The 70,547-nt window shown below is 47.3% G+C and overlaps 6 protein-coding genes, 1 non-coding gene and 1 pseudogene across 8 annotated transcripts; 5 read left to right on the plus strand and 3 right to left on the minus strand.

Moving 5' to 3' along the window:
- Positions 1-11,677: 11,677 nt before the first annotated feature.
- On the plus strand, positions 11,678-14,253 carry LOC101772081 (U-box domain-containing protein 19). The gene has a single exon (XM_004956656.3). It carries the CDS (start codon positions 11,771-11,773, stop codon positions 13,886-13,888), a length of 2,118 nt encoding a protein of 705 aa, XP_004956713.1. The 5' UTR covers positions 11,678-11,770; the 3' UTR covers positions 13,889-14,253.
- Positions 14,254-14,633: 380 nt separating this feature from the next.
- TRNAK-CUU lies at positions 14,634-14,706 on the plus strand. Its single transcript has one exon. It is a non-coding gene; the product is annotated as a tRNA-Lys (tRNA).
- A 4,802-nt stretch (positions 14,707-19,508) lies between these two features.
- LOC106804160 (oryzalexin E synthase-like) lies at positions 19,509-20,000 on the plus strand. The gene has a single exon (XM_014804704.1). The coding sequence runs from the start codon at positions 19,509-19,511 to the stop codon at positions 19,998-20,000; it is 492 nt and encodes a 163-aa protein (XP_014660190.1).
- Positions 19,997-20,952, plus strand: LOC101783593 (annotated as a pseudogene).
- A 9,452-nt stretch (positions 20,953-30,404) lies between these two features.
- LOC101783991 (UDP-glycosyltransferase 90A1-like) lies at positions 30,405-39,887 on the plus strand. Its single transcript, XM_022824051.1, has 2 exons — positions 30,405-31,078; positions 38,903-39,887. Exons 1-2 carry the CDS (start codon positions 30,466-30,468, stop codon positions 39,022-39,024), a joined length of 735 nt encoding a protein of 244 aa, XP_022679786.1. The 5' UTR covers positions 30,405-30,465; the 3' UTR covers positions 39,025-39,887.
- A 1,870-nt stretch (positions 39,888-41,757) lies between these two features.
- LOC101784399 (homeobox-leucine zipper protein HOX25) lies at positions 41,758-45,016 on the minus strand. The gene is made up of 3 exons (XM_004959369.3): positions 44,368-45,016; positions 43,848-44,275; positions 41,758-42,227 (listed from the first exon to the last, which is right to left on the minus strand). The coding sequence occupies exons 1-3, from the start codon at positions 44,480-44,482 to the stop codon at positions 41,859-41,861; spliced, it is 912 nt and encodes a 303-aa protein (XP_004959426.1). The 5' UTR covers positions 44,483-45,016; the 3' UTR covers positions 41,758-41,858.
- A 9,332-nt stretch (positions 45,017-54,348) lies between these two features.
- LOC101772492 (probable endo-1,3(4)-beta-glucanase ARB_01444) lies at positions 54,349-57,680 on the minus strand. 2 transcript variants are annotated; one of them, XM_004956657.4, is made up of 3 exons: positions 57,534-57,680; positions 57,294-57,379; positions 54,349-57,046 (listed from the first exon to the last, which is right to left on the minus strand). In XM_004956657.4, exon 3 carries the CDS (start codon positions 56,793-56,795, stop codon positions 54,549-54,551), a length of 2,247 nt encoding a protein of 748 aa, XP_004956714.1. In that variant the 5' UTR covers positions 56,796-57,046; positions 57,294-57,379; positions 57,534-57,680; the 3' UTR covers positions 54,349-54,548. The 2 variants fall into 2 exon arrangements, with proteins under 2 accessions (XP_004956714.1, XP_004956715.1); XM_004956658.3 differs by having other exon boundaries at positions 57,477-57,663.
- A 2,123-nt stretch (positions 57,681-59,803) lies between these two features.
- On the minus strand, positions 59,804-65,900 carry LOC101773429 (isoflavone 2'-hydroxylase). Its single transcript, XM_004956660.4, has 3 exons — positions 64,746-65,900; positions 60,412-60,770; positions 59,804-60,316 (listed from the first exon to the last, which is right to left on the minus strand). The coding sequence occupies exons 1-3, from the start codon at positions 65,664-65,666 to the stop codon at positions 60,055-60,057; spliced, it is 1,542 nt and encodes a 513-aa protein (XP_004956717.1). The 5' UTR covers positions 65,667-65,900; the 3' UTR covers positions 59,804-60,054.
- Between the last annotated feature and the right edge of the window lie 4,647 nt (positions 65,901-70,547).

A 70,547-nucleotide genomic window follows, 5' to 3' on the forward strand; every position in this document is an offset into this window, starting at 1 on the left:
TCAAATTATAAAATAATATGAAACATTCAATTTATCCTTTTAAGCAATAATCCTTTAATTTATTTTTGATTTCAAATGAACTCAAATTATAAATTAATGTTAAACATTCAATTCATTTATTCAAACAAGCCACATAATTAAGGGTATATATGACATTTGATCTCTTACATCCACTCCAAACATATAGGAGAAGCCGTTTTGCAAAACACTTTCCAGAACGGCTTCAGCTTCACTAGAGAAGCTGCTCCACTAGAGGAGCCACAACCGGAGCCGTTTGAGCCACTGCCAAGCAAACCCTTTGAACATCTCTTGATACAGGACACAGGAGATATCCACATCCTTCTTTAACGTCTCTTGATATACGCATTGTCACATTTAATTATTTATTGCCTACTCTACTTATAAAGCTCTACCGCGCATACTCATCCCTACTACCGGTGCACGTTGTTGAGGCTACGCAGGCTTTCTACTCTGTAGATGGTCGAGTGTGGTGTAGCCGGGATGGGACACGGCCAGTAGAGAGAGTTTGGGCAGTTAGGCCGAGTTGTCGGGGCCGAGAGGCTTGCGTAAATTTTTTTATTAATATTGCAGATCTCACTTGAACAGTAACAACACGCCTGAGATTGCACCAATCCTAGGACCTTTAGTAGACAGGTATAGATCTGCTCATCCATTTCGTACTTCCTTGCGCTCCGTTTGGTACTTCCTTGCGCTTTCGCTTTTCTGCAAAATTTTCATCGATGCTATGGCCTCTTCCTTTCCAAAATGAGGGATTCTTGCGTTAGGCTTAAAAGAGAGCCCTCGCGTTTCAGGTTTTGTTGTATGGAAATGAGAAAAAAAAATGCTCGCCCGTTGGGATATTAAATGAGAATAATGAAGCCGAAATGGAATGGAATGGAGTATAAGTAGTTCGATTTATGCAAAACGAAAGATGCTTGCCGTTGGGAGACACCATTGGATTGTTACGATTCATTATCCCCCGTCCCCACTGAGATATTCTGTCCATGAATATTGCAACACAAATAAATAATATTCTATCTGGTAAGCATGCATGACATGTTTTAAAAAAAATTGTTGGGTGCACCTACGGTTGGTGAGTGCAACGACGTGGCGGCAGGCGTATATGTGATACACGTGCACTTCCCTCATTCCCTCCCTGCTAACAATAATTCATGTGCGGACGATAAAAAATATCGATTGCAGGTGCATGGGCGACGACGGCTGGCTCGTACGCAACCATGCGACGTGTGTGGCGTAAATCGATTACTTGCGGCAACGGCTGATCTCCGAGTCTCGCCTGGTCGGTCGATCGCTCATGGCGCTGTCGTCGACCTTCCCTGTACATTTTCTCCAACGCGCTGACGAGGCCGGATCGGAGATCGAGCTACTATACATGTAATGTTCTGCGTCGCGTTGCGGGTGGGTGATTGCATGATTGATGATTGCGAGTTCACGCGTCCCGCGCAAGAAATCAAGAGGGTCGCCGTCTGTCGTCTCGACCCCCCGGCGATCGATCGCCATGGCTCGTCATCGATGCGTCAGGTATGGTACAATAATGGTGGTCGAGTGCTCGAAGATATAGTGAGCTTTCGCCCGGGACACGACGGCGGCATCTTGTTGTGGCGCCATCGGACAATCACCCAATCCGGGTACTTGTCGAGCAACAATTTCTGTACTACATTTTAACAACTGCAATCATGGCACCGGCCTACTCAGCGACACAGATGACGCGCCAAGGTACACCTTGCTTGCACACATGCGCTTACATAGCCACCGTTGATGCTTGTCCAATCTCTCGAGTCCTCGAGTACCTGTTACGAACAACGTACGGCGGACGACCTCGGCTCGTTGACCATAGAAGTTTTGCTGTACGCAGTTTATGTCATTCCTCAGGAAAATTCACTTCCATATTAAATGAGGTACGGGGACAAATGAGCAAAACTGGTAAAATGAAAAGTAAAGTACGAGGGGAGAGAAAAGATAAATTTCATCTGTATGAAACCCAATTTACACAGTTCCATCACATTGAAAAGCTTTGCATTGTTTCGTTCATCAAATCATGAAAGTCTAAACAACGTGGGATTACTGAAAATAACGGAATGAAACTTGCCATTAAGAATAGCCATTCAGAATACACTAGTCAGGTAATAACCGGTCTAATATCGGGGAGTCAAGGTTCTTTTCCTTAAATGTATATAAATATATACTCGTTGCTAGTGTGGTAATCAATATAATGGCACCCTCGACTTCAAAAGAGACTTGGTCATAAAGGGTTTGCAGTGTATCACCAGCCGTGGAATGGACTGACTACTCCAAACATGCCACAGAGCTAACCCATGTCCTTTTCCACGCATGTCGTCCTCTGAAAATATAATGCTCGTCCGACGCCAGCCAAGCCGCTCGCCTTTTTACACCAGAATCCAGTAGTAGTACGTGCATCCGAGGGGTCAACAGCGCGACACAGTTTAGACCTTCGAAATATCACCCCCACACAGTGCGCCGTAAATAGGCTGGGGTTGCGATAGCGTCACCGGCCAAGTTTCGTTTGCAGTCGCGCTGTTACGTGACAAGACCGGCCGATCCGACCCTGGCTAGCTAGGCCGAGAGCGACGGGCGCGTACGGACCCCGCCCGCCTGCTTCCGGACAGCCAGGCATCAGCCAGCTCCGGACGCGTTGGATCCAGTGCACGCACGCGCAAGCGTGTACGCCCGCCCAGCGTGCGCATCTCGCCAACACCACGCGCCCGATCGATCCGTATGGGCCCACGCGCGGGCGCCAAAAGCTCTCACCATCGTCCTGTTCGCGTCACTTCTCGCGTACACCTACCTACGCAGGCAAATTGACCTGTAACTTGCTCATTAACCTTTGCCGGCCTACGTACTGCCAAAGAGGCATCAGTGTCAGAAAGCATATTGGACTGGCATGGTGATGACTCAAAACTTGTTAACCCTCCGGTTTATTAGTTTAGGGACTAGGGAGACAACGAGATGTTTCATACTAATGACGTGAAGGCCTTCATATATATTGTGTATTGTCGCGCAAGCACTGTGCGAAAATGGTTTGTCAAATGTCAAGTCCTATACTTATCTCGCCATCAAAGTTCCTCAACTGAATCATCGATACCCACCTTGGTGCAGCGGCAGCTTTCCCCGTATCCAAGAGATTGGGGTATAGACCTAGGCAAATGAAGTCCGCCCCCGCATCCAAAAGATTGGAGGGTATAGACCTGAGCGAAATGACGTTCGAAATAGCCTGAGGTTGCTAGGCTAAGCCCGGCCCATGACCCTAACACGACCTGGGGTGGTGCTGAGACTCGTCCTCGCTAATTATTTATTTTAAATATTTTACACGTAAAAATGGTAAGCAACCCGACCGTGGTCGAGCCCACCCCATGCCTCTCATGGGCAGGCATGAACGTGATTTTTTTTTTGCCACGAAACATTTCGGACTTTTAGTTGGCCACCCACAATTTGCTTAGGTCTACTGGGAGCACCACAATTTAACTCTAACAAAAAGTGGCAGCAGCAGTGAAAGGGCATTTAGCCTATTAGTTAGAGCAGCAAGCCCCGTTCTATTCCTCGTGGGAGCGAATTAAACAGGTTTGGAATAAAAAATATGTTGAGGCTTCGCCCTACCGACTTCGATAAAAAAAAGAGGCAGCAACAACTCCAAGAAGAGCCATGTCAAAACCCCGTTTACAAACTTTAAATGGTTATAATTTACTTATTCAAAGGTAAATTAGGAAAATCAGTTTCACAATAACCAATAAAATTATTAGTTCAAAAAAACAAATGACTATGGAGAAAACCACTCTAGAATACTAGATATTTTTGGAGCGCGTAAAAACATAATTGTTGTTTGAAAAACAATTTCACAATAACCAACGAAATTATTAGTTCAAAACAACAAATGACTATGGAGAAAATCACTCTAGAATACTAGATATTTCGAGCACGTAAAAACATAACTATTGTTTGTATCGTTGCCAAGAAGTACTGTTTCAAATGATTTTAGAGGAGGAGCCACGAGAAAACCACTCTAGAATACTAGATATTTGTTTCGAAATTATTAGTTCAAAACAACAAATGACTATGGAGAAAACCACTCTAGAATACTAGATATTTTTGGAGCGCGTAAAAACATAACTGTTGTTTGAAAAAAATTCACAATAACCAACGAAATTATTAGTTCAAAACAACAAATGACTATGGAGAAAACCACTCTAGAATGCTAGATATTTCGAGCGCATAAAAACATAACTGTTGTTTGTATTGTTGCCAAGAAAAAACTGTTTCAAATGATTTTAGAGGAGGAGCCACGAGAAAACCACTCTAGAATACTAGATATTTGTTTCGAATGATTTTAGAGAAGAAGCCACGAGAAAATCACTCTAGAATACTAGATATAAACATAACTATTTTTATCGTTGCCAACAAGTACTGTTTCAAATGATTTTAGAGGAAGAGTCATGGGTACAGTGATTCGCAAAGAGCTATTTCAAATGATTTTAGAGGAGGAGTCATGGGTATTTCAAATGATTTTAGAGGAGGAGCCACAAGAAAACCACTCTAGAATACTAGATATTTGTTTTGAATGATTTTAGAATGATTTTAGAGAAGGAGTCATGAGAAAACCACTCTAGAATATAAACATAACTATTTTTATCGTTGCCAACAAGTACTATTTTAAATGATTTTAGAGGAGAAGTCATGGGTACAGTGATCCGCAAAGAGATGTTTCAAATGATTTTAGAAGAGGAATCATAGGTACAGTGATCCGCAAAGAGGATGGCAGTTTCCCAGTGGCCATAGCAAGATGATAGTTTAGTTTCCTCAAGCTTGCAGAACAGCGTAAAATGTTCACCCTCCAAGCTATTTCTGTGGCTCCCAGCTCGATTGTTGCATGGACTGCCCCCAATAACTAGATCAAACCCACCAATTCTTCTAATATAGCTACACCATGTTCCATCCTAGCTAACTTGCACTCAGGACACTACACGACTCTATTGACACATAACTAAAATAAACACGACCAAATAATAAGATTAAGTCAAACATCGTTCACCTCAGATTTCTCAACTGAAATCATATCTACTTGCTACTATATATTTTAGTCTCTGTTTGATCAAAATCTAGGTCCTTCCAATTTATGGTATCGAAAAATAAAGTTAGAATATTAATGTATGTATTTTCTTATCTATATCTAAGAGTTTAGACACTAAATTTTGATAGGTTACACAATTTAATTAAAATGACTATGATGCCCAAGAGTAGCTCCCCATTTGATCTCGTCCATGGCCCCAAAATGCCAGGACCGGCCCTAAACGCATGGCGGTGCTAGATAGGTTATTGATATGTTCTCAGGCAGGTTGGCCAATGAGCCAATGCTTTTCGTGGAACCCATTTCACTCTCAATGCTTTTGACTCTAATCTCATGCAAAATTGTTAGTATCCTCATAACTAACATTTTTCTCAGTTACTAACCTCATCGTGCTCATTAGGTATATTTTCTTCTAATGCTAATAATTTTCATTTTTTAAACTAAAGTTATAGTTGCTAGCTACCATTGCTTGGATGTGTATATATAAAGAGAGAGGAATTGGAAAGCAAAATATCAACAACATGCAGAGTAACACGAATGTACCTCTCTTGCAATCATTTAGGGCTCCCCAAATACATGGCACTGAGCAAAATATCTTGATAATAAAGGACATGCCATTGTAGATGGAAAGTTGAAAGCTAGTGTTGCACCTAATAATAATAAATTAGAGGAGAAAATCCTTTTTTACCATTAACCATGACATTAGTCTAAGTTTTATCCTCCAGCTCTTACAACTAAACAAAATAGAGGCCACAACTCTAAAAAAAATTATGAATAACCTATTAGCCCAAAAGAACATTGGTGATTATATTTGCTTGACATGGTCACTCGACATGACAGAATTATTGTTGACATGCATGAGGTGTTACATGACTCGATACAAATTATATTTAGTTAGGCCATTTTAATGTCATTTTTTTAAATAAATTGTTTACACTGAGTAGAAGATATGATAAAGGTATTTTCAACATAGGGTGATAGGCATGCGGTGATGTAGCTCAGGGCGGCACGGCTATACAGCGCAATGGCCACATAGCTTGGGGTGTGAACGTCTCTGCCACCTCCACTCACTTCGCATGGGGCATGGCTTAGGGCTGCAGATGTGGTGTGGGTGGAGCTGGCGGCGCTTCGGGCGGAATGGTTATTTCAAAGCTCACTGAATATTTGATTTGCTCTATGGAAATTTGCACTTCCATCTTGCATGGCATTAAAAGGTGGTGCCTAATAAATCACATGAATATGTGTGCAGAGTAGTGTTTGTGGATTTTGCTTCACAAAAAAGGTGATTTCATAATAAATTACACAAATGTTAGCACAAAATAATTCGCAGAGTTTAACCTCTCTTGGGTAGGTTTTCTTTCTTGAAACCCTCTGAACTTAATCATCCAATTTAGAAAACTTTGTATGTAGTAGTTGCACCTATATGAGATGAGAAGTAGCTTTAATGAACCTAGCATATTTGTGCCTTGTTGCTCAGGGATCATTTATTTAGAGATCATAGAGTTGTGTGGTTCTACATCATTGAATTAATGAAACAGCACACTGTCCCGCATTGATGTTGCACCCATCTTGTACAGATGCCGAACTAGCTCAACAGCAGCAGGAAGAGCGGCATCTTCATTGCCATGTGTGTGGTGGCGCAGTAAGCCATATGCAGATATCCTTTCAATTGCCCAGAGATCACCGCCTTGATCATTTGATCATTTGCTTGTGCGTCTCACCAAACATTTCGAGCAAAGAAGATTTGGTGCTCCGAGGACTCCAACTCCTAATTTTTTTAGGGCAAATCATAAGAGCTTCTATTGATTCAAAACATTGTTGCAATATTTGCTAGCAATCTCCTAATTGAGGCAAGCTATATGTACTCTGCCTTTACCGCTCTCCCACACCCCACTCTTTGGGCATCTTCCATCAGACGCATCTGTCATACTGGAAAGGGTATTGTCGTATTGATATGTTCTCACCTAGTTAGCTAGCCAATGAGCCAAAACTTTTCCAACTCATTATGCTGCCAATGCTTCCAACTCTAATGTTACAAATAATTGTTAGCAACCTCACCATCACCATTTCCTTTATAACTATCCCCATCTTGCACATTTAGAGGCATTTTTCTCTAATGCTAATTTGCTTTTAGTTGTCATCTGCCTCCTCTGGATGTGTGTATATAAAGAGAGAGAAATGGGCCAGCATTCGACTGGCTATAGAACTTGGAGTCTCAAATATTGTGGTGGAAACCGACTCAAAGGTGTTGCTCGACCTATGAGAATCTAGGAACAAACAACGTTCAGAGATCATGTCAATACTGGCTGAAATCCAAGAGGAACTTCTCTTCTTTTTCAATTGTTTTTGTTAGGCATTTGGTGAACCTAGCTGCTCATGTCTGTGCTAAGGAGGCCTTACATTTAAGAGTTCTAGGGCGTGTTTGGTTGCTGAGCTTAGATCTAGTCTGGGTAGGAGTTAGCCATGGCTAGGATTAACCTGTCTAATCGGACAAATGAGCTCCGTGTTTGGTTGACTGGCTTAGCCTAGCCTGATCTTTGAAGCCTGTGTTTGGTTGTATGGCTTGTACCGAGTTTAGTTACCTATTCTGGGATATGGTGAGTTCACCTCACCTCCGCATTGAATAATTATCATAATTTTATTACAGGAAGTGAAAGAATTAGCAAGACAAATTGAAGCATCCCCACATCTATGAATCATCAAGACATTCTACTCCAGAAATAAGACACATTCTACTCCAAAAACAAATGAGATTCATATGGTCTGGTCTTAAAAAATGAAACAGACAAACAATTGAACCATGACTTGTAATCTCCTTCTACAAAATGACCTCTTAGGAGCATGTGCCAATTAATGTTGGGTATCATGTCACCGCAATTCAGTGGTGCCTCCCAGCAGCTTGGTCAATGCCAAGCCACGTCGACGCCATGCTTCACATCACCACCGAAGCCAAGCTAAGTTTTCCAAAATAAATCGGGATTCCTTGAGCAAATCAATCTTCTTACCTCAGCCTGCACAAAATCAAGCTGTTGGACCTCAGCCAGCGAAAAATCAAGCTGTTGGATCCCCAAATCGACTATCTGGTTGGAGAGCTTATCGAGGAGCTCGATCTATTAGAAGAGATTAGAGAGGAGGGGGTTGCCACGGTGCTACCATCGAGCTGGAAGAGGCCATGCGGCTTGGTGTCTGTGCAAGTTGAGGAGCGGGTTGTGGCAGATGGCATCAACAATGGGTAGAGGTTTCAGCGGGTGGCGGCGGTGATGCGCTTTGAGAAAGGAGCGCATATCCGCCATGGACTTAAGCTCGTGGTGACTGATGGGAGCGGTGATGGGAGGCGAGATGGAGGCCAGCACGTGGTGGGTCATGGTCAAGCCCAACCTTGCTACGAGTTCTATACGCTCGATTTGGATGTTCTTCTTACCCAGATTTAGTCGACCTTTTTCACAACTCAGGCCTGCCTAAGTGCTCTGGCCAGGTAACCAAACAAATATTTCTTGGCTTGGGCTGGCCTGCCACCCAACCAAACACGTCCATAAAGTCTAGCTATGCCAATGGCTATGTCTTTTTAAGATAGGTTATGAACTCGTGTACTCTAATTGTAACTCTGAAAATGAACGAAGCGCTCTTAGTCTCGAAAAAGAAAAAAGGTACTGTTACATATAGTTAGCATATAGTTAACCGGCTAGGTGCTACTTCATACCACATCCTGCTGAGAGGTCGAGAGCATTTAAGTCACGGCTTTTTCTGATTAGCAAGGCATCGATCGATCTCGATCATGGTACTTTCCATATATACCAAGGCAAACACAAAATACTAAAGTAAGCATAGTAAATGGGCGTACCAATATAGTATTCCGGAACGTGCGAGGAGGGTGCGGTAAAAGATTTGGTCTCGCGCTCCTACGGAAAAAAACGTTGCGCGGGCGACGCCGAAACCCTTGTCCCCTTCGCCACGTCTGACAGGGACGCCTCCCCTCGCTTGACCGCGTCTGGGATCCGGCCCCGGCGCCGGCTTGACGAGACCACTCCAATCATCCCGCCGTGTGGGGCCGGCCCCCCGTTGATTGCCTCCTGGACGGACGTACCACAGGGTGGGGGCCGCAAATCACCGCGCGCCGCGTGGACCGGTGGCGAGGACACGTTGGCAGCAGCCAGCCGCCCGCAACGGAGGAGAGGAGAGAAGGGAAAGCGGGTGTTGCGCGAAGATCTTTTGCTTTCCGGTGGTTAAATAAAGTAATCGACTCGCGTCCACGTCGCTTACTAATTAACAGCCGGTTAAGCTCGCTCACCGCGCTTCCCCCGCTAACCACCGGGCTAATCGCCCGGCGCCGTGCAGGAGACGCCGGGGGGTGACGCACGAGGCGCGGGGGCACGAACGCTGAAGCAAACGTGGCGGAGGGACTAGACGGGTCGAGCTGGTGTTTGCTGTTCGGCGACGCGCAGCGGGGCCGCAGGTATGTCGGCCGGTGGGGGCCCCGCGCTCGTTTCGTCTCGTGCGATTCCTATCCCGTCGCGTGCTCCAGTGTCCAGTCCGAGGGGAGGAAAGGACGGGAGGGTTGTGCCACTGGCGCTGCCCGCGCGACATGTCCGCCGCCACGTGTGCCGGGCGGTCGGGTGGGGTCCTCGAGCTTGCCGTACGTGGTGGGCCTCAAACACCTCGACCCTTCTGCGTTCTGTCTTCTCCTTCGCTTCCGTCCGGTCCGGATCACCCATGACGCCACTCGTGCGACGACCATACGCCCTGGAGATTTTTGGATCGGCCGCGTCGTCCGCATGCACGGATCGGTGGAGCTGGAGCAAATGCGACGGCACGGCACGGCCGCCGACCGAAGAAGCCGCGCGCGCGCACGTCGGGCAGGGAAGGAAGGGTTTGCTTCTTCTGGTTTCGATCTCTCTTTCTTTATCAGAAGTTTATAGGGGAAAAGGTTTCTTGCCACAAAGTTCAAGGGATCTAGCTAGCATCGACGTTCGACAATGGGGTAGCAGATAGGGCACGTTCTCACGATCGAGATACAATGGATGTAGCATGTAGTAGAAAGTTAGCGAAAAGAACGCGGTAACAAATGCTAGCTAGCACTTCGATGTGCGGCTTTTCACCGATAGCAGCTGCGGCACTCGATCGATCGTTCTCCGTCCAGCGTCGGCGTCGGCGTCCCCGGTCCCCGTAAGTTCTTCGTGGCAAGCCTGCCTAGTTATAAATTCCTATACTACTTTGATTAAGGGTTCGTAACTGTGAACATTGGTAATTATCAAAAAAAAATGTGAGCATTGGTAGGTGAATTTTTACAGTCGCTTGTTGCATGTGTCCACGTCGGAACGTTGTGTTTGCGTGTGCGCGCGCACGGGCGATCGAGAGGTTTTCTTGCTTGAATCTGCCATTTGAAGTCATCAGCATTTCCTGAACCTCCGTAAGCACGGGATGTATCGGAATTCGTTTACCAGAGCTGGCAAACTTCTATGAGCGCCTTATAAGCACCTTAAAAGGTACCCACTCTATTTCAAATTGTAAGTCATTTTAAAATATTTATATTCATAACTTTTACTTATATATCTAGACATAGTGTATATCTACTAAAAATGCTAAAATGACCTATAGTTTGGAACGGAGGGACTAGTACCAAAAAGGACAGGACAGTGTGATGAATTCTAGCATCGAGTGCTTATTTGAATCCGATCATGACAAACCTGCCTGGCTGCCTGCACTAGACAGCTACTCCCTCCGTCCCACGAAGAATACAATTCTAAGTATGTATCTGGAGTCATTTGTCCAGATACATATCCGAAATTGCATACTTTATAGTACGGAGGGCTTCTAGCCATTCGATTTCGAGCTCCTGAGCTTGATCAAGCTGCTTGGCACCGGCCATGCTGAAACCAAAGCCCTCATGGTCTAGCGTGTCCAATGATCGATAAACTTAGAGGGTGTTGGGATCCTCGGATCAAACTTTAGTCCCTATCACATCGAATGTTTAGATACTAATTAGGAGTATTAAACATAGATTATTTACAAAACTCATTGCACAGATTCATCTCGCCGTTTAGCCTCCATCTGTGTAATTAGTTTTATAATTAACTTATATTTAATCATCCTAATTAGCCTCCGAATATTTGATATGACACGGACTAAACTTTACCTGCAGGATCCAAACACCCTCTTAAGGCGAAGACACGGGATGCAGTAAAGTGCTAATCCATTTTTTTTAGAGTAGAGCTCGTCCAATTTGAGTTTGTATACAAACTTTTCCGCGAAGCACAACAGGGATTTAATATGAAACATCTTAGCTCAACACACGCATAGAAAACTAACTGTGCATATTTCAAAAAAAAAAAGAAATCTACTCTACACGCATAAAATATGAAGCGTAGCTGAGACTGCCTAGGACACAACTACACTAGTATCGGTTGGTCCAGTCCGCTGTTCCGTTCTTATCCAGTATGCCAAGAACTTCCGCCGCCAGCGGAGAAATCACCCGTCGATCGCTCTACACGTGTCCTCATATCCACGTGGCACCATCTCAACCTCTGCCTCTTGCCTCGCAACACGTGTTCCACCTCCTCTATAAATACCCGCTCACTCTGCGAATTTACGGCCACCTCGAAAATTCTCTTCCAACTTAAACCGTTTTATGTGCCCGCTCCCCTTCTTCGACGGTTACCAGCTTCACCGTCAATGCCGCCGCCGTCGCCGCCGCCACCAACAGGCGAACCGAAGCGCCGACGCCTGCTCTCCCTCCCGGCCGTGTGCCCGTGCGAGGGCATCGCGCCGGCGCCGCTACTCGCCTCCCTCCTCTCCCTCGCCACCGATTTAGCGAGCCGCGGGGCCGGAGACGCGGGCGCCTTCCTCGTGCTCCGCCGCGGCATGCGGCAGGTGGTCAGGATCGCGGGCCTCCTCCTCGCGTTCCTCGAGGAGATCCAGGACGCTTCGGTGGCGCCCACGCTACCGTCGGCGGCGGTGCTGGGGCTCACGGAGCTGCACGTGGCCATGCAGAAGCTGCGGTTCCTCCTCACGGACTGCGCGCGGCGGGGTGCGCGCCTGTGGGTGCTCGTGAACGCCGGACTGGCCGCGTCCGAGCTCCGGGCGGTGCTCGGGTCCGTCGCGGCGGCCTTGGACGCGCTGCCGAAGGGCGTCGTGGAGGCGTTGGTGGAGGCCGGGGAGCTCGCGCGGCTGGCGTCGGAGCAGGCGTGGCGCGTGCCGGTGCGTCCGGACGCCGGCGACGAGCGCGCGGCGAGGACCGTTCGGTCGATACTGGAGCAGTTCAAGAGCGGCGTCTCGCCGGACGCCGAGGACGCCAGGCGGGTGCTCCAGCACATCGGGATTAGGACCTGGTCGGAATGCTCCGAGGAGATTGCCTTCCTGGAGGATGAGCTGCGCACGCGAATGGACGGCGCCAGCGGCGACGACAGCAGCAGCAGCGACGCGGTACTCATCAACAGCTTGATAGCGTTCCTGGTGTACTGCCGCGTCGTGCTGTTCGATCAGATCGACGTGAGCCCGAAAGCGGATGCGGCGGCGCGGCCGGCCAGGTGCCCGGACTGGATCAGACCGGACGCGCTGCAGTGCCCGATTACGCTGGACCTCATGACCGACCCGGTGACAGTGTCCACCGGCCAGACGTACGACCGGGCGTCCATCACGCGGTGGATCAAGGCCGGGTGCCGGACGTGCCCGGTCACCGGCGAGCGGCTCCGCACCGCCGACGTCGTCCCGAACGCCGCGCTCCGCGGGATCATCGAGCGGATGCTGCTCAGCAACGGCGTCTCGCTCCCGGACTCGAGCGGCTCGGGGCACCGCCACGGCGCGCTCGCCAACACAGCCGCGCCGTTCGGGCGGGCCGCCGCCAGCGCCGCCCGCCTCACCGTCACCTACATCGTCGCCCAGATCTCGACGGGCTCGACGGAGGAGCGGCGGAAGGCGACGTGCGAGGCCCGCAAGCTCTGCAAGCACAGCGTGTTCTACCGCGCGTGCCTCGTGGAGGCGAACGCCGTGCCGTGGCTGCTGTGCCTCCTGTCCTCGACGGACGCCTCCGTGCAGGAGAATGCTGTGGCGTCCCTCCTAAACCTCTCGAAGCACCCGCGGGGCCGGGCGGCGCTCTTCGAGGCCGGCGGCGTGGGCCTCGTCGTGGACGTGATCAACGTCGGCGCCAGGGCCGAGGCGAAGCAGAACGCGGCGGCCGTCCTGTTCTACCTCTCGTCGGACCCGGAGCACGCCGAGGAGATCGGGCGCATCCCGGAGTCCATCCCGACGCTGGTGCAGCTCATCCGCGACGGCGCGCACCGCGGCCGCAAGAACGCCATGGTGAGCCTCTACGGCCTGCTCCAATGCGCGAGCAACTACGGCAAGGCCGTCGCGGCCGGCGCCGTGGCCGCGCTCGCCGCCGTGCTGTCCGTCGACTGCGAGGACCTCGCCGGCGACGCCGTGGCGCTGCTGGCGAGGCTCGCGGAGCATCCGACTGGCGCGCAGGCCGTGCTGGCGCGCCCGGGCCTCGTCGTCCGCGTCGTGGAGGCTCTCGCCACGTCGGCGTCCCGGTCGGGGAAGGACCACTGCGTGGCGCTGCTGGTGGCGCTGTGCCGGCACGGCGGGGAGAAGGTGGTGGCGCTGCTGGGGCGGATGCCGGGGCTGATGGCGTCGCTGTACACGCTGGTAGCCGACGGCAGCCCGCAGACGTGCAAGCGGGCGAGGGCGCTGCTGAACATGATCCACCGGCATTACGAGATGGGCGACCAGGCGGCGGCGCCGGCGCCGGCGCCGGCGTCGGAGGCCAGCGAGCGTGTTGTTCGCGTGCTATAGCCGCAAGACGTGCCGTAAGTACAGGATGTAGGGCTGGTAGATCTTACTTACCGTCAGCGAGTGATCGTTGTGAGAACATTTTTTGTTAATTCTCAGCTCGAGTTTTAGAAGAGCTGGGAACGAATTTTTGCTGCTTCTTTTCTTTTTTGAAGTTTTGTTATAATCGGATTGCTGTAGACATACACATACACACACGAATGTATAGAGAAGTCTGTTGTGAGCTTGAGATCGATAGCAGTTGTAGAAAGTGTGGCAGTATGGGGTTGCTGTTTGGAAGTTGCTGTACGTATGAGTGGCAAAAGTTGGCCTGTGTTATAACTGTGGAGATTCCAGTTAAAAAAAAAAAGTTACTGTGGCTTGTTGAATGCATGATGGATCAAATAAATGGATGACGAAGAGGTAGCTCTGAGGCGAATTTGGTCACTGATGCTAAAAATATCTAGGGGAAAAAAACAGGAGTGCCTCAGTGACAAGTTTAACTGAAGCTCAGAGTATGAGTACTACATTTCACAGTACTGTGCTGATATTTATAAGAGGAGCGCTAGCTGTACGTGTGTCTTGAAAATGAGTTTCCATCGTAGCGGCGTACGTGATTGGAACAGCTCACGTTCCTGTTGTTTCGTCTCAAAGGGGCCAGCAAACAGTTCGCATCGATCGTCTGCCATTGTCAGCGTCCGGTTAACGTGTGATTACCGTAGATTAAGTACAGGTATATCAATTCCCTAGTTTTTACAGCGCATGTGAAGCCCGTCTAGCTCAGTCGGTAGAGCGCAAGGCTCTTAACCTTGTGGTCGTGGGTTCGAGCCCCACGGTGGGCGTTTGAAGTTGATTTTTTGCTCTGCATTTTCAAACTTTTTTTTTTTGTTATTCCCATTTGCCCATTCAGATAGCAGTATCATTTTCATAGGCTACTGTCAGGTCAGCATTGCGCACTGCAGGGCTGCAGTGGAGTCAAGCTCCAGAGCACATCACCGGAGCCGATTTCCTCCTGCTAATGATCATATCTGGCGCCGCTGTTGCACTCACCAGCGTTGACGTGTCGGGGGGGCGTGCGTGGTACGATGCAATTGCGGCACAGCGCAAGTCGGCAACGAATCCGGCGCTTACACGCGCCAACCCCCTGAAGTCCGGCTCCCTCGCCTGGGTACGTCGCCTACGGCCTGACTCCCCGTCCCATTTAATTTATCAGCACTCTTTAATCCCAGGCCTTGTTTAGTTGCCAAAGTTTGGAGGTGCCAAATTACTGTTACAGCACTGTAGCATACTGTAGCGTTTCGTTTGTATTTGTGAATTATTGTTCAAACACTGACTAATTAGGCTCAAAAGATTCGTCTCGCAAAGTACAACAAAACTGTGCAATTAGTTTTTAATTTTGTCTACATTTAGTACTCCATGCATGTACCGCAAGTTTGATGTGATGGGGAATCTTTATTTTTGCATAGTGCCAAAGTTGGGAGTTGGGGGTGAACTAAACAAGGGCCCAGTCCTCCTCTCATCCTCTGTTGCTGCTAGATCCACCGATAAAAAACAATCTATGACCTGGTGCCTGCCCACGGCCCCACCCCCCCTCTCCCACTGCCGCATCGTCGATCCGGTCGCACGCCGAGCCGACGTGCCCGTGCCTGCCCGCTCCCGTGCACCAACAGCGCGGGGCACGTGAGGCGCACCACTTGTTTCGTTAATTAACTACTTAACCACTAGTCGGGGTTAGCGCCGTTGATTTGCATGGCCTAACCTGGCTAACCCCATGCTGCGTCTGCGTGAGATCTCGCCTCGGAGCAGGAAGGAGGCGGCGGCGGCCTCGTGATCGGGTCACGGGCGACACACATGGTTAGAGAATTGCTTGGACGGTGGAATTGGACTGGCAGATCGCATGAATTTTTTTCCTCCTCCGATATAAATCTGCTGCTCGATCCGAGGTTGCTAGAACGCTAGCTATCCATTTGACAAACACGAACAAGTGGAGAGGTCTCTTACTCTCTTCGGAGTTCGGACTTTGCTGGCAGTGGCAGTTTATTTTTCTTTCTGACGGCAAACGATGTTGGCAACATACACGTGTAGACTGACACTTGGAATCTAGTGGCCCTTGACATTGGTAGGAGCACCGATTACCGAAGAAGAATAAGAAGGTGGCAACTAAATTTGGGAAACAGAAGAAAAGAAAAAGAAAATCATATTCATACTACTGGAGTATTATAATAAAAGCTGCAGAACTCAGCCTTAAAATTTGTGGATAAAATTTGGGGGATCCGGAGCACGTGCATTTGGGCTTTTGGAACTGAGCCTGTCTGCCAAACCCATCGCCGGGAATGATGGGCCGCGTTAAGTGGGCCACACCCATTCCACCGCTCTCCACGAAGACCCGCCCGCAGGCCGCAGCCAGAGTCTCCCGCGCCTTCGCTGCCAGCGCAGCCATGCTACTCGTTACCTCGGCGCCCTTCAGCGTGACACCCTTACTCCGACGCTCGTCGATGGCCAGCTTCGCGTTGAGGAGTAGGCGCGGCCGCCCGCTGGAGGAGCATGCGCGTTGGTCCGCGAGGGGAGCTCGCGCGGCTGCCCGCCGGAGGAGCAGGAGCGTCCGCCCGCCGGGAAGCTCGCGCGCCCGCCCGCTGGAGGACCTCCCGCTGGCCGCCTGGTGTGCTCACCCCGCCGAGAGGAAGGGCCCCGCGGTCGCCCCCGGAGAACCTGCGCCAAATTTCTCAATCTCCGCTGGAGATGTCCACCTGATACTCGCCGGCCAAATTCATGCCCGGCATGGTGAGTTTCCTTTCCATCGTTCGCAATGGAAGCTTGCTTGATCTATTGTGAATCCATTTTACCATCTACCTTCACAAATTCATTGAAGAAAAAAGTTAGAATTATAACTTTCCCATCCGCCAGTTTCCACGAGTCACAGCTACCCTCGTGCAGTGCTTGTGCGCCGCTTGAGGACGAGGCTCGGAGCCTGGAGGTGGAACGGCGCAAGGAAATAGCGCATGCGAGACAGAGGACGACAGTGTCGAGGTGGGACGAGCCCATCCGCTTGTTTTCGGCGGACGGGGGCGTCCCACATCTAGCGCGGATATTCTCTCGCAGGACAGACCCATCCTCCCTCGCCCTACAGCCAAACACCAGTAAAATCGGAACCGCCCCGTTCCATCCCAAATCGACCTCGCCACCAAATACACGGTTAGTTAATGTACTCGTGCTCAAAGATGGTGCGCTGATCCAGATCCACCCACTCGCGCACCACCATGCCTCTGCCTTGGACGTGTTCCTCGAAACCCCGCCGCTCCAAGATCGGCATCAACGGGCGTGAAACCGTGAAGCTTCGGGTGTGAAATGAAATAAACAGCTATAAAAATCCTAAATAAAATATCATACGATTTTAGTAGAAAAATTAATTACCTGGCTCAAAATTGAGCCGGTACGGAATAAGACAGTCTGCACAGATACTCCATCATCTGTGCCGGCTCGTTTAAACCCGGTATGGATGAATGATACGAGTGTTTCTCTAGTAGTGCGTTATAATAAAAATTCATTCTTAGACGATGGCACTGAAATATTAGTGTGTTAACAACTACGAATAAGAGTGAGAAAGCAGCAGCTGTTACCACGAATAAGGAAGGTTTAGAACAAGTTTGGCTCCGCCGGCGGTCAAAGTGTAGATAGCTCCGTATTGTTTACATATGTTCAGGGTCTAAATGGTATAGCTGGAAGACAAGTTAATGCTGGGGAACAATTTGGGCAGGGCTTCACTGGCCGCTGGGGCGGTCAACCTTTTCCCGCGGGTGCAACAACCCAGGCGCAGGCGGCGTAGGTAGGTGCATCAGCGCTCAGCCACGCACGCACGGGCCATCGCCACGTACGCACTCTCTGAGCTGCTGGTGAGTGCAGCAGGTAATAAAGGAGGTCCAATCTAGTTGCGCATGTGCTAATTAACGTGAGCAAAGTGACGTCGTCACCAGGTCAAAATCTTCTGTACTTCTTCCTCGTATGTTCTTCGAATCTATATATGTGTATTGACACGACCGTTGACCTCACACTAACCAACCGCAACCTCTAGATTTGGTCTGCACCTGCCCCCGCGGCCAGCACGCGTCTCACAAGTCCTATATATAGCTCAAAGGTTGAGAACGAAGTCAAAGAAATACCAAAAGGCATGTATATTTGGAGTTGTAATTGACTTGAGAGTTGGGACATTAACTAAAAGACATGTATGTTTCCGGCTATAAGAAAACATCACTCCTAGCCTCTACTCTCTCCGTTTCAAATTGTAGGTCGTTTTGACTTTTCTAAAATCGTAGATATTATTATCCAGCTAGACACACACTATATCTAGATATATATCCTAAAAAATAAAAACGACCTACAATTTGGAAAGGAGAGAGTACCTCCTACCAGACACAAAAGGTACATACTCCCATTATAAATTACATAGGAAACAACACTTCATTAGAATCTCTTATATACTGACCATAGCACTAAGACACTACCAGTACCATCGGCAGCAGCGGGCCATCACCCTCGTCCTTTTCCCTGATCACGTGACAGCTCCGTTCGGATGAGATTGCTGAGGCTGCGACTGCAGCGGCTAGCTTTCTATAAACTACAGGAAACGGAGTTGTTGGTGCTGCAGCGCAGCGGCAAAAATCACAGCCGGTGCATCTTCAAGTTGTTCAGCAGGAGACACCAGCCATGCGCCATGCATGCACACAGGTAGAGGTGGTAAAAAGCTCTAAATTTAGCTTAACAAAGATCAGGTTCAGAACCATAATAATATATGATTTTGATTAAATATGGATAGAGCTGAGTTGGATTGTAAAGGAGGTACGAGGATCATGATCTATTACCACCTCCTATATACAGGTGATCCTCAAGTTCAGAACATACGAGCAAATAAATAGAATATATAGTTAATGCTCTCAGCGTGCTGCACCTATCGAATGCACATGAGCTATCCAAGCCATTTATTTTTGAATCAATGGTGAGATGGTTCATGTAGGTAAGAAGTACATGTAATAGGTAGTGGATCAACGGTTGGATAGGGAGAAATAAATAGTTGAGATAAATCATATAGTCACGTGTGCATGTGGTTTTGCATTTTTCATGTTCTTTTCAGACTCTACCCCAAACTTATGGTTTCCGAGAGAGGCCTAGCTTCATGCAAAATGCATGGCAGATCCGGCGATTGTGCACGAAGAAACAAAGTGAAGGAAGTATACACGCAAGAAATTAAAGGCCGGGGTCACCGATCTTAGATAGGGGAAGAGTGGAGGGAAAAACACTCTTTGCAACGTAAAGAATTTAAGATCGCAAAATATGATTAATTATACGACGTATGTAGTAATACACACGTAAAAACTTGTATTTATTTGTCAAATCAAGCTATCTTATTTGATGATGTAGCTTCTGCGAATAGTTAGTTTTGTCAATATTGAACACAACAAATTCGGATATTTCTTTGAGGCACGTAGCAAACGGTAAAACAGGTACTAAACAACAGGTGCATCCCTGCGGGTCTATCTTCGCATATATAAACCCCTCCGCATTCTAGCTTTGAGCTCTCCCTATCTGGCTATATCTCTCACTCTCACCACATTCGCCGTGTCTCTCATGGAGCTCTGGATATGCAGTAGTAATGCCGCTGATCATCACCATTACTGTCTTCTTGTACCTCCTCCTGCATAAACGCAAGCAAGCAGCTGTTCCCAGTGCACCATCTCTTCCATCGCCCCCCGGCCCCGTCGGCCTCCCACTCGTCGGGAGCGCCCTCCACTTCATCGGGCCGTTCAGCCGCAGCCCGCACGCCGTGCTCACCCGCCTCGCCGAGACCAACAGGCCCGTCATGTCCTTCCGGCCGGGCATGGCCGGGAACTTCGTGGCGGTGTCGTCCCCGGCCGCGGCACGGGAGGCTCTCGTCGACAACGACGCGGCGCTGGCGCCACGGTTCGTGCCCGACGTGGCCTGCGCCCTGGCACACAGCTCGGAGTCCATCTCCTTCCTCCCGACCTCCAGCCCTCTGTGGAGGCAGCACCGCGCCACGGTCGGCGCCCACCTTTCCGCCGCCCGGAGCCTCGACGCGACCCGGCAAGTCAGGGATCGTCACGCCCGGGCCTCCCCGAGAGCATGATGAGGACGCGCTCCGGCACGCTGGTCGGGGTCGGGGAGGCCGTGCTCGACAGCGTGCTCGACGTCGTGTCCAACATCCTCTTCTCCGAGGACGTCGTCAACACGCGCGTGCAGGGTGACACACTATTCAGTGACCTCGTGGCAGTGCTTGAGGACTGGACCAGACCCAACGTCTCCGACGCATTCCCCTTCCTCGCGCCAATCGACCTTCTCGGCTCGCGCCACCGTGTCTCGAGAGGCCTGACCAAACTGTACAAGTTTTTCGACGAAGAGTTCGTTGAACGTCGGTTATTAGCCAATGGCGAGAACCATGGCGACTTGTTGGACGTAGTCCTCGCGCGGCATGCCAAGTCGGGTAGGATCACCGTGGAATGGGCGATGGCGCTGCTGCTCAAGCACCAAGACAAGATGAAGAAGGTGCAAGCTGAGCTCGTGGCGACCCTAGGCTCCAAAGACTTCGTCGAAGAGCGCGACTTGAACAAGCTCCCCTACCTCCAAGCAGTGATAAAGGAGACTCTCCGGCTGCAGCCACCGGCACCGCTGTTACCTCGACAAGTGGTTAAGGATGGCATGTCACTAGGCGGATTCTCCGTGCCAATATTGGCACTTACATTCTCGTCAACTTATGGGCCATCGGGAGGGACCCAACGGTATGGCCACGGCCTGAAGAGTTTTTGCCTGAAAGGTTTCTAGGCAAGCAAGCGGCAGACTTCCGGGGCTTGGACTTCGCCTACAAGCCATTTGGGGCGGGGAGAAGGATGTGCCCCGGATTGGACTTCGCCACAAGGTTGGTGCCACCGTTGTTGGCCTCAATCCTGCACAAGATCGAATGGAGGCTGCCCGGCGGGATGGCGCCCAAGGACGTGGACCTCAGAGATCGTTATAGCACGGTGTTGGAGATCAGCTCGCCAAGCCCCTCCATGCAGTGCCGGTGTGCATGCTTTGACATATGACTTAGATATTGCATAAGTTTAACCCTATATTAACTAGCATAGAGAGTAGATGCATGTGTGACGTGCATGTGATTTATGAGAAAATTTCATTTGTTTTTTTTGAAAGAACAGGAGGGGTTCAGAACCCCTACTGATTAAATATATATATAAATATGTAAAGTTGAAACAAAAGTAATACAACTAAGAGGCGTAAGAGCAGGTGAAATAAATCGGATAAAAGAAAAAGAAGTAAAAGAAGAGAAGCCGAACAGGTACAAGAAAATTTCATTTGTTATATATGGCCATCAAGACCAGATCATCAGGTTGTGTTCGTGAGGCCTGTCGTCCTACCTGCATCTACTGGTTTTCACCTTACAGTTGTAGCAAGCGGCACAGACAGAGAAGGGCACGATTGATTATACAATCATCTGTACGAGTACGATGCATGCGTGATTGATTATATGCCTTGTATAATCATCAGTTATGGCCCCGTGCACAGCATCAATCCCATAGGCCTGGGCTGCTACCTCGAGCTGATGATTCTGATCAAACTAACAGCAGAATTAACCGTAGTATCATATAGTACATCCTCAACTGATTTGCTCCGATGTTCATTATCTTCCATTGTTGTCGTCTTACGTCGGGACCTCGATACTTTATTATGCTTCATTTATATATCCCTCTCGCGTTTTTTAGATGAAGGATAAAATTCGGCCTACTATATTCATATGGTGGATATATACAGCTAAGGGTATTACAGAGAATTCTTAGACTAGTAATCTAAAAAAGAGGAGTTCAAAAACACCAGAAAGAAAACTGTAAAAAATAGTATACTAAGTGATGATTCTCGGAGAGTTACTGATGGAGTTAGTTGCTTACCAGATCAAAGTCAGAGTTGGGGCAAATGAACTGGCCTTCCCAATTTGGGAGTGACAAAGTTGGGATTTTGCCATAAATGCGCAACTGTAGCATTTCGTTTGTATTTGTGAATTATTATCCAAACATTGACTAATTAGGCTCAAAAGATTCGTCTCGCAAAGTACAACAAAACTGTGCAATTAGTTTTTGATTTCGTCTACATTTAGTACTCCATACATGTACCGCAAGTTTGATGTGATGGGGAATCTTCTTTTTGCATAGTGCCGGAGTTGGGAGTTTGGGAGGAACGTTTAGCAAAATCCACGCTACGGCCAATCCCCTACCGTCACCACAACGCGTTCCTGACGTTTGTTGCTCAAGATAGACACGCAAACAAGTGTAAATATAGCACATTCTGTAAAAAAAAAAATTATCCGTCGATGGCTTACCTGCCGCCGTTGACTGAAAATCTCAGTCGACCGCGTTGAGTATGTTATCAGATTAATAAACTCGTAATGAATATGTGAGTCACAGTCTCACAACATTTATTTTAATGGTGACCGCATTTTTTTTCGAAAGACCGGCGTTCTTCCTTCCTTGGCGTCGGATTGGCCGGCGGCAACGCTGATCGTTAGCATCGTCAGCGCATCGGCAGCCCGCTCGCGGGCTCGCGGCTGCCGGAGGAGAGGATGCCGGCTTGCTGTAGTTTTTCCATTTGTGCCCTGTAGGCAGCAGGCACTGGCGGATCTACTAGGGGGTGGGCCGCAGCCCACCCTAAGATCTGGCCCAAGGAGTCCCCACCCCTGCCCGAGGCGCGATCCCGCGAGGCCGTGGCGGCGAGCCGGCGATTCAGTGTCTGAGTGGCGGCCTTGCGACGCGAGCGTGGCCTGTGTTGGACCTAGCCCGTCCCCGGTGCCTTCGCCGCCGTTGCGATTGATCTGTGACTCTGAAAACTCCATGTCGTACCGCGTACACGGACACCATCTCGCCGATGGCCATGCTGCAGGCGCTGACCACGGAGCCACGCCCCACGCCGGAAACGAGCGTACACGGACACTTTGGGTACGAAGTTTCGGTTGGATTTTCCAAACCTATGCATCTCTCCGATCAGGATTACAGTTCAGTTTTTCATCAATGATAACCTTGCAGGTGGTGCTCACGACTCTAGCACAGATCACGAGAGGCACCACGTCACCATGTCGATGCACGGCCACTGCGTGCAGGCCATGTAGTTGACGCCGCCATCTCCGTTGTCCGTTGCCGCGTGGATGTGGGAGCTGAGCTGAGAGCCCATGGGATAGATCCAAGCAAACATACCACGGGTGGTGAAAACATACCACGGGTGGTGAGATTGATTTTTTTTAACAAACTGGCAGGAGAGCTGTCCGACTGGACGGTTCAACAATAAAAAAATACTTAGGTGGATTGGGATATCAACACAGAACAAACTAAGCCAACGAACTACTCAGCCACCACAAGCTCCACAGCTCGGCCACCGCGCAAATACTGTCGGACACGTACACCACAATCGTGAGTCACACCGTACATTTTCTTTCACCTTCAAGTAGCCTGGCAGACGCCAGACTCACCGCTGCTATGCAGGGCCAACCGCCACCACCACAATACCAGATTGCCATCTTCTTCAGGTCGTGCACATGTAAATACAGCTCGACATCTTTAGAAACAAGAAGGGAAGCAGACTGCACTGTACCATGCCGACAAAGCCACTGTAAAGCGGGACCTATCACCGTAGTGCTACTGTAGCACCACACCCCAAACCAACAGGATGATTCCACCAGATCTGGACCTCTCCAAGGTTGCCTCGCAGACACCGTCACGAAAACACAACGTGTAGGAGTTTCGCCACATCCGCTGTTGGACTCCACTCCTCGCTCTCGTCGCCTTAACTCCATGCCGCATATCTATTTTTTGTATTGGCATCAGAAAGGGGTATAATACCACTTTATAGCCCTAAGATCTCATCCATCTATCGAGCTGCCACTGAAAACTCAATTGCACTACAAGTTGTTTCCCGGGAGCCTCCAAAGCCACTGGCTGAAACCCTAGTGAACTCAATGTCTCCAAACTCTACCGCCATGAGGTCAAAATCACCGTTGCTCGCACATAGTTGCCACTGTTGCATTGGCACGCCATCGTTGTCACTTGTGCCATCTTTCGATGATGCCTCGCACCGAAGTAGCCTCGGCTATACCGGTCTACCCACTGCAGGATGCTGCAAGCTAAGTCGCCAACACATAGTCATTGCTGCAAGCACCGCCAATTGATGTTGTTCCGCACAGCATTGTGTTGGTGCTCATTATTGACACCTTTTTACCCTTGTTTATCTTCAATAATGACATGGATTTAATACCTAACTATTGATCATACCTAATAATCGGGCCGTTTTCACGTATGCAATATATTTTGGAGGATATTCTATTTTTGCAGGAAATTAGACTTTAATGGAGCATAATAGGATCAAGCCTTAAACAAGCAACAACCCAGAGAAAGACGAAGGTCAAAGGGCCTATAAAGGACCTAAGCCGATTGGCCTATAGACCCCAGGCCAATCGGCCTAGGTCCTGAGGAGTCCAATCGTGCTCATTCTTGGCGAGCAATCCTCTATGATGCCTTAGGGGCTAAGTTTCTAAAGATATGGTAAGATGATCTCAGGATCAAAGTGAATCAAACAAAGATTTGGAGAGTTATCAATGATCATTCTTATCCCAAAGCTATCAACGTGCCAGGCCCACATGCAAGTGAAAAAGAAGACTCCAGAACACCTGAGATTACTTGGAGACGAAGGGAGGCGTGAGATGAAAGGGGGTACGAGAGGCCACAAGGAAGGGCTATGCCGATCGGCCTGGAGCATTCCCTCACCCCCTTGACTTTCCATTTGAAGCATGGGTCCTCTAAACTATAAATACCCGCATTCTCTATCGTGCATGGGGAGACATTCGACGCATTTAACTACAAGCAGCAGAGAAGCAGAAGGAGCCTGAGGGACACCACTTGGGAGAGCCGAGGGTTGTGCAGTTATCTAGGGATTAGCGTAGCTAAGCCGTAGCTGATGTGGGAACCCTGCGAGGAAGATCCACGTCGGAGTTCTTAAGTTAGGATCATCAGAATAGGGTAGGATCCCAGTGGACATCTGGTAATGTACAATCATTCATGGTGAAGTAATAGATGTGTTCTTGTTCTTAGCGATCTAATTGCCTCCTATGGTGTTATGCTCTTTCGGGTTTGCTTGCTTTTCAATCTATGATTGATGATAGATTGCATATGATATTTATGTGGTCGTGGTGACTAGATTTGCATGCCTGATCTTCCGATGAGTATGACATGTTCTTATGGTCGTGCCCTTAGACTGTCTATGCTGATGAGGATATCGCGATAGGTTCTTCCTTGTGTAAGGTGGGGGTTTTCGAGAGCAAGACCGGAGGTGTAGATTTAAAGATGTCTTTTGCTATGATCATATCTATGTTGGTTTGCTACCTTGCTCAGAATTACAACATATGCATAGTCTAGGTTGCTCTGGATTAGTTACCTCTTGTTCATAGATTGGATCTGAACTACTCATCAACAAAAGGTTCATACTAACTAGTCATCAACAAAAGGTTCATACTAACAATGCTAGTTGAAATAGATCTTGTGTTATAAGTTTCACGGATTGATAAACCTTGGGGGAGTATTCTGAGGGAAGAGCTGATTCCTGCGTTTGCGGTTCATAAACTGGCGTGCTAACTTTCGCCAACACATTGATCACTGCTAAGCAAGGCCAACCGCCGCGATCCGCTGCGAGCAGCCTCCGACACCCATGCAACAACCTCAAGCTACCTCCACATCATCAGTAAATCTGCCTCCAAGAGCGCCAGCATCCGTTCCTCTGCCTTAGGTCGCCGTTGCTGCAGCACCTCACTTGATCAATTGCCTACCACAAGCTCCACAGGCCAACGAAGGAACCATCAAATACCAACTGGTTGAACCTCCATGGCTGCTACGTGCAATCCATCTTGCACGCTACCGCGTGCTCACCGTCTCGCCTCGTCACACCATAGACTATACCTCAGGCAATCGTCGTGCAAACTAGAGGCTCCTCGCTACCAATCTCACCCTTGCCGTAGATGGCGGCCTCGATGATGTCCTCGACCGCAGCGTCGTTGTCATTAGAGTAGCTGCCGAGCCTTCTGCATACCTACACCCCAATGCCCAGTCGGCGCCGCGCTGCCGTCACACCATGATGGTTGTCCTCACACCACGGTGCTGCCGCCGGGACGTGTACTCGCTCACTACCATTGCCCACCAGCACGTGCCGCTGGAGCAGCCATCCGAGCCGCCTCTACATGCAGCTACCTTGCCCCCGCGGCGATGGTCACCAGCACGCTGTCAAGTAGCCCACGACGAGTAGATCAGGCCTGAGGCACGCCGGATCCAGCCATGGAGGCGCCGAAATAGCCGCTGCTGACAATGCATACCCATAGCGCCACCCTGCCCATATATCGAGATAGGGACGGGAGAAGAGAGGAGACTTCACCGTCACCTTCCTTGCGACCGCCAGACTTCCGGCGGCGCTCTCCAACGATGGCGAGATGAAGGGGTTGGTGGAAGCTGCCCGGTGGCACGGACGCCAGAGGTGCCGCCGGTGTCGCCCGTGAGTGGCGACGCGGGGGCTGTTTCGTGTTTTCCTTCGTTGCTTTGCCTCGGAATTCGGAGGTGAGATTGATGTTATGCAAATAGGGTCCTCTGTCGCGGGAGCATCTGCACGGCTAGAGCTAATTTAGTCTCAGGCCAAATAGTTTCCATTTCATTTAACACAAATGCTAGAGCTAATTTTATAGAAAAGGGATGCTCCTAATATTGAATGAACCAGAAATAACCCCACATGCCTCCCTCAATCAATAAATCGGTGCCATAATTTCTGAACTTTTAGAAAGCAGAAACATACTTGAACGATTAAAAAAACTCTATACTCCATAAATTTGGTATTCATTGGTACAACAAATTTGGCTTCTATGGTGGTTGAAAACTTAATAGCTATGTTACTGCCCCAACTCCGACATAGCAAAATCAAAAATAAGAACAGTGATAGATCCTGCTCCTTTTACTTGGACAAAATTTATAAATTCATAGAAGAAACGTAGTAAGCCAGAAAAAACATGGCCTAACCAAACTGCTCGGTCAGAAAATTCAGGAACATGTACATGAAACCACGACTTATTCCATCATCAATCCTCTAGACTAAAACATTTTTTTAAACCGTGGATCAACAGGGACGAAGGGTTTGGGAACTTCACCGCACAAAAACCCAATGAGAAAACAAGAACAACAATGGCCCTTCTTTTCCTCCTTTCACTCCTTCTGATCCTTTTACTGTTTCTCCTCCTTCCAGTATTTAAGATATTTTTTTAGGAAAAAAAATGTAAGAGCATCTCTAGCAGTTCCCCAGTTCCCAAACCAACTACCATATTGTGAGAGTTGGTAAAAAAAATAGTGCTCCAGCAGACTCCCTTTCTCTTTCCCTTTTCCCAATAATTATTGGGATAACCCAATAATTCATCCCAACTCTCCCTAAACAAAGGAGGAGTTGTGACTCTCCAATACGGTAGTTGGATTGAGGTAAGATTATTGGGAGGCTACAAAAGTAACTCTCCTAAAAATAATGAAATGGATATTAGGATATCCCCATTAACAAATTGTTGAGAAACATTTATTGGAAGACTGCTGGAGATGCTCTAAGAGACGTTACTAGCTAGCATTCAATTGGAGAGAAAAGAAGGTGTACAAATCCTAACCTCGATAAACCCCTCGCCCACCCTGAAAAATCGAGTGTTTGCAGGCTCCAAGACACTAGATTATTTCTTTTAGGATTCTCCAAATTAAATGGGATGAACAAATGATGGAGATGGATCACCTCACCTAGAATGATTGATGAATTGATTACTTAAACAAACACCCTCTAAAATAATGAGAATGCTATCTTACTAATATTTTTTTACTACTATTGCACATGTGAATAGGAGTCGAGGAACATGTATGACACATGCTTTGAGCCTCTTGTAATTAATCTAACTTCATAGTTTATAGGGAAAAGTTCAAATTACTCCCGTCAAGTATAACCAAAATCCCGATGACCCCCTAAAGCATTTCTTGGTTCAGTTTACCCATATACTATACCATTTGGTTTAATTTACCCCTTCACATAATTTATCTTTTTTTTTCTCCATGCACAAGTGGAGTTTTAGGTTCAAATTTTGCAAGATGACAGTAGACAACATAAGGCATATTAAAAAAATATATCATGAATTTTGCATCGCTACTTTGATAGGGTAGGATATTTAATAATAAAATTTATTGTTGAGATACAAAATTATATAAAAAATAATGATGAAAAATTTATAAAATATTTTTTTAATACAGGTTATGATGTCCACTACCATCCTAGAAATTCTCAAACTAAAATTCGACTTGTGTATGGAGAAAAAAAATGACAAATTGCATTATAAGGTAAGTTGAACCAAATAGCATAGTTTAGAGAGTAAATTGAACCAAAATATAATTTAGAGGGTTATCTATATTTTTATTATATTTGAAGGGAGTAATTCGATTTTTTTCCTAGTTTATATGTGAACGTTGGAGCTGAAAAGCTAATTTTACTAGAGAAATACATGGGTTCAGGGGGTGCTGCAGCACCCCTGCAGATCCGCCCCCGACCGTGTATCCGTGTATGCGTGCGAGATACACGTGCGTTCATAGGAGGTGATTGTGTCCGGTACGTGTGGCTCTGAGCTCCCGGACGAGGGATTGAATGAGTGCACATGACATTTGGCTCAAAGCCTACGTACTCGGGCCTACGGCCCGTAGTAGTTCCCGTCGCCATAATCAGCATCAAAGAGGCACGCAGCCGCAGGCACTTCAATGACTGCCTGTTAATAAACTTGCTCATCCTGCAGGAGCCTGCTCGCTTGCTTTCTGCTGGGGACTGCAAAGACATGGTACTGCGGGCGCTGCAAAGGCATGCGAGATACTGCAAGGCAAGCAAGAGCGTACATGTTTATAAGAGATCTCAAAAAAGTCTATACCTAAAGAGCGAGTAAAGTACCCCTCATAGAAGGTCCACTTATCAGGCTAAATCACACTAAAATGGTTGATGAAGGGAGGGAGAGACGCGATATTCCCAGCATCTGTTGCATATTGCTGCTCTACTGCGTCTGATGTTGACGATTTTTTTGTCATTGCGCGTTTTTTACCCGCCAGCTCCACCTATTACATGGGCATGGTAAATCACGATCAATTCATTCAGGTCAGGACCTTCCAATTCAAGCTAAATGATCAATCGGGGTTAATCTAGAATAATCAAATCACCAATCACGTTGAGTGCTTTCCAATTACATCGAAACCCTTCCAGTTACGAGACAAAAGTCCCCACCAATAAAATTGATTAATTGATTGATGATTAATCATAGTTAATCTGCAACAAATCAGATCACCAACCATATTAAGTCCCTTCCTGTTACATATAATCCGGAACAAACATATCACCAATCATAATAATAGATTTCAATTAAATTTATATTTATATATTTTTTGAACGTACCTTCACTAGTATTCTAACAGCCCGTCTGGCTGCTGCTGTGCTGGTGGTAAAGGGCTTTTAATTTAGCTTAGCAAATTTAAGGATCGGGCTCACTAAGGATCGGGATAAAATACTATATAATTTTGAGCTAAATATATATAGGGTTTAGTTGGATTGTAAAGAAAAAATAAGTGCCAGGATCCATTACCACCCCTAGTTGCAGCAGCCACTACAGCCACCCAACAGCATCAACAGAAGCTGCAGCCAGACGTCATGCTCAGATTTTGCACATATAGCTTGTGCTGCTTAGACTTAATTCCCAGCAGGGAAGATAATTAAGAACACAGCTGCAGCTGATGGGCTTACAGCCGAACGGCTGTGCTGTGTGCAGCAGCTGCAGAAAAAAACACAAATATCACACAGAGAGATTAACCTGCGTCGACGCGTCGTCCATGGCTCCACAGCTGCTGTACCTGGACGAGCAATATGATAAAATAATGGCCACGTGATAAGGAGGCCCGCGAATTTAGATCCCGGTTGGTAGGGCTTCTCAAAGTGCTTCTCCACCGATTTTTGGTGAAGCCCTACCAAAGGGTCAATTTCAAAACGGCTTCACCACCAAAGCCGGGGAGAAGCCACAAAACGGCTTACACTAGAGAGGAGAAGCTGAAAAAAGTGGCTTCATCAGCTTCTCCTCTCTCTCCAAGCATTAAGTGATAATAAAATTACATATATTGCCATTGAGAAGCCGTTTTACCAAACGTTTTGCAAAACGACTTAAGCTTCACTAAAAAAGCCACTCCACCAAAAAAAGTCGAAGCTGAAACCGTTTTATGAGAAGCCGAAGCTCTACCAAACGGAGCCTTAGACTCCTCGAGTCAATCGTTTCATCAGCTGCCCAGCTACCCAGCTGCCCTTGCACTCTAGGCAACCTTATGGCGAGACCTATCAGCTACAGGCAAGATTGTATTTCTCTACACCTTGGTCCTGGATCGATAAATACTGCTTGCATTCACGGGCGGCGACGCTCGCAGTGCGGCAGTGGCAGCAGTCAATCACAACTCACAAGACAACGTTCACGAGTGCCAAGCCCAGGAAAGCTAATGGCTCCCGCTGCTGATTACTGCCACGACTTCCATGGCAGCGAGGTGCCCCACGTCGCCATCTTCCCGCTCATGGCCAAAGGCCACACCGTCCCGCTCCTGGACCTCGCCTGCCTCCTCCGTCGCAGGGGGCTCGCCGCCGTCACGTTCCTCACCACCCCGGGCAACGCGTCGTTCGTCCGAGCCGCGCTGGCCGGGGACGACGCGGCCTCCATCGTCGAGCTCCCGTTCCCGGCCGGCCACGCGCCCGCGGGCGGCGAGAGCGCCGAGGGCGTCGCGTCGATGTCCTCCTTCGCCGCGTTCGCGGAGGCCACGTCGCCGCTTCGCCCGCGGCTCGAGCAGGTGCTGGCGGCCATGCGCCCTCCCGTGGACCTCCTCGTCGCGGACGGGTTCCTGTACTGGGCGCAGGTGCTGGCGGCCATGCGCCCTCCCGTGGACCTCCTCGTCGCGGACGGGTTCCTGTACTGGGCGCACGCGTCGGCCGCCGCGCTCGGCGTCCCGAGCGTGTCGTTCCTGGGCACGTCCGCGTTCGCGCACGCCGTCCGGGAGGCGTGCGTGCGCAACAAGCCGGGGGCCTCGGCGCAGCGTGACGACGACGCCGACGCGTCCACCGGTACGTACACGATGCCCGAGTTCCCCCACCTCCAGTTCTCGCTCGCCGACCTCGTGCCGCCGCCACTCCCGTTGATGGAGTTGGATGCCAAGATGGCGGCGGGCGTCGCCGCTGGTCACGGCTTGATCATGAACACCTTCCGTGACCTGGTGGACCGCTACGTAGAGCATTGGAACCGGCACATTGGGCCTAGGGCTTGGCCCATTGGCCCACTATGCTTGGCCCAGCAATCTTCTTCTTCCTCGAGATGGGTTTCGAGGAGCGTGTCGAAGGTAGGAGAAAGATGGTGAGAGAATGGGTGGACCAATAAGAAATACTTGACACTCATGTATCCGAGGATGTTTAAGTCATTGTGGGTGGGACTCAGGGGAGTGATGTTGCGGGTGTCCCTTTGGTGGCATGGCCAATTGAGTTTGAACAACCTATGAATGCAAAGCTTGTCGTTGATGAGCTAGGAATTGGAGTTAGGGTCCATAGTAGTGATGGAACAATTGGGGGTCTTGTTAAGAGTCACGAGATGACAAACCAGGTTTTGGGAGGACACCAGGTGGGGGGAGTATGCGCTGAAGATTGAGTTTCATTAGCTGTACAGATACTGCAGAGACCCCTAGATTTCAGTAGAGGAAGCCCTGAGAGGTGGAACATGCCACATCGACTTTAGAAGAACGTTATCTGAAACAGAAATGCAGGAATGGAATAGGCTGGTGGAAGTGATGGAACAACTACACTTGTGTGAAGGGAGAGATGAGATAAGATGGGCCTTGGAGAAGTCAGGCAGGTATACAATGAGATCACTGTATAGAGAGTTGACATTTGGAGGTGTCAAAGATAATTTGATGATGGATGTGAGCCATGTGCCACTAAAAATAAAAATCTTTATGCGGATGGCTTTTCATGATGAAATCCAGTCAGCAGTCCAACTGAAGAAGAGGAAGTTGGCGGGCCCAGAAAGTTGCAAACTGTGAGGAGATAGAAAGCACAAACCACATCTTGTTCTGCTGCCCAATAGCAAGGTTCTGTTATGCCCTAGCCTAGGATCACTAGAGCACATCTAGTCGGGTTCGAGAGAGAGACATGAGAGACTAGGAGTTCCTGGTGAGTGCCTAGTGTGAGAGAGGGGGAATTGGGGTACCTTCACCCCTAGGGGTGGGAGCAGCGGAGCTGCTGGCCATCGCGGGTTCGGTTGGTGTAGTTCTGCGCAAGGCAGCGATGCGCAGTGTAGTCCGGTCACCGGTGAAGTGGCAGTGGCGCTTCCCGCCGCTGCTGCGCAACCTAGATCGGTAGGTGTGTTGGTGGGGGCGGCTGGCTGCGGCGAACCTCGTGAGCCGGGTCCCCCCACCCTGTTTATATAGCGCAGCGCGACAGGGGCCCACTACCCATTGATAGGGTAAGCGCCCCCGATCAGGGCGCAGATCAAGGTCCTGATTGGCCTTTGGGCCAATCGGGAAAGAGATCAATCTAACATTCTCCCCCTTGATCTCATCATTTACTTTTAGCTTTATACTTTTCACTTTTATTCGTTTCATCGTAGATTAATATGCAGAGCATGTTTCATCGTCACAGCTTGATTGCCGATAGAATCAACAGCTACAACACACCTCTCTATTTTGAAACAATTCTGTTTCTTTTGGGCCTTATCTAATCCAGGAATCATAGGCTTTCCCTTAAACCCATGCCGGCTAAGTGTTCCCTGAACACATTGGGAGGTAAGCCTTTTGTGAGCGGATCCGCAAGCATATCTTTTGTTCTTATATGCTCGAGACTTATAGTGTGATCCTGGATTCTGTCTTTCACAACGTAAAACTTTATCTCAATGGCTTTGGAAGCATTGCTTGATTTGTTGTTGTGAGCGTAGAATACTGCTGGTTCATTATCGCAGTACATCTTTAGTGGTCTGTTAATACAGTCAACCACTCTCAATCCGGGTATGAATTTCTTTAGCCACATTGCCTGCCCCGTGGCCTCATGACATGCTATGAATTCTGCGTGCATCGTCGATGACGCAGTTACTTTCTGTTTTGAGCTTCTCCATGAGATAGCTCCTCCTGCGAGAGTGAATACGTATCCAGACGTGGATTTTCTATCATCCTTGTCTCCCGCAAAGTCTGCATCTGAATACCCTTTTATCTCTAGGGAATCAGATCTCTTATATGTAAGCATGAGTTCTTTTGTGCCTTGCGCGTAGCGCAACGCCTTCTTTACCATTTTCCAGTGTTCTATTCCTGGATTACTTTGATATCTACCGAGAACCCCGGTGACAAAAGCTAAGTCAGGGCGAGTGCACACTTGTGCATACTGTAAGCTTCCGACAGCTGAAGCATATGGAACCGCTTTCATTTGATCGATCTCGTACTGGTTCCTGGGACATTGAAAATTCCCAAAACTGTCGCCCTTGACTATAGGAGCAGGTGTGGCTTTACTCGCATGCATATTGTACTTCTTTAGAACCTTTTCTAAATATGCCTTTTGCGATAACCCTAGAACCCCATTCAATCTATCTCGGTGAATTTCTATGCCCAAAACATATGTTGCTTCACCAAGATCCTTCATATCGAAGTTTGAGGACAAGAACTTCTTTGTCTCTTGCAGTAGATTGATATCACTGCTTGCAAGCAAAATATCATCTACATACAGGATTAGGAAAATGTATTTCCCATTTTTGAACTTTGCATAGACACAATTGTCCTCTATATTCTCTTGAAACCCAAATTTCTTTATTATATCATTAAACTTTAGATACCACTGTCTTGAGGCTTGCTTTAATCCGTAAATGGATTTCTTTAGACGACATCCCATGTGCTCATTGTCTTCCATGACAAAACCCTTTGGTTGTTTCATGTAGACGTTTTCTTCTAAATCCCCATTTAGAAATGCCGTCTTTACATCCATCTGATGTAACTCTAAATCAAAATGCGCAACTAGTGCCATTATGATTCTGAAGGAGTCTTTACATGAGACAGGAGAGAAAGTCTCATTATAATCTATTCCTTCTCTTTGTGTAAAGCCTTTTGCCACAAGTCTCGCCTTATATCTTTCTATATTCCCTTTGGAGTCACGTTTAGTCTTGTAGACCCATTTACAGCCTACTGTTTTGGCTCCTTTAGGAATCTCCTCAAGTTCCCAAACATTGTTGGAACTCATCGATTTCATCTCATCTTCCATGGCCTCTAGCCACTTCGATGAGTGAACACTTTTCATGGCTTCTTCATATGAAGTGGGATCACCTTCTATATGAACTTCTTCTGTGTTATAAACTTTATAACAATCAGGGATGGCTGATTTTCTGACCCTTTGAGACCTTCTAGGCCCCTCACTTTCAGGCATATTTTGTGCCTCTGCTTGTGGCACACTATTCTGAGGTGGCTGCTGCAACTCTTCCTCGTGTGCAATGATGGGTTCAGTTGGCTCCTGAAGGACAGGTTCCAAAACTTCACTCATCGTTTCCACGGGTGGAATCACAGCAGGAGCCTGCACCACACTATCAGGAACTGTAGCAGGTGCCTGCACCACGACCTCAGGAATTATCGGTGCGGGAATAATAGGTAGTGAGAAGTATGGTTCCTGAATCATCGGATTGGGTGCACACACCCGCTTCTCCTCAAGATCAATTTCTCGAGCTACCATGCTCCCCCTCACCATCTCATCCTCTAAGAAAATCGCCTGTCTCGTTTCTACAAACTTTGTGAATCTGTCTGGACAGTAGAAACGAAAACCCTTTGATTTTTCCGGGTAGCCGATGAAGTGGCAACTAACTGTTTTGGGATCTAGTTTCCCGATGTTTGGGTTAAACACTTTGGCCTCAGCTGGGCTCCCCCACACACGTAAGTGGTTTAGTGAGGGTACTCTTCCTGTCCATAGTTCGTACGGTGTTTTGGGCACCGACTTACTTGGTACTCTATTAAGGATGTGAATGGCGGTCTTCAGCGCCTCCATCCACAGTCCCAATGGTAAGGTGGAATAGCTCATCATGCTGCGCACCATATCCATCAGTGTACGGTTACGCCTTTCAGCTACTCCATTTTGCTGAGGTTCGCCCGGCATTGAATACTGGGCTACTATGCCATTTTCCTGCAAGAACCTTGCAAAGGGTCCAGGAACTTGGCCGAATGGGGTATGCCGACCATAGTACTCCCCCCCACGGTCGGATCTTACTATTTTGATTCTTTTGTTATGCTGATTTTCAACTTCAGCTTTAAATATCTTAAATTTATCCAAGGCTTCTGATCTTTCTTTGATAGGATAAATATAACCGTAACGGGAGTAATCATCCGTGAATGTTATGAACAAGTCATAGCCATCCACACTTTTCACAGGAAAAGGTCCACAAATGTCAGTGTGGATTATCTCTAAAATTCCTGTGCTACGTTTAGCGCCTTTTTTAATTTTCTTTACAAATTTTCCTTTAATGCAATCAACGCATTGTTCTAAGTCTGAGAACTCTAATTGAGGAAGAATTTCATTCTTAACTAGTCTTTCTATTCTCCCCCTCGAAATATGGCCTAAACGACAGTGCCATAATTTCGACGATACTTCTTGAGTTCTCTTTCTTTTCTTTGTTTCTTTCTCTGACGAGGATACATTCATATTCACATCACACACAGAATTAACTTTTTCACGTAATGATAATAAATACAACTCATTGTGAAGGATGGCAACACCAACACATGCATTATCGAACCAAATGGCACACTTTCCATTACCAAAATGACATTCATAACCATCATGGTCCAAACGTGAAATACTTATTAAGTTTCTGTGTAATGAGGGAACATAAAGCACATCTTTAAGTACAAGCATGAAACCATCAACTAGCTCTAAAGAGACATCGCCAACAGCTTCAACTTCTGCTTGGACTCCATTTGCGACTTCAACGCATCTTTCGCTTCTTTGCGTAGTCCTCGTCGAATGGAATCCCTGTAAAGAATTTGCAACATGAACAGTTGCACCTGAGTCAATCCACCAAGTAGATTTCGAATACTGTGTATACAAGGATTCATTTACAAAAGAAATAGTATTCTCACCTCTTTTTGCCATTATTGACTTTAACCAGTCGGGGCAGTCTTTCTTGAAGTGCCCCTTTTTCTTGCAATGTAGACATTGGTCTTTGTCTACTGGGAGAAGCTTTTGGTGATTCTGCTGCATAGGAGCTTTTCCACGTGCCTTGAAAGAGGGATTAGCAATCTTTTTTCTGTTATCCTTCACATAGTGCAATGAGCCACCATGTGAGGATCTAAGTCTGTCCTCTTCCTGCACGCACATGGCAATCATTTTCTCCATGTCCCACTGTTCTGGCTGCATGTTGTAATTGACAACAAAAGTGTCAAACTCTTTAGGCAGAGAAGCAAAAACCAAATGCATAATGTGCCCAGGCTTGAGCTCAAGATCCATAGGCTTCAGCTGCGCTGCCAAGTTATACATCCTCATGATGTGATCTCTTATGCCAGTCCCTCCGCCATTGTACCTCTCTGTGGCCAGCTGCTTGAACAGCTGGGTAGCATATATCTTTGAGGAACCAGTGAACTGATTCCTTATCTTGTCGAGGTACTCTGAAACGGAGTCACACTCTGCGATCGAGCCCAAAATGGCAGGCTCAATCGTATTCTTTACCAAAGCCATACATTTCTTGTTGGCAGTGGTCCACTGTTTATTCTCAAGGGTGTATGCCAACTCCAGTGGAGCATAGTCCCTCTCCTTTTGCTGCCATGCAGCATCATCATCACCATCAGCCCTCACTGGCTTCTGTGGAGCTTGTGGCTGCGGTGTGGTCAGTACCCAGTCAACTTCTCCACAAACGAAGGAGAACTCAATCTTCTTCCTCCATTCTGTGTAGTTGTTGCCTTTGAGAATGGGTATCTCTTTGAGACACGCCATTAAGTTGAATGATCCTGAAATTCACAATCCATAAATGCGATCATAACGACAATTGCATGAGTCATTTCCAACGTTGGTCAAAAAATAAAACATACAACTGTTGATGCAATTTAAAACTATATCACCGTTGGGCAGAAATAGAAATAAAAGCATCAAAATAACTTTTTAAATCATGATACAGTTATTAACAACGTTGGTCAGAAAATAACAGCACCATGATCTAATTAACTTTATCATGCTCTCACAAAATTTAATTATCTCGTTGGTTCAAATTAAATTTAAATAGAGCAATGAATATTACTTTTGCAGCGGAAACTGTGAAATAAATCTATTTTCAGAAGCAAAACTCTGTACAAAAATTTATTAATCTCTAATACAAATTATCCCGTTGGTTCAAATTGAATTAGAGACTAAAACTGTGCAAAAACTATTAATTAAAAGCTTCTGGAAATAGAAAAAAAACAAAAAAAAAACAGAGGTTACTGTGCAAAACGCGAAAGTCGGCCCGCGCGCGAAAACGGCCCACGGCCCGTTCCCGCACGCGGCCCGCTCGCGCGTAACAGGCGGCCTGCTCGCGCGGCGCCTGCGGCCTGCTCGCGCGGCCCACGAAAACGGCTTGCCGCCGGCCTCGCTCGCGACGCGCGCGCGCAGGCCACAACCTGGGCCTGGGCCGCGAAAGCGGCCTGCGGCCGCATCCCGCCTGGGCCGAATCTGGCCCGGACAATCCCGACCGTCCGTCCAGATCCGACGGCCAGGCGCCATTTTCGGCGGAACAAAACCGGCCGACGGCCGGCCCCTGGAAACCCTAGCCCCATTCTTCTTTCGCCCGTTCGCTCTCGCCGCGGCTGCGGCGGCGGCGGGGTCGTCTCTCCCGCGCCCGGCGATGGCCGGTGGCGGCGGTGGAGGGATGGCCCCGCCGGCGCACAGCCGCGGCAGCCCCCTCCTTCCTTTCTTTTCTAGCCTTCCTCCCTTCCTCCCTCCAAAAACCGAAGGTTCGAGATCCAGATGGAGAAAAGGGGCGGCGCCACCGCGGGTCCCCTCGCCGGCGAGCGCGTCCACCCGAGGGTTGGGCGCGCCGCCGTCGAGCGGTCCTGTGGTGGTGCTTTTGCGCCCTCCCCCGAGCCCCGAGCGGTTGCGCCGGTGGTTCGGGTGGACGTGGTCTCCGGCGAGCCCGAGGCTCGGCCGGCCTTTGCCGCTCGCCGTCGGTGGACGTGCGGCGGTGAAGGCGACGACAGGTAAGTTTCCCGGCGTCGCTCGTTTCTTTAGATCTAGGGTTAGGGTTAGGGTTTCTGTTTCGGTTTCTTTTTCGGTTTCTTTTCCGATCGTCATTCTTTTCTCGATCTACTGCTTTTCCCGATCTAGAATAGCTTCTAGGAGGTGTCTGATACCAATGTTATGCCCTAGCCTAGGATCACTAGAGCACATCTAGTCGGGTTCGAGAGAGAGACATGAGAGACTAGGAGTTCCTGGTGAGTGCCTAGTGTGAGAGAGGGGGAATTGGGGTACCTTCACCCCTAGGGGTGGGAGCAGCGGAGCTGCTGGCCATCGCGGGTTCGGTTGGTGTAGTTCTGCGCAAGGCAGCGATGCGCAGTGTAGTCCGGTCACCGGTGAAGTGGCAGTGGCGCTTCCCGCCGCTGCTGCGCAACCTAGATCGGTAGGTGTGTTGGTGGGGGCGGCTGGCTGCGGCGAACCTCGTGAGCCGGGTCCCCCCACCCTGTTTATATAGCGCAGCGCGACAGGGGCCCACTACCCATTGATAGGGTAAGCGCCCCCGATCAGGGCGCAGATCAAGGTCCTGATTGGCCTTTGGGCCAATCGGGAAAGAGATCAATCTAACAGGTTCATGTGGGTTTTTACAAAGAGAGGCTGAGCTGGTAGGCGGTGCCCATATCCTGCCAAAGTTGTGTAGAGGTAGTACTGAGAGGGAGAATTGGATTAACAAAATATGTGCAGGTACGATGTGGGCATTGTGGAAGACAAGGAATGACGCCATGTTCAACAAGAAGATCGCGGCAACGCCAATGGTGGTGGTGCACAGGATGATGTCCCTGCTACACAATGGAAGCCGCTACTGAAGCAGAAGAACTGGAGGAGGTGGAACGTTTGCTTGGAGAGTTCTCACAAGCATGTCGGCAACTAGCTTAGTAATGGCTGCAGGAGTGGACCTGTTTTTCTTTTGCCTGTGGGTTTGGGCTACTCTTGTCTTTTGTATTACTGTCAATCGGTTAGAACTGTGGTGGTCTAGCTAGGTTCAGATATGAAAGTCTAGTAGAGTTAGAGACAAGAGATGGTTATGCTTAGATCGTCTAAAGAGTAGAAGCTGAAGCTGGGGCAGATCCCCCTGTAATTGAAAACTGATAATCCTAGTAATAGTTGGCTGAAGTTTTTCGCCCTCTAAGCTTTCGATAAAGTTGGGCGTAATGCCTTTGATCTAAAAAAAGAGTCACGAGATCACAAGGGTGGTAAGAGAGCTGATGTTTGGGAAGGATGGAGTATTGATGGCATCGAACGTGGCAAAGTTAGCAGCACATGCTCAAGCAGTGGTATCTAAAGGCGGGTCATCGTGGAAAGCAGTCGAGGAGATGATCAGGGAGCATAGCAAGAAAATCAATGAACAGGTAAGTTGTATGTATCATGGTGGAAAGGACTGCATTCTGCCACCGAAAACCATTGAGAGATAAAAGAGAAGAAAATTTTGGCGAGCTGAATCTTGGATGACCTGTTAGGTCCTGTTTGGCATAGCTCCAACTCTGGATGGAGCTACTCCACTCCAGAACTTCAAGTGGAGCCAACTCCACTCCAGAACTGCAGAACTAAAATGGGTGTTTGGCTAGATGGGTACCTCCAGCTCCAAAAGGAGGATCTTTCTAGATGGATTGTCACTTTTACCCCAACCCATGACCCCACTTGTCATTCAGTCATACATTATCTTCTTCTTCGGGACGCTCGCTGTCACGGTGTCGTTGGTGCTCGTCTCCTTCGATGCGCGCGTGGCAGGACCGTCTACACTGCGTCCTCGACGTCAGCTCGTCGTTCCTCACCGCGCACGTCCTCGTCATCCCTTTGAACTTAGGCCCGACAGAGAACACCTGTAGAAGAACAGGAAGCAGGTTGAGGCGAAATCCCATCAAATTGTTTGACGCACGCATGAACAGCACTGGGAGGGTTGTTGCGGGGAGAATCGGATCGACCTAGGTGTCGATTCTGAGGAAGGTGCACTGGGGAACGTCGAGTAGGAGCGGGATCCCTTCCGCACCAACTTCGTCGTCACCTCCGGGTCCATCCGCGCTGTAGCGCCGCCGCCACTACTCGCCATGCCAGTAGTAGCTCATCGACCGGTGGTTGGGGGGCTAGGGCGGTTGGCGGCGCTCGACGTGGCTAGGGCGGCGGGCCTCGGGCAGCCGGCGGCGGTCGGGGGGGGGGGGCGCTGGGCCAGCCGGCGGCAGAGGGGCCGAGGGTGGAGCTCGACGTGGCTGGCGGCAATCGGGGGGGCTGGGGCGGCCGACGGCGGGCCTTGGGCAGCCGGCAGCAGGGGTGGCCGACGGTGGGGCTCGGTGGCCGGCAGCGGGCCAACCCTAGAACCGGCGGCACTAGAAGAAAACGGAGGCGGAACAGGCGCGCGGGATGGGAATGAAGTGCGGGGGGTTCTCGGGAGGAATAGAAGCGAAGCGTTTTTTTGTAACCAGTAGCATTGGTGGTTAATTGCCCACCAACTCCACGAGGAGATTCAAAATAGGTGGTTTTGGAGCTGTGAAAGAGGTGCTCCAAAACTCCACCCCCACTTGCACTACATGTCCATGGAGTTGGCAGCTACATAGAGTTTTGGAGCTGGGGTGTTTGGCTAAAATTTTTGCTGGAGTTGCTAGAGTTCTAGAGTGGAGCCAAGCCAAACAGACCCTTAATTTCGTATGTAAACCCCCGTTTGTTTTTTTCTTGACAGGATATATAGACCTATGTTTGCACTTTGTAGCTCGATTGTTGGTATTAGCATTGTAGTGGCTTGATTGAAACCCTCTTATGTTCAATTGGAATTGTAATTTAAATTTCACTTATTTGGTACACATTGCCTTTTTTTTCATACAAGGGGCCTCCCATTGTCCTCGAGCTTTAGTTTCCCATTGTCCTGGAGCTGATCAATTTAGTTACTACTCCCTCCTCCATCCTAAATTATAGGTCATTTTGACTTTTCTAGATGCATAGATATTATTATGCATCTAGATATAAGGATATATTTAAGTGCATAAAAAATATATAAATCTAAAAAGCTAAAATAACATATAATTTGGACGGAGGGAGTACTCTCTTCAGTCATAAATACTTGACACTGATCAAATTCCGGCCAACCTTTTGAAACAAATAATTATCAAAATATTTAGTTTGGAAACTTTAACATAATATGCGCAGATTTGTCTTGCAAAATACAAAGTACTCCCTGCATCCCAAATTGTACGTTGTTTTAATTTTTCTAAGTGTATAGTTTTTGCTATGCACCTAGATATAATATATATTTAGATGCATAATAGTATATATAAACCTAGAAAAGCTAAAGTAGCCAACAATTTGGAACGGACAAGAGTATAATCTCATTAAGCGAGCGAACTCCAATCTAAGAGGCCAGTCGGACGTGTAAGAGCCCTGGCCCATTTAAGGAAAGAGACTACAGCAGGTCAAAAGGTTTTCTAATACTACTGTATGGGCCAGCCCGGCCCAAATTTTGACCCTCATTGAACAGAAACTGCAGACGCTTCTAATGTCAGGCTGGGAATGAACTACCCTTTCAGCTGGGTGAGAAATGCCAGTGTGAAAAATATAAATAAAAAAATATAAATAATAAAGCTTTAATTTATCAGCAGAGGTACAGTACCAATACTAAGAAAACGCAAAACCAAATATACATTTGCAAACACTTCTACGCTATGTTATACTGCTGCTCGTTCCATAGCCATGCCCAGTTGTTGAGCTGCACCCCGTCCTCTTCGGGGTCGGGGAGGAAGAAGGGCCCAGCGTCACCGTCGCCGCCGCCGCAATCGTCCTCCGATGACGACGGCGGCGAGCGCGCGCCGGCCAGATAGGACTCCGGGCTGTCGCTGTCTCCCCCCGTGTAACAATAACCCACCGCCGGCGCCGGCGCCGCGCCGCCGGTGGCGGGCTGGATGCAGAGCTGATCTTGTTCGAGAGTACCGTAGGCTCCCTCTCGCAGGGCAGCGACAGTCTGCTCCTCCGGATCTGGCGCCGACGACTCCTCCTTAGCTTGAAGTTTCTCAGTCAAGGTGATCACCTGATATGGAAGGTCGCTATGTGTATATTAGCATATGATCATTTTAAATAAAGATATGCAAGATTCATTTTCTTGGCCTGGTCAGGCCGTAGTACTGAACTACTGATACATGTGACAGCAACTCATACATGTAACAGCAACTGCCAGTGACATGTGAAATGCAGTGTCTGCCTCTGGCTGAACAAAGTGTCCCTACTAATCAATGTTGGGGTCGCTTTTCTGATCGATTATTTAGAATTTTAGCTTCTAGTACTATGATTAGTGAGGTTGACTACTGCAGCTCATCAATCGGCTAAGGGTCCTGTTTGTTTGAGATTATAATCCACCTAGATTATATAAGCTGAATTATGGTTCATGAGTACTTCTAAAATGGTAAAAGATCACATTGGAGCTAGCTTATTTGAGATTATTTGTGATCCCAAAGTGGTCCCATGATACTCTTTTGCTCTACTACCCTTGAACCATAGTCCAATTATATAACTAGGAGGGAAACATGCCCTAATTATCATCGTGGAACCTGCTAGCATGTTTGGCTAAACTACCCTGGATGCTAGCCTATGGCCCTAGTTATTTCACTACGAAGATTCTCCCTCCATCCATAAATAATTTGACCACCATCTTGTATGCTACTTTGACCAATAATATATATAAAAATAAACCATTTCAAATGAAAAGAATTGCGTATTCTTCTGATAGTTAGTTTTACAGTGAATCTAGTGACATCATTTGTGCTTTGTTATTTTTTCTGATTTTTTTCTATGATCGGATAAATTTAAAAGTATTTGACTTAGAACAAATTAGAAGTTCTTATATCCATGAAAAGAGTGCGCATACCTTATTCTGTTAATTTAGGATAGGTGCGGACTTGTATCCCTCTGGTTCAATTAATTGAAGTAAACTAAAGAAGGTTGGTGCTGACCTTTAGGGGCATAAATTTGCAAAAACAATATATAACCAACTATTACTCTATTAATATATGATGTTTGTGGCACAAATTTAATACTATTCTTCTGGTAGTAATTTTGTATCATATGAATACAACTAATTGTGCAAAACACTTGTCTTAAGAGAAAACACCTTATAAAAATATAAAGGGAGTAGCGACGTCTCAAGTTAAAGACGCTGTCCAAACATGTCTTAAGTTCATACTTTTACAAAGAAAGCATCCCTAAAGATATATGCATCTTGTAACATTCGTTTCAAACAAACAATCCTAGTTTACAAAAAAGAAAAACCTAATTATGCGATTCTTCATATATAATCGTTCTTGATAAATTTACCGTAATACATATCGTTGAACTTTGAAGAATTTGTCATACACGAATTCTAGGGCGTCAAGGATCAACTATTCCACTTTGAAGTTACCGTGAGGGTTTGTTTGAACAGAAGAGAATTGGAAAGAAACGAAGGAAATTAAGTCTAAAATGAAATAATTTCCTCTTCAATCCCTGCCATTCCACTTGAATCTACTGAGTATCCAAATAAGGTCTAAACCTATTTACTTTTTTTCAAATATAATTCCTGAAATTGGTTGTTGAAATATCTGGATGACAGTGCTTAGCTAAGTAGCCCAAGTGCAATGGCTAAACGATGGCCCGCAGGCAGGATTGATGACCTCACCTGTGACCGGAGGCGGTCGTTGTCGGCCAGGAGCGCGTCGCGGCCGGCGAGGAGCTCGTCGTGCGCGGCCCTGAGGCGGTCGAAGTCCTGCTCGAGCTGCTTCGCCTTCCAGCGCGCGCGGCGGTTCTGGAACCACACGGCCACCTGCCGCGGCGCGATCCCCAGCCGCCGCGCCAGCTCGCTCTTCCGCTCAGGCTCCAGCTTCCGCTTCTCCTCCTCGAAGCTCAGCTCCAGCTCCCGCACCTGCTCCGCCGTCAGCCGGCGCTTCGTCCGCTCCTGCGCCCCGCCGCCGTTCAGCTCGTAGTCGAAGCCGGCCAGCTCGTCGTCGCCCAGCTCGAGCTGCAGCTGCAGCTCCTCATGCGCTGCCAGCTGGAACGGCCGCTTGCGCCAGCCGCCGCCCGCCGCACCGGCCCCCACCACCGGCGCACCTGCAGAAACCGAGGGCATGAGCAACGGATTCTTCATTTCTTCCACGAACTAATTAACTAAACGCTTCATATATCCGTAACGATCCACTGACCTCGAAGGAATTCGCCGCCGCCGCCACCGCCGCCGAAGAGGAAAACCTGTCCGCCGCCTTCGCCGGCGGCGCGGAATGGCACGGCGGAGCTGATCATGTTGCGGCCGTAGTCCATGCGCCAATTCACTAACAACGAACCAAAGAAAGGACTTGTATTTTGTACGCTCACACTCACGTGTATCGGTGTACGTACGTACGTATGCTCCCCCACCTCCTCGTGGAACACGGAGATCGCCGGGCGGCCGGAGCTATGTACAGCCTGATCAGAAGAAGGAGGGCGCCGCCGCCGGGAACTTGTGGCGGAAGAAGCTGGTGCTCCACGGCGTGCGCGTCGTCGACGACTTGGTGGGGTACAGCGTGAACCCCATGGCGCCGCCCCCGAGGAAGGACGTAGGCTTCGCCACCGCAAGCTTCGTGCGACGACACACGGTGGCCGGAGAAGCTGGCCGGCGGTGTCGTCCCACCAGTTTGATGAGACGCGCGGGTCCAGTGGATATATTGGGGACTGGAAGAAGGGGAATCGCCGTCTGCGGTGGCGGGAATGTGTGGGCAAACCGGGTAAACTCTGAAGCTTGGAGGAGGATGGGATTTATAGGAGTGAAGGGCATTTGGAGGGTGGGGCGTAGTGACAGAAATACCTCCTGAATCCTGATTGGGGGATTAAAGTCCATATATCTCCTGTATTCGAAGTACCTTTTAGCTGGTTTGAGCTCGTAAAATTTGTGAATTCTGCACACAAATAGTTTGGAATTCTTGGAATCTTCGATTTTCGTATGATTTATATATGATGTCATGTGCTGCGACAAAGATCAATCAACTACATCAATACTAAAAAAACATTAAAAAAACAGCAGCACAAACTGCAAGCTGTTGACAGTTTACTGCTGGTGCTACTCTATTCTGTACATGGGCGTGCTTCTCTGTTGGTGACACCGTTTCGTGCAAGTAGAAAGACAAGCCACAAGATCCACACATTAGAGCACCCTTTGGAAACCTAAAAAGCTAATTTAGAAATGGCTCTGGTTATGGTACACCACACACTGAATTTTCATGTACTACCTTATTAACAAGTTAGCGAGCATACTAAACACAGTTATGTCAGCTTCATGACAGGGCGATACGTACAATTAACCAGCTAAGGATTCAGTTGCAGTGGTAAGATTATGATTTGAAGGTGTGTGAAGGGATCATGCGACATGGCAATTGTGGCAACTAGCTGGTGAATTTGTTGTCCCAAATTTGAACACGTACTGGTCCGATGCAACTTGTGAATAATTTTTTCGTTTCTTGATTCTTTCTTATGCCTTTCCACGCAGAGTTGGGAAAGCAAAGGTTGAATATGCTATGAAGTCAACTCAAGATGACATGAGAGAAGCAACAGGTTGTTCTCTCCTCTTTTCTTTCTCCTTTTCCAGTTGCGTGGTTGGCAATTATATACTAGACATCTACTACTTGAGGTTGATCTCATTTTGGAACCTGGAAACTTTACCATATTTGTATGGAGAGTGAACTGTTTTCGAAATTTTCCTCACAAAAATTCATATGGATCGATTTATGAATCTTACGCAGGCACCTAGCATCGAATACGTGTAACTCAATTATTTTAGGACACTTATTATGGTATTCTTGTGTAGTTGTGTGAGGTGATTTTGTCAACAAAACTGCACAAAGCCATATATTTCCTCCATTTCATAATGTTTATCCGGTCCACGTACTTAGACAAACTCTGAACTTTTGCTCATTAGATAGATCAATGCAACATCTATCTGATAAGAACAAGTGTGATCCAGTTCCGTAAAAAACCTTCTCTTTTTTAGCTCACAACATGTTCCTTGGGGGATCTTTCTTACCCCTGTTTACCCCTGGGTACCCTAAAATGGGCCGTCCTATGTTTCTCAAGGATGAGTCGTCGGGTTGGCTACGGTGCGGCACACAACACAGGGCGGCATGCACTGCAAGACATCATGAATATCCCGGAGGTTATGGGATATATTCGAGTTGGTTAGGCTAGGGAAAGTACAATGTTGTACGCCTTATAACTGACTACAAGATAGATTCACTGACCTGTTACCCTACCCTCCAAAAACACAAGCAATATCATACGCAAGCAATACAATCTAGCCAAACACAGGATGTAGGTTACTACACCATCTTGATATATGGACCAAACCTGTCTAAACATGTGTTCCTATATTCTTGTGTTGCCATAAAGCTTAGGTTACATGATCTCCCCTCTGAAAGATTTACCATCTTGGTGAACTGCCAGAATAAACGCCAACATGTGCCCATTTCGCTAAATTGCAGCTGAAGTCATTGCAATCGTTGCCAAAAAAAAAAGAAAGGGGAAGAAAAGAAAGAAAGAATAGCCATTGCAGCAAAAGAAAGGATATTCTCAAATAAGCTCAATCTCTTCACCAGCTGGTAAAAATAATTGCGCACTTCTACATACTGAGTATCGTATCTAATATGCTCGCTCCATGATAATTAGCAATAACACTAGTACAATGCAGAGTGTCACAAAGGACATATTCTTCAACCATATTCGTACAAGATTAGAACCAAAACTTATGTACACATTTGGCAGTGCAAAACTTAGCGTCCAAATAAATTTTTAGAAGAAGGAAGCTTCATTAAATAATAAAGTTCCACCTTCTGTACTAAGTTGATACACATAGCCCTTACAAAAAAGAAGAAGAAGAAATAAGAAATTAAACACATGCTTCTTCGTATATGCTTTCTGCTGCAGTGGAACGAGACCTAGACGACAAATCAACGATACGGTTATTCCCATCTTTCATCGTAATATCCGATACCCTAGATAGGCATTTGATCCTTACCAATCCCAGTTAAACGATGCAAGCACAAATGCTTCTGCATTCCTATCTGATCTCACTTTTGATAGTATTTGCAGGACTCGTTTTTCCTCCAAGAAGGACCCAAGAAAGAATAACTTCTCACTCTTATCTGATCAAGAAAAAGAATACAATCCTGATGTGTAGGTGTGATGAAATGTAGCTTTCAGCTAGTACTCAAATATGCCATTTAGTTGCATTGCATGGTGCCATGTTTCACATGGCGCCAGGAATGCCATTAGTCTAACTCTCAGCTGCCGCCTGATGCTACCACTCAGGAACACTCCTGAATTGATCTTTTATCATATATTCTTCAGGCCAGATTCAGAGAATCAAATGGACAAATGCCATGTTCTTGGCCAACCACTTGTTCCATGCAGATTGCAGGCTCGCAGCAACAGGTGGCGTCGCAGTCAATTCTGACCCCCACTATCCTGAAGAGATAACATTTTTTTTCTATATTTTCTTGCTGCTGCTTAACTTCTTGTTGATTATCAGTGTGAAGTTTCTGTTCTTAGCAGGGTGGCATTTTGATGGGACTGGAGGATGATGCTCAACACCTGTGCCGGTGAAGGGTTGTTGGGTGTGTGTGGGTTTTATGTTGCAATCACAGGAACTAATCTGACTTTCTGTAGTTTTCTGATGCCTGATCAATGACCTAATGAATGATGCGTCACAATTATCTGGTTAATCAAACCTATCTTTTTGGGTTCTTTTGCGCACTTGTCTGCTTGGCCAGTGGGAAGTAGGCAGCTGGGTGTCGGCAAATAAACTGGAAGGGAAAAAAAGAACTCAGGATAAAGGAATCATGGCAAAACTTTTACATGAAAAGAATTGACATCAAGATTCCAGAGAGAATCATCTGATTTGTGAGACTGCAAATCCTTGTGTTTCTCATTTTGGTCTCGTTTGCTGCCATACCTTTTATTTTCAGAACATGTCAAAAGGAAGGGCTGTAACGACAACACAATAAAGAAAACGCCACGAAAATTAAAAAGTTCATCTACAATATTTTCAGACTTTCGCGGTGTACCTGTCAGGCTAAGGTCCCAATTCTCCTGTAATAAAGCCTATTCCTTTTCTTCTCCTGTAAACATATCGCTGTAGGGTTCCAAATGAAAATTAAAAGATAGAAGCAATATCTTTCTCTCAGACCAATGAAATTCATGTGCACCACGATCAGCAACAGACGCCAAAGGTCACATTTTTGTGATTTGTTGTCGTCAATGTGACTTCTAATTTCTAATCTGCTTGAGGGTTGTCTGACCTAGTACCAAACAGCGACACCTTTGCCATGTGTTGCAATTTGTAGTGTCATCCATGTCATGACATTTGAACATGACTTCAGGAATGTGACAAGTGGGAGCTAATTTCTAATATATGTTGATTTAACGAGGCATGATGTCGTCTAAAAAAAATGGAACATAAATTAACCAGGCACAGCTAAATATGTGCATGGTTTACTACTACTGGCCAAGAGATTGGCTAGACATGCATGCAGAGCCAACAGATTGTCGACATGTTGTCAAAAGTCGAAACTCAAATCAACCACTATTTTTTCTCTGTTTGACGGAATTACGTACTATTGTAGAAACAGACACTGTGTTTCCAAATCTTAAATTTTTTGAGTGCATGTATGTAACACAAACCGTCACTTAACTTTTGACATGAGCAAAAGCTGATGATTTGCCTCCCCTCACATGGTTAGTCGTGTTTTCATCATTCTAATGAAGCACTACTAGTATCAAACGAAGGTAAGCTGCTGCCGGAAAAGAAGACAGGGAAAGATCCACCGAGGAAAACCTGCAGCCACACACGCGGTAGCTTTAGACCTCAGCCTCAACCCATTTAACCCCTTTTCCTCCTCCAACCGGCTCCCCACTACGCCGCCCTCCATCACAACCGAACGAGAGGTTACGAGAGCTCATACATGCTCCCGTGACTGGGCCACGCATATATACTCCGATCCTCTTTTTGGCATGTGAGGAACAAGGCGAAGTGGGGTTGTCACCGGGCCGATCGATCGATTAAACCGTTGCCGTTAGCTCAGAGGTTCAGTCAATCAGATAGCACTTTCCATAAAAAAAAACAGATAGCACAAATGAAGGCGAGATGTCTAGATTTTGAAAGATGCATAGCAAACTAAGTTATCATTCCCCCAAAGTGCGTAGCGTTTACAATTGGCAAATGAATGGCTCGCGCACAAAGAAACGGCGCCGCTTTAATTGCGGCTTCCACTGGCAGCTCGACACTTCGACAGCAGCAGATGAGTGTCCATGTGTGCAACGCAACAGAACGGGTGCAGGTGTGCACAGTGCCTGTCATGGACAAAGAAGGCCTTCTTTGCACTAGGAGCCGATACGGGATCTGCCGGAGATCGAAGGCTGGAAAGAAAGAAAGAAAGAAACTGGGTGCGGAGAACGAAGATCATGATCTGGACAAGTAGTGTGCGACGACGATCTGCAGAAAGATGAGGTCTCCGCGCGCAAAACGGACATGGCATGTGCGTCGGCGGCTGTACATGGGACGAGACAAGACAGACAAATAAGCTACTGAATCTCGCTAGTGCTTGAGGTTGATTCAGAGGGCCATAGCCCAGGGGGCCGGGCACGTACGTCGTCGAGGACAAACAGGAGTTGCTCCGATCCGTGCATAGCAGTTGCCTTTGTGTCCATGGAGAAAAGGGCCGGCAAAAATTGTCAGCCGTTGGTGCCTGCTTTTGGTGGTGGTGGTACGGGATGCTAATGTAGCTTCTGGAAAACATGCTTAAGTTTCAGCAGAAATTCTGCCTAAGGCAAGAGTGTCATCGTGAAGGCAATTCACTGTTTCCACTCTAATTAACACTTTGTGTACAAGTGTATACGAAGAGCCCTTTTATGAGGTATCATCAAAGTATAATTGGGAATTTAAGTACTAAAGTTTCAATCTCTCTCTAAATATGGTTTATATTTATGAACACTCCTGAGGATTGCAAGAACAACAACTTTGTATTTAAAGGTAGAAAGTGACCGGATTACACAGCTAAGGCTGATCATACAGATACACATAATGATGACTAAGCTACTCCCTTGGCAGATAACATAATTCAACGTGATTTCAATGCTAAATATTTCTTTGAAAAAAACAATGCTAAATATTTACAATGGAAAACGATCCACAAAGAAGGCTTGCTTTATTTATTGGATCCTAGTAATTATAAAATTACCATTATTCCACCATGGCTTTGGGGGTGTCTTAGAAAGAAACAACACAACTTTCTTGCTTCCACAGGTGTTTTGGCAGCAGCTCTGATCTTCATGTAAAGATACACTTATAATACTACAAGAAACCTATGGATTAGTGAAACAAAGGTACAAACGCCTTAGATCAATGACTTTTTTTAAGAAAATGTCATAAAACCTAAGTGGGTAGGGTTTCCACCCCTCTTTTTTTTTATTTATAACTTAGACCGAGATGCTACTAACCTTGGGTGAACCGCTTAGTAAGTTAGGGACATAAAAATGCAAGTTACTAATACATAACTCAGAGGCCCAAATAACATCTCCAAACAAGGTTATAGAGATCGGTAAGCATTTTACACATGTGACAGTGTAAGTGCACAAATTAAATGCTGAATTTATAGGCTCCGTATTGAAATATTTGTCGTTGTTGACTTTTCCTTGTAACATTTGATCATTCGTCTTATTCAAATATTTATTGCAATATACGAGAAGATAAGTAATGCTTAAAATAACTTTGATGACAAAGCAAGTCACAAATAAAACAAATGATACTTACATAATTTCTTGAATAAGACGAATAGTCAAACGTCGTGACCAAAAGTCAACAGCGATAAATATTTCGATACGAAGGTGGCACAATAACTTTTTCCTAACCATCGGTCATGTTTAGAGCCTGTTGAGAGGGCTATAACCTCCTGATCACACAACTCCATGGAAGCCACAGGATGTCCCTACAACTCGGTAAGTCTCCGAATAAGCATTCCCTAGATGGATCCGTCATCTCCACTAAGATAGTGTTTGGTTCGCGCTAAGGTAACGTAAACATAAAGGGAATCAAATTACAGTGTATTTAGTGGTGGAATGGGTGATTACCCTCTTTGTTTGGTTGCACTCTGGTAACGTAATCAGATTACGGTGTGGGTGTTGTATCTGATTACAATAGGGGAGGAGGGGTAACAAGCTTGTATATATATTATTTAGGTAAGGGATTAGATTACAGTGTAAATTGATTACAAACCGCCGCAACCAAACATATGTAATGGGATTCGTTACCTTCAGTAATTAGATTACGTTACATTTGAGCCAACCAAACACCACCTAAATGTGAGGGAAAAGGTATTTGATTGTCCAGCATGATCGGCTCCATAAGTCCATTTGTGTCAGAAGCTAGAGTAATGCATGAGCACTTCACCACTCTGGTACGGGACCCTCCTTCCACATACAAGACGACAATTTATCCATGACGCCACTACGCCAGTATGTTCCAATGCAAATAGGGTTGCCAATGAAATGCATGCACCATGTCACATGCTAACTAAGTTAGATACTTCAACTAAATAGAAATAATGAATGTCATGAATGATTCTCTATAAATTTGATCGAACATAATGCCTTGCTCCATTTAGAGCCTTAGACGGGGTAGAAAAGGATTGGAGGGGACTTGGAGAATTTTTTGGGGACGGAGGGAGTAGGAGCATAGTGTGCAATATCAAACTATATGGCTAACATAAAAAAACACTGGCCTAGTAAACTCAACCCCTTTTAATTGTGGGGCCTAGGTCATGTGTCAATCCAATGATAACCGTCAAAACATTGTTAGTATGAAACTCGCCGTTGAACTTTCTATGCATCCTTTGAGTTGTTTGCTGTCCTAACTCCACGACGGTATGCTCAGGTAGGGTAGCAGAAAAGCTCAAGACTCGTGAACCGGCTCAGCTCATTCATATGGCCAAGTCAGTTCAGCTCAACTCGACCAATCAAACAAATTGAACCAAGTCTCGATTTCATATTGTTTTCTTAACGAGTCATCTCATAATTCACTCATGAAATGTTCGATTGGTCCATTAGACTCGATAAATATGACAATATTATACTTATTTCTATTAATATAGTGATGTTATATTATGTAGTTAAAATAAACTCCACTCAACCTGTAAGTCAAATCTTGTATTAGTTACGTATATTTTGAGCTCGAACATTCGTGTTGTTCCAACTTATTGATTTATATTTATTTCTAAATATCATCATTAGCTATACTTTTATATATTATTTATATACTTAAATTATCATATGTTGATTAGTATTATCTATTATCTTAACATTAGTGTTGAACAATGCTCTGCTAACGAGTTGTCTCGATCTTTTGAACGAATCGAGCCGAACTCGATTTTCAACTCACTACTAGGCCTAATTAACAAGGTGTGCTAGCTCGTTATCAAACAAGCTATAATAAGCAAAACCTTAATGAGCCGAGCTAAGTCATCAGCCATCCCTATGCTCGGGTCTCCTGCTGCTTCCCTAACCGTGCTTTACGTCGTCTCGGCCCACGGCTCGGGTCTATTGCTAAGTAGTGTGCATTGTGTTGCTGTCAACAAGGGCCTACACGGCACGACGGAACTTAGGCTGAATGAATGAATGAAAGAAAGAAAGAACCTGCGAGGCTGCGAAGAAAATCGTGATCTAGTTGGGATTCTGGACAAAGTTAAGTGCGCCAGCGCCGACTCACATGGAGCGGACTAAGCGAAGAAATTCGCTAAAAGGCCGGCTGTAGTCGCAGAAAGGAACACGCGGCTCGCGGCGGCAACCCATGACATGTCCCCCCTGGTTCCTCATTGGGTCTCCGTCCGTTCGTGGGGACTGAGGGACAGCCCGGACAGCCGTGCGTGCAACTGATTCGTACGACGGCCATGATTGCACAGGGCCGGGTCAGACTCGGACAGGATCTTGAGGCCGGCGCCGGACAGCTGGGAGCCTCGTGAGGAAAAAGACCTGAAGCACATTTGTGCGACGCGGCCATGTGGGCCGTGCAAGATCTAGTCGGACTTTGCTTTCCCCGCCGCGTCGAACGGCGGCAGCCGATCCAAGCGACGTTGGGCATCATCATCGTTGAAATCTACGCGACGTGCAGCCCATCTTCTTCCTGTCTGCTGCCTGCTCTCTCTGCTCCGCCCACCCCATCCCCCATATATTGGCAGCCCATTTGTGTGACGCGGCGGCCTTGATAGATTTCCGTACGCAGGCCGAGGCCTAAGCCCTCCCGGGCCGATTCAACGAACCAGCCCGCGTCCGCGCTACCCCGCTTACGCGCACGCCCAGGCGCAATAGCTCCGCTGCGCTGCGTGTGGTGCGCGCTCTGCTCTTGGCGTCGCGCGGCACGGCCACGTTGCAACTAGCAACCTGTCCTCCTAGCTTGCACGGACGACCCTCCCGACGCTCGCTTCGCCCCGAAGGGTTGGCGGCTTGGCTTCTCTCTCGAGTTCGGCGACGCGACCGCGTCCAACGCCTGCCCGCCCGCCACTTGCAAGGCGAGCGAAAGGGATGGCCAACCCAACCACTCCTCCGAGTCTCCAGTTACGCAGGCGGTAGCAGCCAAGCGCAAATAGGTGGCACAGGCACAATCGCTTCCGCTGCCACCGTTTTGCAAGCAGCCAAGCAGCAAGATCCTAGCGCTTTCTATACCATCAAAACCTTGGACAAGGATTTTTCAAAGTCCATGATCCATCTATGGATGGAATAGCAATAGCATCCTGAAGACCTGAACAACTCAACTCAAGGCATTAAGTCATTAACTACTTTTATTCATCAAATATATAGCCTCGTTTGGTTCCGCTGACTTATTTTTAGCACCCATCACATCGAATGTTTAGATACTAATTAGGAGTATTAAACGTAGACTATTTACAAAACCCATTACATAGGTGAAGGCTAAACGGCGAGACGAATCTATTAAATCTAATTAGTTCATGATTTGACGATGCGTTGCTACAGTAAACATTTGCTAATGATGGATTAATTAGGCTTAATAGATTCGTCTCGCCGTTTAGCCTCCACTTATGTAATGGATTTTGTAAATAATCTACATTTAATACTCCTAATTAGTATTTAAATATTCGATGTGATAAGTGCTAAAAATAAGCCAGGGAAGTGTGTAGTATCATGATGCGTGCGTAATAACCACAACGAACGAACAACCACCACCACCATGACTTTTCAACCGTATCAACAAGACAACAACTCAACACTCCCTGCTCCACTAGCAGATACGCAGAGCAGCAACGGTCACTCGCGCCGGCCAGGCCACCGCTCCACCTCCACGGGGAACGAACGGTCAGTGGCAGTACTGGCGGTACCAGCAGCACCTGCCGAACCCGGCGTCCCCGTCCCCGGCGACGACGCTGCCGCGGCTGTGGAGCCACCACAGCAGGTTCGTCAGCGAGTTGCCGTCGTCGTGGCCCGTGAGCGCCCGGGTCTTGGCCAGCGCGCCCTCCCTGTCGTAAACCCCCTCCAGCGCGTACACGAACCCCTTCCACCCTTCGCCCACGCCGTCCCGCGCCAGCGCCGGCAGCGTCCACGCCACCAGGTCCCTCACGAACGCCGCGTCCGGGAACAGCGCCTCGCTGACGGGCAGCAGCGGCAGCAGCTGGATCCCCAGCCGGCACTCCTTCCACTCGGGCGGCGCGAACCACAGCCCGCTGTCGCGCTTGTTCGCCCACAGCACCCCGACCACGCGGTTGCTCCCGGCGAAGTCCTCCTCGTAGATCCCCTCCCCGGCCCGCACGTGCCACCACGTCTGCGCCGCCAGCGCCTCGAACGCCGTCAGCGTCGCACCGACGGAGACCAGGTGCGCGTCGCCGTAGCTCAGCCCGACCAGTGCCGCGGAGTAGTAGGCGTTCACGGCCTCGCTGGTGCTCTCCTGGTTGCGCCCGTCGGCGAACTCGGTGAGACCGCCGGCCCACGAGTGGAGCTTCCAGAGGTCGAACATCCGGAGCCGGGTGAAGCTGCCACCGGGCCTGTTGCGCGACAGCGTCATGAAGTCGGCGACCATGGAGTAGGCCTGCGGCATGTACTTGCGGCCCCAGCAGGGGTCGGTCTTGGCCAGCACCGCGATGGCGTACAGGAAGTAGCCCAGGTGGTAGTGGTGGTCGTTGAAGATGCCGAACCCGAAGTCGGCGCCCGAGTCCCTGAGACCCTGCAGCGTCACCAGGCCGCCCCACTTCGCGTCGTAGAAGAAGCCGTTCCCCTGGAAGCTGCCGTCCAGCCACGGCGTCACGGTGGCTTTAAGGAAGCTCTGCACCGCCGGGATGACGTCGGGGCACCCGACCTCCTCCGCGATCAGCGCCAGCCGAGCCGCGCGCGCGATGGCCTTGCCGTAGAAGTAGGAGGAAGTAGTGGTGATGGGGGTCGACGCGAGGCCGGCCACGTCGGCGCGGAGCGCGGCGACCACCTCTGCCACGCCGTCCTCGCTGACGCCGCGGGTCGAGTGCCACGTTGGGGAGACCGGGTCGGCGCGGAGGGACCACGCGTCGCCGACCACGCCCACCAGGTCGCCGTCGATGCTCCGGTACCGGAAGTCGTCGAGCACCCGGACGGCGCAGTCGTCGGAGAGAAGCCGGAGGTGGAGCGGGTGCGCGAGCATCAGCAGCTCGCCGGGCCCCTCCTTGCGCCAGGCGTAGTCAACGCAGAACGCCCGGTTCAGCGCGGCGTCCCCGGCGGTCGGGAAGCAGCCGCTGTGGCGGTCGAGGACCGGCTCCATGGACGCGTCGGGGAGGTAGGCGACCCGGATGGCGCCGGCGAACCTGGGCGCCGAGAGCTGCGTGGTGCCGGCCTGCTCGAGGCGGATCGGCGCCGACGCGTACAGGAGGAACGTCTGGCCGCTGTTCATCCGGAGGCGCCACTTGGTGCCGTCGTCGTCGCAGGGGGCCACCTCGATGAAGGCGTGGACGGACGCGACGGAGACGTCGACGGGCCCCGCCGTGGTGACGACGGTGACGTAGGGGCAGCCACGGACGAGGTGCGCCCGGAGCGACGGGGAGACGTCGAGCGTCACGGAGAGGTCGTCGAAGGCCGAGATGCGGTGGCGCTGCGCGCTCCCGGCGGCGTCGGAGATGGTGAGGTCGGGGACGAAGGTCTGGATAACGAAGGACGGCGAGTGGTTCCGCGTCGGGTAGCAGACGTCCAGCGCCGCCCCGCCGGGTGACCGGATGGAGTAGGGGTGGAAGTACTCCGGCTGGTCCCCGTTCTTGAGCACGAAGTTCTGGAAGAAGGAGTTGGTGGGGAGCGGCGCGGCGAGGAGCGGCGGCGCGAAGAAGCGGGATGGGTCGGGGAGCACCGTGGAGGTGGCGCGCGGGAACACGTGGCCCCCCGGGGCGTGGGGCGGCGGGCGGTGGCTGCCGTGGTGCGGCATCGCGGAGGTGGGGAAGGGGAGGAGCTCCGGCGGCTGCGGCGGGATCGAGGAGACGGGGGGCGGAGGGGGAGGAGCGGGAGGGGTGGGCCTGGGCCGGGAGAAGGCGAAGGCGGGCTTGGAGGTGATGAGGCGGGAGAGAGTGTGGCCCAGCTTCTTCGTCCACTTCCGCATCGCGCTTGGTTCCTTATATACTGCTGCCGGGTCGTGGCCTGGATTGGGCTGGGCTTGATCTGGTTTTCTTTGTTCCTGGTGTTTTTGTTATATTTTTCTTTGGTTTTTGGCTGGTTTTCTCCCGGTTTTTCTAGTATTTTTTGGATTTTTTGTGCTAGTTTTGTCCAAGCTTTGACTTGGCCAAAGCGGTGGTCTTGACAATCCAACGGATCTGAGGCGACACGTCCGCGTTCGTGGAGATCGTGTTATTCCTGCGTGCAAACAATAAACAAAACACTATAAATCTTGTAAACGATCGGTTGAAGATTTGAAGGACAAAAATGACTAATCACGGTGAGTTCATGCTTGCTAAACATGGAACCCACGAGGAAGGAGATTGCTGTTTAGTCGGCACGATCACTGCACACGCCTGAACATGCATGGAGGGAACACGGCGACACACGGAGAGGAATAAACACGCCATGGAGATGGTGGGGGACCGCGTGTCTACCGGCGTACCTCGGCCACGGCCGGGATCGGATCGCCGGCGGTGCGGCGCCCGCGTGTGCGGACTGCGGAGAGCGTGTCGTCCGACCGACCGATCCCTGCGTGCAGGCACACCAATCAACAATTATTGTACTATATCCAGCAGTAGCTTGATTTGAAGCAAGAGGGAGGAGGAGACGCGCGAGCGCGACTGACTATGAACACGGATCCGAAAGAGACTGCCGGCCCCGGCCGGGAAGAACGGCCAGCTACCTTGTTTCACCGAGATCAGGGACGTCCTTGATGGGAGCGGCTGCGATCGCCCTGGGGCTGGCTGATTGATTGTCCCGGCGAGGATTAGGCAGGCAGCAGGTGGGTGGGTGGGTCGGCAGGTACGCGTGTGTCGGGCGTCGACTCGACGAAGCACGTCAGGTATGAAGGACGCAACTGCCGGGAAGGAAGCCCCTGTCCCGCGTCGTAAGGTTGGCACCGGGGCCGGCCGGGGAGGGTGATAGATTTCCCGGCGGGGGGAAGCAAGCAAGGCATGATGGCGGCTGCTTGCCCGCGAAGCGAGCGATCGAGGAGAGGGGGCAAGGCGAAGCCGGGCGGCAACGCCAAGGGTGGTGCTCGATTCCTTCGTGCCGGGGCGACACGAACACGACGTTCTCGTCTTGGGTCGGTTGCACGCGGCGGCAAGGGAAAGACACTAGAAGCCATCGCGGCGACAAAGAATTTAGCCAGACATAGAGTAACCCCCGCTACCTGTCGTTATTACGATGATGATGATATCCTGAATCCATGTCGATTTGTCGACCCAAATGCGAAGTCAACCTCCACGCTGCGAGCAGACGGTCACTGTCTCATGTTTATCGCACGCTAAAGCAATCATATACTTAGGGGGTGTTTGGATACGAGGTGTTAAACTTTAACAGTGTCACATCGGATGTTCGGATGCTAATTAGGAGAACTAAACATGAGGTAATTATAAAACTAATTGCAGAACCCTGTGCTAATTCGCGAGACGAATCTATTAAGCCTAATTAATCCATCATTAGCAATTGGTTACTGTAGCACCATATTGTCAAATCATGGACTAATTAGGCTTAATAGATTCGTCTCGTGAATTACACTCCATCTGTGCAATTAGTTTTGTAATTAACCTATGTTTAATACTCCTAATTAGCATCCAAACATCCGATGTGACAGGTGTTAAACTTTAACACTTGATTGCCAAACACGCCCTTACTGCTCTATTGAATTTACCCAACTTTATGGGGACACTAACCCTGATAAAGACATGTAGCATTGATTCATTGTAGCTCCAAATGGTTTTGTACCCAAATGATCAAATTCCCACAAGGACGACAAATAATTTCAGTATGTTGGATGGAAAGCTTATCCAGGCAAAGTTCTCGAAGTATTAATTGTAGCCCAGTCCCTGGACAAGTTGTGTCCTTTCCTTTTATCTTAATCACTACAGCAAAATGATAAACAGAATTTTTTTTTACAAAGACAGAGTAATAATTATACCATATTCAGCGTGATAAACCGAGCTGCTGTATCACGCCGCGGCCAATTCCTCCAAACTCTCCATCGCAGGGGCAGAGAGTACATACAGTTGAGTACTAGGCTCTGTTCACTTCACTTATCGGCTTATCAGCTACCGAACAGTGTTTCTCTCTCACAACAAATCAGCCGTTTCAGCTTTTCAGCCAGCTTATAAGTTCAGTCGAACAGGTCTGACATGCATATCAGCCGTTAGATTGGAAGTATCGTTGGTTGCGGTAATGATAGCACCATACGCAGAGAATATATTGCAAGTGTCAATAATCCCTGTGATGGGCTTGCCGTCGTGGCATTTGCTTCATCGCTAAGCGAGCGCAACGGCAACAGTGGTAACTTGGGGTTGGGTTTTGTCACCTCGTTGGGAACAGTTCGTTTGTGCTTGGATAAAAACTGGTCTAAATTAAAGGAAGAGATTGAGCAAGGATGGGCTCGGTCAGCGAACATTTTCCTGGATACATACTCCCCACACATCCCACCATTTATATTGTTGGCGCATCATTGTAGTGAGCACTACACGGTTTTAATATTTGACATGAACAAATCTCGATATTTTTGTTCGGGAATGTAATAACAACAACTCATCATCAACATGTATGTCAGAGGTGAATATCCCTCGGGTCATAATATGCATTATGAATATCCAAGTGACACTTTCTTTCCGAGGAATCACATTTGATTCAATTTGCTTGGGCTTTGAGAAATTTGGGAGGAAAATTCAGAAATTCTTGCGCAAATATAGATGGGTCAAGTTACAAACCAATCAGTTTTAAGACTAGCTCGAATTCTGTTTTTGAAGTCAACTCCTGAAGGACCAATAAAAACTCTAAGATCAGATTGAGCTGTGTACTTCACAGGAACGTGCAAGGAGTCGCTTTGCTGAGCTCCTAGTCTCCTACAACTAAATATCTTGGATCAGAAGCCCAACTTCTAAACTAATAAAGTTCTAGGACAGTTTAGGGCAAATAAACAACGGCCCAAGTTTCAACTTCTCCTTGCACATTCTTCTGGAGAGATTAGAGCTCAGTTCTGCCTATATTCAATGGGCCAGTACAATTTGCATGGCATGGCATGGAGAGCCTAAATGGGCCGGGGCCTAATACATTGGTACTGCTATCAGTCTATCACACACATAAAGAACGTTAGTAGCGGTGGCCTTACACAGCAAACATGAACAACATTACATCTCAACATTACTAGTAAATCTCTGAGATTTTCTCAAAAGGAAAAACTAAATCTCTGAAAGAAGATTGATCAGAGAAGCACGGGGTTCATAGAAGGCCTCCAGAGGCACCTCTTTCGGCAAGGTTAGGCCAGAGCCCTCCGTCATGTCCATAAGATCCTCCCCAACTCTTTCCCAATCGAAGCACTGGATCATAGTTCCAAGAGCAAGACCAACCATCTGCATGCCCAAGTTCTCCGCCGGACATCGTCGCCTTCCCATACCGAATGGGATGAACATCTTACCTTCAGTACTCTTCCCATTCTCAAACCTATGAAAAGCGAAATAAACATTATGCTATATGGCACCAAAATAACACACATTTCTATAAACAAGGAAATAAAGAATAGTTTGATGATACAATACCTTTCTGGGATGAACTTTTCCGGTTCATCCCACAGCTCAGGATCCCTATGGATTGCGAACGTATTCACTAGGAGCATTGTCCCCTTGGGGATATGGAACCCGTCCACCGTGCAGTCCGTTGAGGATTCATGAGGAACAAGGAGTGGTGCTGGTGGGTACAGACGAAAGGTCTCCATGATGATGCACCGAAGGTAGTGCAGCTTCGGTAGATCGGTCGCCTCGATTAGGCGCATTGGTTGCCCTATGCATGCATCGATCTCTTTGCGAGCTTTTTCCAGCACCGGAGGGTTGTTTAGCAGGAGCGACATAGCCCATTCGACTGTATCTGCTGATGTACTTGTTCCAGCTTCTAGGGAGCTCTTTAAAAAGCAGAGAAAGGACAGGTTAAATACTTCCATTTGTATTGTTCATTCACTAAAACTAGAAACACACCTCAAGGTAAAAGTTTCAAAGAAAGCAAACGGTTCAAGAGTCTAAAGATCAATGTACAGGAATTTCCCCAACGATGCCATTTTTGCTAAATATTCTTAAATTTTAAAGGCACCTCGCTATTGGGAGGCTTCTTTGAAGCCACCTAGAATCCTAAGTGCACACTCTAGAAAAAGAGAGAAATACTAAAAATTCTCACAAAAAAGCAAAACATCTAGCCATCAATAGGTAAACTCAAATCATCGTAGCCATTGGATCTATTATATTTTCTAAAAAATTACCCACCTATACCATTATAGAAATAGCTTAAAGTAATCCCCTAGATCTATATCTAAATTACCCACCTCTGCCATCGTATAAAATAAATTAAAGTAACCACCTAATCTTCATCTAAATTACCCACTTATGCTATTATAAAAAAATAATTTAAAATAACCCCCTAAATTTGCAACTAAATTGCCCAGCACTAATACTTAAAAAATAACTTCAAGTAACCACTTATGAGCCACATATGCTATTATTAAAAATAACATGAGCTAACTCTGAATTTCATCCAAATCACCTTCATTAAATATATACCCCAATGTACACCAATATATAATTCTAATATACCCACTTATGCTATTAAAAAAATAATTTAAAATAACCCCCTAAATTTGCAACTAAATTGCCCAACACTGATACTTAAAAAATAATTTTCAGTAACCACTTAAATTTGCATCTATATTACCCACGCATGCTATTATTAAAAATAACATGAGCTAACCCTGAATTTGATCCAAATCACCTTCATTAAAAATATACCCAGTGTACACCAATATATGATTCTAAATTGTCTATTTCTTACCCATATCATGATTTATAAAGATATAGACGAAGTGATGACAATATAGATTTCCATGTTAAAATTATAGCTCAAATATAGAGTCCATTAAATAAATTCAAACGCATCCTTGCAATGCAAAATGAAAAGTTAAAGATTATAAATATGGACAAAAAAATAGAGTAATTACTAATTAAAACCTACCATAATTGGATGAAGATAATAAATATATATCTATATAAGTATTGTGTTTAAATATTTAACAAATAAGATATAGCTCAAGGTAATAGTTTTGTAGCAATGTGGACTCATTTTTTTTCCATTGGAGACTCTGCATTAGTTCTTACGAGACACACAAAAGAGAAATCCTAAAAATTCTCATAAAAATTAGAAACATCAAACATCAATCCTGTAAATCTTAATAATCATAGTCATTTGTCTATTGTATTTTCTACAAAGCTACCCACTGTTATTATTATGAAAATATTCTAAAGTAAACTCTAAATCTATATCTAAATTACCGAGATCCGCCATTATAAAAAATAATCTAAAGTAACCCATAGTCTTTGTCCAATTTACCCATGCATATCATTATAAAGCATAACTTAAAATGCTATTCTAAATTTGTATCTAAGTTACCCACGTATGTTGTTATTAAAAATAATCCAAAGTAAAAACCTAATTGATCAAATTATCTTCGTGTTCATCATACAAAAATGTCCAACAATAAACTAATATATGATTCTAAATTACCTATTTATATCATTATTAATACTTAAATAATAAGTTAAGGTATATCATGATGGGTATCACCATGTATACATGTATGTGAGGAAGTAATGAAAAATATTAATTTTTATGCTAAACACAATGTATGGACGTGCGATACAAAATGAAGAAAGTATGAATGTGGATGAAAAGGTGTATAGAGTACTTACTAATTAAAAATCAATCACAACTGGATAAAGATAAGTACACATCTATATGAGTATTATGTTGAAGTATTAAAAAATAAGAGAATAGTAGGTAAACAATTTTGATTATTAGAAAATAGTCTAATTTCTAAATAATTTTTAAATATAATAGTTTTTAAAAATATTAACTCCCGCACGGGTTGATGGACTAGTGTACTATAATACCGCAAAGGAAACTCATGGACCCATTGTAATTTTGAGTAAGAATGAACTTCTTCACAAAATGAAATTCTCTAGCAAAACTCCTATCATAAAGTTGAAAATTTGCTGAGCGAACAGGAAATCAACAAATAGCTAGAAGTTGCAGCATCTGCACACCCAACTAACCATACTCAGCTACTCTGCATTACTGCAAGTCTGGTAGCATTGCATTCCACCACAGGTAGATGTGCATTTCTCACATTGATATGGTTGTGACTTGTGAGCTTTTTCTTTCTTGAATCCAAAACCCTAACAAAATATTTGGTTTTAGCTTCCGAGACATTTATTCACTGAAAATTTATCTTACGGATACCAAGAAAACCAGATTTTGGTACCAGATCTTGATCCCAAAAAGGCTAAAAAGTAACTTAACAGAGTTGAACAAGTGGCAGGAGGCATGCTTTTTTTTATGAAACAGGAGGGATGATCCCCTACTAGATATATATTAAATAAAAGAGGAAAAAGCAAAGAAACAGTCTGAAAGGTACATTTCAAGAAACAAAGAAGGAAAAGAATAAAATCAGAAAGATTACAATGTATACTCTAGCCATTCCAACATTGGTGGTTTCCAATCCTCGTTTACTCGAAGGATAACGTGAGTAAAAACAATCTTGAAACGCAACATGGCACCCTGAACTGATGGAATGATTCCTCTGAATATCCAGTCATTTCTTACCATCCAAATACACCAACTCATGAGAATTATGATTTCCATAAAAAAACTGAACTTGAAGCTGAGTTTTGAAGCTGTTGAGGATGGTGTAAAGCTCATCTGACAAATTGGCAAATAGGCTTATATTGATCCAACATTCTTGGGCAAAAGGGCATTCTAGGAGGAGATGGAACAAAGTTTCCTCATTGTTATGCGGGCACAAGACACATGAGTAAGATGGTAGATTCATATATTTTCTTCGGAGTACATTCTTGTACTTAGTCTGTCGTTGAGGAGTAACCAGAAAAAGAATTTGTGCTTGCTCTAGCATTTAGATTTCCAAAGCCACCTGAAAACTGGGTGAATTTGGCGATGTCCTGAAAGTGTGCAATAGGCTTTTGATGAAGAGAAGTGTGGGTTGCCCCAGATATATGTCCAACAGTCTTGCTCATCATTGAATGAGATAGAATCCAAGTCTGCATCTAATTGTAATAACTGATCCATAGCTCGAGCTGTTAGAGGCAGGTTGAAAAGCTGATGCAAATCTGACAGCACATAAGCTTGCCTGATAGAGATATCATCCTTTTAGTGAAGGAGTATAGGTGCGGGTAAGTTTGTGCAGGAACCTTATTGTTCCACGAGTCATGCCAAAGTAAACATGTTACACCATTATGTACTGTTACTGATGCTAAACTCTTAAATTTGTCCAGAAGCTTGATAACAGTTATCAATTCCACCAAAAGGATCCTTTTCTTACTTGTCCTGGTAGCCTACCAGTAGCATAGTGTTTCTCCCGGATTAGATGAACCCATGGAATATCTACCCGGTTAAAGAATTTGTGGAGATATTTGTGGAGATACACGAGGCATGCTTTGCTATCAAGACACGTGTACCATGCTTGCATCCACGTGTGCCCTAGTGCCCTAGTGCGACAAATATAGTAAGCTTTTGATAAACATCATGGATAAAACTCCAAAGTCTGACGTTGGATCAGCATGGTTCCAGGCTGTGGTGAGGGACAGCAAGATGTCGGCAACGCCGTGCACGTGAGTGAGCAGTGTGTTTTGGAGATTGGATTTAGATCAAATGACCATTAATCCCGAAGATATCAAGGGACAGACTACATTCGAGTCGATCAGATGCAGAATTTTAATTCTAAAATCCCTGCACATACATTCAAATTTCAAACAAGACTGAATTTCATTCAGAAAATTCCACCCAAAAAAAAGTTTCTTGTAGAAAGTGATTAACTCACAATGCACAGGGTGCGGATGAGGTGGTCCGGGCAGGCCTCGGGGTCCTCGTTCTGCAGCGTCAGCAGCACCCCGATCATGGTCCTCCTGGCCGGCGCGCCCTTCTCCATCTCCTTCCTCTGCTCCTCGATTAGCCCCTGCAAGAACTTCGTCCGGCCCTCCCGGAGCCGCCACAGCTGCTGCCCCACCCCGACCACGTCCAGCCACCACGCCCACGCCGGGAGGAAGTCCCACACCGTCGACGCGCCGCCGCTCAGCTCCATCGTCTCCTCCACCATCCCCCGGAACCACCGCGCCTCCTCGCTCACCTCCTCCTCGCCGGCGCCGCCGTAGTACGTCCGCGCGCACATCATCCCCATCATGGCGTTCATGAGCAGCTCGAACAGCCACGACTTGAGCTCCACCCGCACGCGGCCGCGGGCCGCAGCGCGGTAGAGGCGCCGCGCCATGGCCCGCGCCTCGCGCTCGTGGACGCCGGCGAACTGCTGCACCCGGAGCACGGAGAGGATCTCGGTGACGGCGATGCGGCGGACGTGGCGCCAGTAGGGCCCGTAGCTGGCGGTGCCCATGGTGGTCCAGTCGTAGGAGAGGATCCGCCCCGACGGCAGCCGGGGGCGGTCCGCGAACGCGACGTCGTGCGGGCCCAGGCACTCCTCGGCGGCCCGCGCCGACGACACGACGGCGATTCGGCGGGAGCCGAACCGGAGCTGGAGGACGGCGCCGTGGCGGGCGGCCAGGCGAGCCAGGGTGCGGTGGAGGGGCTTCTTGAAGAGGTGCAGGTGGCCGATGACGGGGAGAGCGACCGGCCCCGGCGGGGTCCGGCGAGCCCTGCTCCCGCGTCGTAAGGCTTGCGCCAGCGAGAGCAGCGGTGCCAGTAGGAGGAGGACAGTGGTGACGCCGATGGCGGCGTTCAAGGCATCCATGGTGGACAGTGGACTCGCTCACTCTGGTGAGTGGAAAACTAGCAAGAACCATGGATGGATCTACTGCTTGATCTCCATCGACCGCATGAATGCATGAAGCACTCGAATCCCGAGGATGAGGACAAAAAACATGGAATCAAAAAAAATATTATGGGACCGTTTCGTTTGAGCCCAAACCTACCACGCCATAATAGATTTATTTTTCTTCAAAACTGCACCAGAACTCCAGAAAAGTGTGATAGAAGTGCGAACCAATGGAGAACTTTGAATACAAAATGATCCCTTTTTTGAAAATACGGTTGGATAGATTATGGTCTTAGATGAATTTGGAAAAAAAAAATCAATTCATTCAAATTTTAGATGTCAATTTTGGAAATTCATATCTTTGCAAAAGAAAAAGGAAATTCATATGTGGGTTCAAAATTAAAGAAAAAGAAAGGCAATCTCAGCTTGGGCCTGATTTTCTGGGCAGCTAGGCTATTGGAATGATAGCGGGCCGAGTGGAGAAAGAATTTGGCCTGGCTTAGGCCAGTTAGAAGACCCAGTAATCTTGGAAAATTATCGGAGGCGTCCTGAATCATTTTCATCTCTATAAATTTTTACCCCTTTTTTTTCTCTTAGCCCCAAAACCCATAAAATCTCCAAAAGCAATCCTAAAAATGACTACCGATGCATCCTTTTGCAGGGTCTGGCCTAGTATCATTGCCATGGATTGATGGATGTTTGGTGTGGTTCAGGATTTTGGGGATGGTTTTAGAAAATTTATTCAATTATTTGCTACTCTTGTAGGGGTGAGAGGTAACAAATTATTCACTCTAGCTGCTGTTATTAACACAGGTGGCCTCGCATGTCAGTGGCAAAGAATCGACACTTCTTATTTTCTTAACAGTGGTTTTAGAAAGAAGTCGGCTTTCATGTATGAATGGTCTCGTAGAGCACATTTTTAAGCAAATGTAGAGGGTGCATATTGGTCACACTGTTGATCTTTTGGCCATATTTCGAAAAGCAGTGTTATTAAACTAAAGATGGTCGGTGATGACTTTTACAGGCACCAATTCACACCCTAGGTAAATGTGAGCTTATTGATAAAAAAAGATATATTATGATCAAGTTCTACTATTTGTAGCACGTTGATAATTTGCAGCAGGGCTAATACCAATGACAAGCTAGATGTTCATCTATTATTTTAAGTAGATACCAAAACTTTGTTTTTTCACTTTAGGCAGCACATGGGGCGACATAGTGGAAATATCAAACTTGTCTACTTCGGATGGTTGCTACAATTGACCAGGCTTTGTATGCCAAAAAGGTTTAATCCCGGTGCTGCAACTCTCGTGTGAGGAAAATTGGCCACCACATTTTTGTCATATTTTGGCTGAAAGAAAATCATGCAACACATATGTCACATGGGCCATGGCTGTAAATTTGTGTTATGACTTATGCCATAACTAGCAAGTCGATAGCTGTATTCATGAACCAAACACTGTTTATCAAATGTTAAAACTTTTGTTACTTCAGTATGGCAAGTTTGGCAACCGTACAAACATATCGTCGCAAGGTTTTGTTCATCGCCTGCTCATCTCGAACTAAAGCTTATATATGGTATAACATGTACACACGAGATGCCACCACTTCCGGCTTAGAAGTACTCTGCTTCGTCAATATTTCTGATCTGACAACCAAACGCTCACCTTCATCCTGTCATAGAGGACCCGCCCCGTTTGAAGCTCCACAGCTAAAGTTTAGTCTAATGTTGTTTAGTCTAATGTTTTGATGCTATTTAGTACATGCAAACATGAGCTAATTGTAAAACTAATTGCATAAGTCGTGACTAATTCGCGAGACGAACCTATTGATCCCAATTAGGGGGCGTTTTCTTCCACTATCTTATTTTTAGCACGTGTTACATCGAATGTTTAGATACTAATTAGGAGTATTAAACGTAGACTATTTACAAAACCAATTACATAAGTGGAGGCTAAACGGCAAGACGAATCTATTAAGCTTAATTAAGCCTAATTAATCCATTATTAGCAAATATTTACTGTAGCAACACATTGTCAAATCATGAACTAATTAGGCTTAATAGATTCGTCTCGCCGTTTAGCCTTGTGGCGGAACCGCCCAACTTAAACTGGTTTAAATGCGCCTAATCGCTGTCGGAACAGCAATTATCCTAAACGCACTTAAAACAGTATAAGTCCAGTAGTCCGTCGAGTGTCCCTAGGACTCCTCGAAAGATCCACGTCATGTCTCATAGCCATACACCAGGATCGCTTCCACGATGGGAAAGCATCAACAAACATTACATTTTTTTTATAAAAATACTGAAGGTACGATATATTACAAACATAGATTGAAGAAACTTAACAGTGCAAGTTAATCCCTTGCTAAGAGCTAAATATAAACTAGTCCAGGGTAAGTAATTAAACATCTAAGTTTATTCTAGAGTATCATGAGACTCATAAGATACCCTAGATCTTCGGAGCTTCCTCTTCGGTGGGTCCTTGCTGGGTTTCTGAAAACAACAACAAAGGATCCCCTGAGTACGAAGTACTCAGCAAGTCTGACCCGTCTAACCAATATAATAGCTTTTCTGGAACTGCATGACAGCTGTTTAGTGCACTGGCTGACTCACATTTTGACAAAAGAGCTTACTAAAAGTGGAACCTTAACTTTGTCTTTTATTTTAATTTAGTTATTACCTAGGCAGTCTAGATGATGAAAAAGAAATACCTTTGCAAACAGTAGGAAATTAAGTCATACAACAAATTAATTTGGAAAGACATTGCATTCATGAGATTACACTACGATGCTCAACAGTGATCAAGTGCATTCATAACCGAGAATTGCGGCGATCCGGATCAATTTACATCCTGCAGGAGAGCACCCTGATCACCAGCTATGTACAACTGTACGGGTCGTACGTAACGACCTTTCGATTAGCAAACCCAAGGATTGGGAATAAGACTACCCGAACCCAGGGACGCACCCCCACATGGGACCCCACGTCTGGCCTGATCTCCATGTGAGTTTCAGGTTACGCCCCTGCCAATCTCCAGCACGTCAAGCACGGGTACGAAATATTCCCGATCGGAGAGTCTAGTAACCTACCGGGCCTTACTGGTCCCATACCCAGTAAGCAACCAGGTGACATTCACTTGATCAAAGGTTAAGACAACGATCGGGCCTTAACCAAATTAATCTAGCAGACAGAACTACATCTCTAGCTTCTGTCCGCTTTTCAAAACTTCCAAACTATCTTTCCATATCCATCATGTATGACCCAACAAATTATCTTAAGGTTCAATAACCAAGTTACTTTAAGCACCTAAGCAATGCTAAGCATGGGTTAAGTACTAATCATTGAACAAGTGGCAAAGATGTCCTTATAACAAGGTAGGATCATGCACAAAAATGGGTTTCAATCAATTCCTAGACTTAATGCATTCATATATAGAAATTAACCAATAGTTGGACACATGAAATAATAACTTCAAAATAGATAGGTATAAATGCACCGGGGCTTGCCTGGGATCAACAAAGGTTAGTTCTTCAGAAAACCCCTTTAGTAAAGAGGCACTTCAACATTTCGCGAACGCTGTCCATCTCCGGCTGAATTCCACGAATCCCACTTCAGGAGTCTTGACGTCTACAATTCAGTATATGCAGGAGTTAGAGATGCAAACTTTTGAATACCAGACTATACAACCTTCCTTCATGATAAAGTTGCAAGCCAACAGTGGCTACACAATTTATCATAATAAAGTTGCAAGCCAACACACAAAAATCCGAAAAGATTAACCCACCATTTTTATTTCCTTTACTAATCCTACCTTAGACCCTTTTCTTTTATTTTTAAAAGCATTATAATAATTTTCGAATCTCGAAACTTATTTCCTATGACTTAATAATGATTTGTGGATAATAAAGCATTACTCAAGTTTTATACATTTAATAATGTTTAAGCATTTATTTAAATACCTTAAATAAAAAGGCATTAAATAAATACCTAAATTTTTATTATTTTTCCTAGGGTTTAATAATTTTAATGCATAAAGGAAAATAAAACAATCCTAATAAAATTGATTTCACTAATTTTGGGCATTTCTATAATTTCCTATGAATTAAATGGTGAAAACCGGATTTAATCTATTTATCTAATAAAAGAAAAACCTAAGGTTTATTCATAAACCCCCGGCCTAAACTTTTCTCACCCAGCTTGCTTCTACCCACCACTACTTCCACCTAGGACCCACCCGGCCTCCTACTCTCCTCCCCTTTTTTTCTTACTGACGAGTGGGGCCCACGGCTGGCACCTTTCCTTGGGCCGAAAAGTGGCCCGCCAGCTCTTAACCTGCGACGCGTGGGCCTCCCTACGGCAGGCCCTTTTGGGCCAGCTCCCCCTTCTCTCCTCCTTCTTAACCACCGGCCGGCCCATCTTTCTTTTTCCTTTTTCTTTCTCCGACGATCGGCCTGCTAATCCGGCCCACGGTCTTCCTTTCACCCGCCGGCCCCTTCTTCTTTCTTCTCTATTTCCACCTGGGCTTCGTGGCCCACTTCCTTCCCAAGCCGACAATCAGCCCATCAGCTCCCCTTCTCTTTTTACGCCACGTGGGCCAGCTGGGCCGGTGCCTTCCCTCGGCCCAAGACGGGCGGCTGGCCTTTTCCTCTTTGCTACCCCCCCTTGCGGCTGTCGTGCGGGCCCCCTTGGTCAGGGGCTTCTTCCTCCCCTGGCCAAGAACAGAGGCGCAACAGACTGACGGGGGCTCGCCGGCTGGCGGCTCGCCGGCGGCGGGGTCGGGCCGGGGAGGCATCCCCAGGCCGCGGTGCACCCGTGGGCGGCGGCGGCGCCCCGGGAGACGGCCGGAGATGGCCTCT

Source organism: Setaria italica, chromosome II (assembly GCF_000263155.2).
Source record: "Setaria italica strain Yugu1 chromosome II, Setaria_italica_v2.0, whole genome shotgun sequence".
Classification (NCBI taxonomy): Eukaryota; Viridiplantae; Streptophyta; class Magnoliopsida; order Poales; family Poaceae; genus Setaria; species Setaria italica.

Excerpts from the sequence above, each read along its gene's own strand:
- LOC101772081 (XM_004956656.3), top strand. The coding sequence starts at position 11,771 with ATGCCGCCGCCGTCGCCGCCGCCACCAACAGGCGAACCGAAGCGCCGA.
- LOC106804160 (XM_014804704.1), top strand. The coding sequence starts at position 19,509 with ATGCCGCTGATCATCACCATTACTGTCTTCTTGTACCTCCTCCTGCAT.
- LOC101783991 (XM_022824051.1), top strand. The coding sequence starts at position 30,466 with ATGGCTCCCGCTGCTGATTACTGCCACGACTTCCATGGCAGCGAGGTG. Across the intron at positions 31,079-38,902 it reads CGACGCCGACGCGTCCACCG|GTACGATGTGGGCATTGTGG; the intron begins GTACGTACACGA and ends AAATATGTGCAG.
- LOC101784399 (XM_004959369.3), bottom strand. The coding sequence starts at position 44,482 with ATGGACTACGGCCGCAACATGATCAGCTCCGCCGTGCCATTCCGCGCC. Across the intron at positions 44,276-44,367 it reads CGGCGGCGAATTCCTTCGAG|GTGCGCCGGTGGTGGGGGCC; the intron begins GTCAGTGGATCG and ends CGGTTTCTGCAG. Across the intron at positions 42,228-43,847 it reads ACGACCGCCTCCGGTCACAG|GTGATCACCTTGACTGAGAA; the intron begins GTGAGGTCATCA and ends CTTCCATATCAG.
- LOC101772492 (XM_004956657.4), bottom strand. The coding sequence starts at position 56,795 with ATGCGGAAGTGGACGAAGAAGCTGGGCCACACTCTCTCCCGCCTCATC.
- LOC101773429 (XM_004956660.4), bottom strand. The coding sequence starts at position 65,666 with ATGGATGCCTTGAACGCCGCCATCGGCGTCACCACTGTCCTCCTCCTA. Across the intron at positions 60,771-64,745 it reads TCATCCGCACCCTGTGCATT|AGCTCCCTAGAAGCTGGAAC; the intron begins GTGAGTTAATCA and ends TGCTTTTTAAAG. Across the intron at positions 60,317-60,411 it reads GAAAAGTTCATCCCAGAAAG|GTTTGAGAATGGGAAGAGTA; the intron begins GTATTGTATCAT and ends CGCTTTTCATAG.